The sequence below is a fragment of the Capricornis sumatraensis genome, chromosome 11 (genome assembly GCF_032405125.1).
Source record: "Capricornis sumatraensis isolate serow.1 chromosome 11, serow.2, whole genome shotgun sequence".
Classification (NCBI taxonomy): Eukaryota; Metazoa; Chordata; class Mammalia; order Artiodactyla; family Bovidae; genus Capricornis; species Capricornis sumatraensis.
This window is the reverse complement of record NC_091079.1, coordinates 90,960,985-91,033,073: the sequence shown is the minus strand read 5'-3', so window position 1 is coordinate 91,033,073 and position 72,089 is coordinate 90,960,985.

The following is a 72,089-nucleotide window of genomic DNA, read 5'->3' as shown; positions in this document are numbered from 1 at the left end:
GTGGAAAAAGAGAATCCTTGTACACTGTTGGTGGGAATGTAAATTGATAGTCACTATGAAAAACTGCAGGCTTCCCAGGTGGCTCTAGTAGTAAAGAACCTGGTTGCCAATTCAGGAGACATAAGACACACAGGTTTGATCACTGGGTCGGGAAGTGATCCCCTCACTTCCCTGGAGGAGGGCATGGCAACACACACTAGTATTCTTGCCTGGAGAATCCCATGGACAGAAGAATCTGGCAGGCTACAGTCCATAGGGTCTCACAGAGTCAGATATGATGGAACTGACTTAGCATGCACACATGCCTGAAAAACTGTACAGAGATTTCTTTAAAAATTATTTTAAAAATACCATATTATCCAGAAATTCCACTTATATGTATTTATAGAAAAAAGAAAATACTAATTTGGAAAGATATATGGGCTTCTCTTGTGGCTCAGCTGGTAAAGAATCTGCCTGCAATGTGGGAGACCTGGTTCCATCCCTGGGATGGGAAGGTCCCCTGGAGAAGGGAAAGGCTACCCACTTCAGTATCCTGGCCTAGAGAATTCAACGGGCTCTACAGTCCATGGAGTCGCAAAGAGACACAACTGAGCGACTTTCACTTTCATTTTCATGAAAGATGATGTTTTATTTTAAAAAAAAAATTTACTTGTTTTAATTGGAAGATAATTGCAGTATTTTGATGATTTTTACCATACACAGTACGAGTCAGCCATAGGTTATACATGGTCCCCTCCATCCTGAAACCCCTCCCACCCCCCTCCCCACCCTATCTCTCTAGGTTGTCACAGAGTGCTGGCGTTGGGTGCCCTGATTCTCAGTGTTTTACTTATGATAGTTAAAATATGGTAACAACTGAAGTGTTCATCAATGGATGAATGGATAAAGAAGATGTGGTGTATATACACACAGTGGAATACTAGTCAGTCACAAGGAATGAAAAGCTGAGGATGCTGGTGAGGACGTGGTGAAAAAGGAGTGCTTGCGTACTGTCTTGCCATTTGCAACAATATGGTTGCTTAGTGGAATAAGTCAGAGAAAGAGAAATACTTTACATTTTCACTTTTATGTGGCATTTAAAAAACAAATGGAACAAAACTGAAGTAGAGTCACAGATACAAAGAACAAACTAGTAGTTACCCACAGGATGGGAGGGAGTAGGAGGAGGTACGAAATAGGTGACAGGGATTAAAAGAAACAAATTATTGGGTATGAGCAAATTACAAAGAAGTGATATACAGGATAGGGAAGAGAGGCAATTATGTATAATGTATCAAAAGATGGAGTTACTGTGTTCGACACTTGAGCCTAGAGTATTATTGTAGATCAACTCTACTTCCATCAGAAAAATTCAAGTCCTAACAATCACCTAAAAGGTCCATGTGACTTGACATCTATCCACAATTCTGACCTAATTTTCCCATTCTTATTGCTCATTCTGTTTCAATGGCTACTCCTCAAGCATATGATATGCATGCTTTCTAGCTTTTGTGTTTGCCGTTCTTTCTGGTGGAATGCTCTTTACTCAACTCTTCAGAGAACCTGCTTTGTCACTTTCTTAAGATTCTTGCTCAAACATCACTTTCTTCTCTAAAATAACATCTATTTGTCATTTTTAATAGTATATTTATTTATTCAACTTTAGTTACCTGCTGCTGCTGCTGCTGCTGCTAAGTCGCTTTAGTCGTGTCCGACTCTGTGCGACCCCATGGACTGCAGCCCACCCGGCTCCCCCGTCCCCGGGATTCTCCAGGCAAGAACACTGGAGTGGGCTGCCATTTCCTTCTCCAATGCATGAAAGTGAAAAGTGAAAGTGAAGTCGCTCAGTCGTGTCTGACTCTTAGCGACCCCATGGACTGCAGCCCACCAGGCTCCTCTGTCCATGGGATTTTCCAGGCAAGAGTACTGGAGTGGGGGTAGTACTTAATACTGCTTGCCATCATAGTATACTTTCTAATATGTTTGTTTGATGGTGATTACTTTCCCAGTTAAATGTAAGGTATGCGACAGCAAAGATTTTATTTTGTTTACTGCATTCTCTGTGCATAGAGCAGGGTCTGGCAATGGAATAGGCGCCAAATAAGTATTTACTGAATAAATAGATGAAGAAATTTACAGAATGCTAGAAATGGTGGTAGCAGAATATAGTTACATTAAAAATACCAGAGAAAATGTAAGTGCCTTACTAAAACAAACCTATTTCGAGTGTCTATTATGTATCTGAAACTGTGCTGAGTGCTGGGGCTATAAAGATGTGTGCAAACAGATACCTGTATTCTGCAGCAATGGAGACACAGACATAGAGAACAGACTTATGGATTGGGGGCAGGGAAAGAAAGAGAGTGTGGGATGTATGGAGAGAAAGAAAGTTAAAAAAAAAAAAAAAGACACTTGTATTCTGAGTTCTCCTTCATTCCAGAGTGATATGCCTGGAAATGTACATACAATTAGTTAAAAACCAGAGACATAGTGCTTCTATTGGAATTTTTTACACTGGCCTTTAAATTTCATCTGGTTTATTAATTCTGGAGTTATAGATTTTCATAATAGGTTGGTCAAACTACCATCAACCAGAATGAATTGAGCCATTTCATTTTGCCCTCAAATGAAAGCAATACCACTTGAGGTTCTAGATTCTGTAATTGTGTTCATGGTAGAGGTAGTACTTCTAATCATTTTCTTTAGAAATATGTTCATTACATCATTGACTAATCAATTAACTTTGCTGTTGTAGAGTTCATAGACATCAAGACCTTCATTTAAAATAGAGACAAACCCAATGACCAAACAAGATACTGCAATACAGGATCTACATGAGAATAGTTTATATAACTGGCACACTTGTGTCTTGGGCTGTTAAAACAAAATACCATAGTCTGAGTGGCTTAAAAGACAAACAATTATTTCTTATAGTTCTGGAGGCTGAGAAATCCAAGGTCAAGTTGTTCTCTGGTGAGGACTTTTCCTGGCTAGTAGATAGCTATTTTCTCACTGTATTATCACATGACCCCTGACTTGGTGAGTTCCTACCCAGAGATAAAGAGGCAAAGGAGAGGGAGAGAGAGACAGAGACAGGTTTTTTCTCCCAAGGGCATTAATCTCATCATTAAGTTTCCAACCTCATAATCTAATCTAATCCAAATACTGTCCAAGGCCACATCTTCAAATACCACCATCTTGCGGGTTAGGGACTCAATATATGAATTTTGAGGGAACACAGATATTCAGTCCATACACCATTTAGCACAATAAATAATACTTATTGTATTAAGTAAAAATTATAGGTGTGCTGCTCAATAGAGAAGGGACAGAAAGACAGGACCTGGAGAGCCAAGAAGAGCCTGGGAATAAAGGGTAGGAGTTGAGTCTATACAGGCTCCCTAGATTCAGAATCTGATTAAAGATTCTGGCAATACTTTAGCATAGGAAGTTGTCCTAAGTGAGTAAGATTTCAGAAAGATGGAAGATACCAGTACAGATGAGAAAAGGAATTGTATTTTAAAACAGGTGATTAAAATCTTAGGCAGCAAATCTTTTTATACATATCCTACTTGGATGCAGAGAAGTCTGTCTCCCAAGAGGGCAATTCATTTCCAGAGACTAGAAACTAGCAAGTCATTTAAAGGATGGGGAGCAAAACACCCTGGTTTGAGTAACGGTCTAGGGGCAAAAATAAAGGCAAAAGTGGATAATTCTTACCTGAGCTATAGCTGAGTAGATTATAATTTATTTATTGTTTTGAGGTGGCATCTATATTTTTAGATTCCATCAACATCTTGAACATCCCAGCCATTAACCCGAAATCAATAACTATCAGGAAAAACTGTGCTAAAGACTCTGGAACTAAGAAAAAGAAAATGTTTATGATACTTCTCTTTTTAAAAAAATTTTCTTCTTTTGACTTATTAATAAAGTTTAGAGAAACTTTATCTCATCTGTTTATTCTACAACTCCTGCAGATTAGGAAAGTGGTTCTAAGAAAGCTATTAATTTTAACACAATTACATTTCAATAAAGCATTCTTGATTTCCTATCGAGTTGATTGCAGTGGGGGATTTACTTGAATTAAAAATAGTTTTGTTGCACCGTTTGTCTTACTTTATAGTAAACTGAATGATAGAATGCTGGGTAAGAAAGATCTTAAAAATAATTTACTTCATGTACCTATTTATTTTTGGCAACATTGTACAGCTTGTGGGCATCTTAACTCCCTGACCAGGGTTTCACCCCAGGTCCTCAGCAATGGCAGCATGGAGTTCTAACCACTGGATAGCCTGGGAATTTCCTCTACTCCACATCTGAATCCCTTATTGCAATATCCTTATCTTACGATCACCCATTCTTTTGTGTGAACAGCTCCTGTAATAGAGACTCACTTTCTTAAAAGGCAGTTCATTTCATTTTTTGGTCAACCTTGAATTTCACAAAGATCTTTCTTATAATGAGTCAAGATTTAGTAGGAGCTGTTACCTAAAGACAGTTCTACCTCATGGTAAAAACAGTGGCATCACCCTAGGTGCTTTCTCTGCTATTTCTTTTCCCCATTCCTCTGCCTCCTCCGCTGATCCTCCGTTTTTTCCTTTATTTTTGCTTTTTATTTTATACATCTGATTTCTGAGTTGAAAAGAAAAAATGAAAATTTTGGGTTACTTACAAATGAATGATAATGATAGTTTCACATAAAAAGCTATATGCTACACAACTCTCCCGGCACAGCCAAAAGAAGAACAAATAACCCCCAAGACAAAGAGTGTAGGCAGTTAGATGAAACAAACGCACATAAACCCCTCGATGCAGAGGCCGGCCGGGGGAACTGAAACCAAGTGCACAACACCCCGCGACGCAGAGGGTAGACCTCGGGAAATGAGTCAAACGCACAACACCCCGCGATGCAGAGGGTGGGCTTAGCGGCTGAAGGAAGCCCACACGAGTCGCCACGGCACAGAAGGACCCACACAAGCACCTACCTAGCAAGTTTCGGCCAGCAGCGCAGGGTGGGACGGGAGCACAGAAGCACCAGCCATGGTGCCAGGGATGGGTAGGAGCTGGCGGCTCTGCAGTTTTGCTGAGAGGGCCCCTTTGAAGCAGCCGTGGAAATAGAAGCTTCAGGAATGATGCTAAAGCTGAAACTCCAGTACTTTGGCCACCTCATGAGAAGAGTTGACTCATTGGGAAAGACTCTGGTGCTGGGAGGGACTGGGGGCAGGAGGAGAAGGGGACGACAGAGGATGAGATGGCTGGATGGCATCACGGACTCGATGGACATGAGTTTGAGTGAACTCCGGGAGTTGGTGATGCACAGGGAGGCCTGGCGTGCTGGGATTCACGTGTCGCAGAGTCGGACACGACTGAGCGGCTGAACTGAACTGAACACCATGAAAGCTAGAACGAATGCCCAAAGGCATACTTAACCCACAGACACTCCAAAACCCACTACTGGACACTGGATTGCTCTTCAGAGAGATGAGATCCAGCCCCATCAACCAGAACGCAGCACACCTCCCCCAGCCAGGAAGACATCAGGGGACACTAACCCAACCGCACCCACAGGGGCAGACTCGGCAACCAAGAGCGACGACCTTGAGACCCTTTTAAAATTTATTTTTCTTTTCTCTCTCTCTCTTTCTTTCCTCTTATAAATCATACTGTTTATTCCCCCAACATATCTCCACCTTCACTTTAGCCTTTAGTGGTGCTGTGGAGTTTTCCTTTTCTTGTTATAAAAATTTAAAAAAATTCATTTAAAGATTCTTTCTTCTTATAAATCACACTGCTTATTCTCCAACATATTTCCACCATCACATTAGCTTTTTGTGGTGCTGTGGAGTTGTCCTCTTTGTTTGCCTTGTTAAAAAAATTTTTCATTTTAAGAACTTTTTTTTTCTTATAAATCACACTGTTTAGTCCCCTTATATATTTCCACCTCCATATTAGCCTTTTGCTGTGGAAATTTCCTCTTTGTGTTTCTTGTCAAAAAAAGAAAGAAAAAGATTCATTAAAAAATTTTTTTCTTTCTCACTTTTTTCTTTTCCTTTTTTTCTTGATGAGTTTTTTGAATTTTGTTTTGATATATTCAACTGATTTTCTTACTGTTCTTTTCGAACCGTAGATATTCCTGAATATATGAATATATATAAATCTTTTCCACATACATCTATCCATCTTTTTCTATTTTTTCTTTTCTCTCTCTCTTTTTATTTTTTAATCTTCTCCACACCTTCTTTTTCTCTTTTCCTCCCTTCTCCTCTTTCTTTTCTCTCTCTTTTTTTATTCTCCCCTTTTTTTTGCTTCACTCTTTCTTCTTTCACCAAGTAAGTTAACTTGTTGTGCTCTCTATGCTATATTCCCCAGCTGGCCCTCTGCTTATGCTCAGATTTCCAGATTGAGCATTAACTAACTCTGCTTTTAGTTGGTTGATATCACCTCTGGTTTCCCTCATTCACCAAGTCAATCTCATGTACTCTTTTCTTTAGAACTCTTTGGTTATAACTGTATGTGTGGAAGTGTGTGTGTGTGTGTGTTTCCCAGTATCTCTGTAATTACCTACTTGACCTCCTCCCACTAGAACACAGGCACAAGTCACCCCCAACAAGAAATCAGCACACACCACCCAACCAACATTTCCCTCCAAGAGCAAAAACCAAAAGGAAGAAGTAATACAACCCTCGAGCCTGGGAAAAGGAGACCTCAAGTGGGGCAAGTTAGAAAAAAAAAAAAAAGAGAAAAAAATGAAAGAGCAAGGTAGAAACTCATAAGACCAAATAAATGAAGAGGAAATAAATAATCTCCCTGAAAGAGAATTCAGAATAATGATAATAAAGATGCACTGAAAACCTGAAAATAGAATGGAGAAAATGCAAGAAGCATTTAACACAGTTAATACAATCACCAAGGACATAGAAGAAATAAAGAACAAGCAGAGATGAATAATACAGTTACTGAAATTAAAAATACTCTAGACGGAACCAATGGCAGAATAACAGGCAGAGGAATGGATAAGTGAGCTGGAGGACAGAATGGTGGAAATAACTGCTGAAGAACAGAATAAAGGGAAAGGAATGAAAAGAATTGAGGAAAGCCTCAGAGACCTTTGGGACAATATTAAACACACCAACATTTGAGTTATAGGGGTCTCAGAGAAAGAAGACAAAAAGGAAGGCAGTGAGAAAATTTCTGAAGAAATTATAGTTGAAAACTTCCCCAACATGGGAAAGGAAATAGTCAATCAAGTCCAAGAAGCACAGAGAGTCCCCAACAGGTTAAACCCAAGGAGAAACACATGGAGACACATATTAATCAAGCTAACAGAGATTAAACAAAAAGAAAGAATATTAAAAGCAGCAAGGGAAAAGCAACAAGTAAAATACAAGGGAAAACCCATATGATTAACAGTGGGTCTTTCAGAAGAAACCTTACAGGCCAAAAGGGAATGGCAGGATATATTTAAAGTACTGAAAGAGAAAACCTACAACCACGATTACTATACCCTGCAAAGATCTCATTCAAAATTGACAGAGAAATCAAAAGCTTTATGGACAAGCCAAAGTTAAGAGAACTCACCACCACCAAACCAGCCTTGCAACAAATACTGAAGGGACTTACATAACCAGTAAACACAAGAGAAAGGAAAAACCTACAAAAACAAACCCAAAACAATCAAGAAAATGCCAATAGGAACATATGTATCAATAACTACCTTAAATGTTTAATTTAAGGTTTAATTGCACCAACCAAAAGATACAGACGGACTGAATGGATACAAAAACACGACCCATATATATGCTGCCTACAGAAGACCCACTTCAGACCTAGAGACATATACAAACTGAAAGTAAAAGGATGGAAAAAGATATTCCACGCGGATGGAAGCCAAAAGAAAGCTGGAGTGGCAATCCTTATTTCAGACAAAATAGATTTTAAAATAAAGATTATCATAAGAGACAAAGCAGGACACTACATAATAATCAAGGGGTCAATCCAAGAAGAAGACATGACAACTGTAAACGTCCATGCACACAACATAGGAGCACCTCAACATGCAAGGCAAAGGCTAACAGGCGTAAGGCTGTGGTCCCTGTGACCAGACTGACTAGTTTCCTGTGATTATGGTTTCAGTGTGTCTGCCCTCTGATGCCCTCTCGCAACACCTGCCTTCTTACTTGGATTTCTCTAACCTTGGACGTGGGGTATATCTTCAGGGCTGCTCCAGCAAAGCACAGCCACTGCTCCTTACCTTGGACAAGGGGTATCTCCTCACCGCCACCCCTCTTGACCTTGAACATGAAGTAGCTCCTCTCGGCCCAGCTGCAGCTCTTTGGATGTGGGGTTGCTCCTCTCGGCCACCACCCCTGACCTTGGGGTAGAAAACTAGTCAATCTGATCACACAGACCACAGCCTTGTCTAACTCTATGAAACTAAGCCATGCCTTGGATGTGGGGCCACCCAAGGCGGGCGGGTCATGGTGGAGAGGTCTGACAGAATGTGATCCACTGGAGAAGGGAATGGCAAACCACTTCAGTATTCTTACCTTGAGAACCCCATGAACAGTATGAAAAGGCAATAGGATACTGAAAGAGGAATTCCACAGGTCACTAGGTGCCCAATATGTTACTGGAGATCAGTGGAGAAATAACTCCAGAAAGAATGAAGGGTTGGAGCCAAAGCAAAAACAATACCCAGTTATGGATGTGACTGGTGATAGAAGCAAGGTCCGAGGCTGTAAAGAGCAATATTGCATAGGAACCTGGAATGTTAGGTCCATAAATCAAGGCAAATTGGAAGTGGTCAAAAGGAGATGGCAAGAGCGAACGTTGACATTCTAGGAATCAGAGAACTAAAATGGACTGGAATGGGGGAATTTAACTCAGATGACCATTATATCTACTACTGTGGGCAGGAATCCCTTAGAATAAATGGAGTAGCCACTGTGGTCAACAAAAAAGTCCAAAATGCAGTACCTGGATGCAATCTCAAAAAGGACAGAATTACATCTGTTCATTTGCAAGGCAAACCATTCAATATCAAGGTAATCCAAGCCTATGCCCCAACCAGTAACACTGAGGAAGCTTGAGTTGATTGGTTCTATAAAGACCTACAATACCTTTTAGAACTAACACCTAAAAAAGATGTCATTTTCATTATAGGGGACTGGAATGTAAAAGTAGGAAGTCAAGAAACACCTAGAGTAACAGGCAAATTTGGCCTGGGAATATGGAATGAAGCAGGGCAAAGACTAATAGAGTTTTGCCAAGAGAACGCATTGGTCATAGCAAACACCCTCTTCCAACAACACAAGAGAAAACTACACATGGACATCACCAGATGGTCAACACCAAAATCAGATTGATTATATTCTTGGCAGCCAAAGATGGAGAAGCTCTATACAGTCAGCAAAAACAAGACCAGGAGCTGATTATGACTCAGATCATAAACTCCTTATTGCCAAATTCAGACTTAAATTGAAGAAAGTAGGGAAAACCGCTAGACCATTCTGGTATGACCTAAATCAAATCCCTTATGATTATACAGTGGAAGTGAGAAATAGGTTCGTGACATTGTACAGGAGACAGGGATCAAGACCATCCCCATGAAAAAGAAATGCAAAAAAGCAAAATGGCTGCCTGGGGAGGCCTTAGAAATAGCTGTGAAAAGAAGAGAAGTGAAAAGCAAAGGAGAAAAGAAAAAATATAAGCATCTGAATGCAGAGTTCCAAAGAATAGCAAGGAGAGATAAGAAGGCCTTCCTCAGCGATCAGTGCAAAGAAACAGAGGAAAACAACAGAATGGGAAAGACTAGAGATCTCTTCAAGAAAATTAGAGATACCAAGGGAACATTTCATGCAAAGATGGGCTCGATAAAGGACAGAAATGGTATGGACCTAACAGAAGCAGAAGATGTTAAGAAGAGGTGGCAAGAATACGCAGAGGAACTGTACAAAACAGATATTCATGACCAAGATAATCATGATGGTGTGATCACTCACCTAGAGCCAGACATCCTGAATGTGAAGTCAAGTGGGCCTTAGAAAGCATCACTACGAACAAAGCTAGTGGAGGTGATGGAATTCCAGTTGAGCTGTTTCAAATCCTGAAAGATGATGCTGTGAAAGTGCCACACTGAATATGCCAGCAAATTTGGAAAACTCAGCAGTGGCCACAGGACTGGAAAAGGTCAGTTTTCATTCCAATTCCAAAGAAAGGCAATGCCAAAGAATGCTCAAACTACCGCACAATTGCACGCATCTCACATGCTAATAAAGTAATGCTCAAAATTCTCCAAGCCAGGCTTCAGGAATATGTGAACCATGAACTTCCAGATGTGCAAGCTGGTTAGAGAAAAGGCAGAGACACCAGAGATCAAATTGCCAACATCCACTGGATCATCGAAAAAGCAAGAGATTTCCAGAAAAACATCTATTTCTGCTTTATTGACTATGCCAAAGCCTTTGACTGTGTGGATCACAATAAACTGTGGAAAATTCTGAAAGAGATGGGCATACCAGACCACTTGACCTGCTTCTTGAGAAACCTGTATGCAGGTCAGGAAGCAACAGTTCGAACTGGAGATGAAACAACAGGCTGTTTCCAAATCAGAAAAGGAGTATGTCAAGGCTGTATATTGTCACCCTGCTTATTTAATTTCTATGCAGAGTACATCATGAGAAACTCTGGGCTGGAGGAAGCACAAGCTGGAATCAAGTTTGTCGGGAGAAATACCAATAACCTCAGATATGCAAATGACACCACCCTTATGACAGAAAGTGAAGAGGAACTAAAAAGCCTCTTGATGAAAGTGAAAGAGGAGAGCAAAAAAGTTGGCTTAAAGCTAAACATTCAGAATGCTAAGATCATGGCATCTGGTCCCATCACTTCATGGGAAATAGATGGGGAAACAGTGGAAAGTGTCAAACTTTATTTTTGGGGGGCTCCAAAATCACTGCAGATGGTGACTGCAGCCATGAAATTAAAAGATGCTTACTCCTTGGAAGGAAAGTTATGACCAACTTAGATAGCATATTCAAAAGCAGAGACATTACTTTGCCAACAAAGGTCCATCTAGTCAAGGTTATGGTTTTTCCAGTGGTCACGTATGGATGTGAGAGTTGGACTGTGAAGAAAGCTGAGCACCAAAGAATTGATGCTTTTGAACTGTGGTGTTGGGGAAGGCTCTTGAGAGTCCCTTGGACTGCAAGGAGATCCAACCAGTCCATTCTAAAGGAGATCAGTCCTGAGTGTTCATTGAAGGACTGAAGTTAAAGCTGAAACTCCAATACCCTGGCCACCTCATGTGAAGAGTTGACTCATTGGAAAAGACTTGGATGCTAGGAGCGATGAGATAGCCGGATGGCATCACTGACTTGATGGGCATGAGTTTGAGTAAACTCTGGTAGTTAGTGATGAACAGGGAGGCCTGGCATGCTGCAATTCATGGTGTCGCAAAGAGTCGGATACAACTGAGCGACTGAACTGAACTGAACTGAACAAGCACATGAAAAGATGTCAACATCACTCATTATTAGAGAAATGCAAACGAAAACTACAATGCGATACCTTCCTCATGCCAGTCAGAATGGCCATCATCAAAAACTCTACAAACAATAAATGCTGGAGAGGGTGTGGAGAAAAGAGAACACGCTTGTACTGCTGGTGGGAAAGTAAATTGATACGGCCACTATGGACAATGGTATGGAGACTCCTTAGAAAGCTAGGAATAAAACCACCAAAGTTTAGTGGCCATAATATGTAAAGAACTATGATAATCAGTATTGGTTAACTGAAAATTTACACAGAATTGGATTAACACATGTATCGTAAAAATAAGAAAAGTCAAGCAAGCTCAACAAAAACCAAGGAAATATGAATTAAAATAGCAATTTTGTAAGTGTACTTTTCCACCCATTGTGTTCATAGAGTTAAATGTTGTCAAAGCTTTAGTATAACTGATAGTTTTATATGTTATTGGTAAGAGTACATTGCAGGTGGATTCTTCACTGTCTGAGCCACCAGGGAAGCGCTTGCTAAGAGTACAGACTGAAATAATTTTAAATGTTTATATACTCTTGGTCCAGCAACTCCATCCCTAGAAATCTATTTTGCAAAAGTATGCCCATGTGTATTAGATCTGGTGCCATCACTTCATGGGAAATAGATGGGGAAACAGTGAAAACAGTGTCACACTTTATTTTTTGGGGCTCCAAAATCACTGCAGATGGTGATTGCAGCCATGAAATTAAAAGAGGCTTAGTCCTTGGAAGTAAAGTTATGACCAACCTAGATAGCATATTCAAAAGCAGAGACATTACTTTGCCAACAAAGTTCTGACTAGTCAAGGCTATGGTTTTTCCAGTGGTCATGTATGGATGTGAGAGTTGGACTGTGAAGAAATCTGAGTGCTGAAGAACTGATGCTTTTGAAGTGTGGTGTTGGAGAAGACTCTTGAGAGTCCCTTGGGCTGCAAGGAGATCCAACCAGTCCATTCTGAAGGAGATCAACCCTGGGTGTTCTTTGGAAGGAATGATGCTAAAGCTGAAACTCCAATACTTTGGCCACCTCATGCGAAGAGTTGACTCATTGGAAAAGACTCTGATGCTGGGAGGGATCGGGGTCAGGAGGAGAAGGGGATGACAGAAGATGAGATGGCTGGATGGCATCAAGGACTCGATAGACATGAGTCTGAGTGAACTCCAGGAGTTGGTGATGGACAGGGAGGCCTGACGTGCTGTGATTCATGGGGTTGCAAAAAGTCAGACATGAGTGAGTGACTGAACTGAACTGAAATGAAAGTAGTAAAAAATTGGGCACAATATAAAGAACAATTAAATAAATCATGATTCATCCATTGAAAAAAGAAAATGGAAAATGATGTAATTATTGAAAATAATGAGATAGATGGAGAGAATTGATTAAAAGATAGATGGATTTGTAACAACAAATCACAGGATTCGTTGGCACACTATGTTCACATTAATGTTGAATATATATACAAAATAACTGGAACGATATCAATTAATTTGGCAAACATTTAGTAAACAGATGTGTGCTAGCAATTGTTCTCAGGTACTAGATTTATGCCTATGGCAAAACAAGAAGATAAATGTTCTTTTTTTACCTTTATGTTGTATTGGCTACTGAAGAGGGATTTAAATTTTTTTTTTGTATGTTACTCTATTGTATGAATTTCTTTTTGACTGATATGAATTTATATTCTACTTTTATGAATTTAGAAATTAAGATGAAGGAGAAAAGTTAACCCATAGGAAGTTCTTTTTCACTTGAATATTTCAATTCCATTGGCCTACAGTTGAATTTAACTGATTTTGATAGTTATGTATTTAGATACTTTTGTATTCATATTTGCTGATTTATCTATCAGCAAGAGACTAAAAGAGTGTTTATACAAACACTGAAAGACATAAGGTTAAACATGGAGTTTGCTTTCATATGCTTTATGAAAGGAAACAACTTCAGTCACATCCAGAAATCATTATCTGAAAGGCCATATGATGTTAGGAAATATCAGAGAAGTTCTCCATTTCCTTAGTGAGAGCATAATGGCAGCAAAAAATACATTTTTGTGGGTGATAGTTTAATTTGAGGAGGAAGAAGGAGCTTGCACAAGTAATTTAAAATAAATCATTTTAAGCAGATGCATATTCATTCAAAATAAGTAATTATACCTGTGTTTACACAACATTTATAATGTATCTAGTTCTTTCAGAATGCTGTGCTCTATCACAGTATATAGAGTTCATTTTACAGCCTGTGTTCTGAGGAACACGGTAAAAGAGAAAATAGCATTTTCAAGGCTTTCCCTTTTCCCTTTGTCTTCATTATTTATCTGATTTGTTCAAGTAGGTATAAACAACTCTCCAGGAAAGGGGAAGTTCTTCTTTGTCCACCCTGAGTTTGAGGTAGTCAATTCAGTAGGATCTAGAACTTAGAAAAGTGGCTTAGATGTGATATATTTGGGATCTCTGGTACCAAAATGGTAGCTGAAGCCTGAGCATTAAGTACAATACAGCAAGAGAAGAAAGTTTGTAATGAACAGAACAGGATGATTATAAAACTCTGAGAGACATGAAAGGTTACAGGATGGCAGAAGGGAGTGTATCCAGGAAAAGGGACAGGATCTGGATATAAGGGTGTTACTGGCCATCTGAAATCAACTTTGGAATATGAAGTTGAGATTTTGAAAAGTTAACCTCATCTTCCCTGTGTTTGCCTTCTGCATTTTTTTCCTTATCCTCAGAGGCATTACTTAGAAAGTGCCAGATACAGCTGTGCTAATGACACAAGTATCTGGGGAAGGACAGGGAAGCCTGGCATGCTGCAGTCCATGGGGTTGCACAGTTGGACATGACTGAGTGGCTGACCAGTAACCACAAATCACACAAGTAAGTCTCAACACTTTGTTTATTGGTTTGGCTTGGAAATATTTTATGAATCAGTGAACTATGTACTTGGCCAATTTGATTGCAACTGAAAATTGGAGAGATTTAATTTACCTGTTTATGCTGTCATTTGAGTGTCTACATTTGTGCATTTTTTTCTTTTAAGGAGATGCAATAACCAGCACCTATTATACCTTCTAGACAAGTCTGCTCATATATAATTAGCATTATCTCTCATTAATACAAATTCGTGGCTTATTTGGTTGATGTCAGAATTGGTTTGTATAATCTGCTTCCTAAAGTGATAAAACAATCCCTAGGTTTCAATACATGTTTACTTCTTGAAACTAAATCAATAAAAGCACTAATGTTTCTCCTATAATATACTGATTTTTATAAGTGAGAAGAATTGGAAATTTTTGTTCAGATATGTTTCAGAATGGTGATTTAGTATTTTTGAAATTATTCAATTTTTTAAATTAATCCAATAAGACACATTATTTCAGAAGGGTGAGGTTGTACTTTTTTATGGGTGGGGCTGTACTTTTTTATGTAACACTCAATTATATGTTTTCAACAGAAATGATCAAATTAACTGAAAATTAATTTGTTCTTTTTTCCCTATTACATAAATTCAGCTGGTCTAAAAATATTGTTTGGTTGAATTTACACAAGTTTAGCAATGTGTGCATTAAAGCTGCATTTCCCTAGAATAAAGAGCTGATTTCTCAGGCCCTAAAACACACCAGGAGTTAAATACCACTTATCCAGTCAAATAAGAGGTATTTTTGAACCATTACAAAAGCAAAGAATAGACAAATATTATGGCCCAGTGATTCTGATAAATACAAATGATCCCAAACCTTCAATCCAGGAAGCAAGTAGAAGCAATGCCCAGTTTTCCTGAACTCCCTGGAGAAGAAATAATGGAAATAATTGTAATGCTGGGAATAAAAGCTTAGCAAATAAGAATCTAGTTGGGTTCCCTGTACAAGTTCTTATGAAGAGAAAACAGCCGCAGAGCCTCTCACATGGTGTAGGTGAGTGTTCGAAGTTCTGAATGCTTATCTGAACTCTCTGATATTGGCTGCCTGCCCACTTTCAGGGCAGACCCTGTCATCCTTGGCACGAAACAGAACGAGGTGATCTGAACCCAAGAGTCTATTTCTCCTCTAGATGCTTGTGTACAATTCCTATTAATTTTAATGAGAATTATGTTTGCACATTGAGGCAGGATAAATCCCTTTGGGAGGGATCTTTCCCTTGGATGCATACGCATAATTTCCATTAAAGGGACAAAACCCCAGGGGAAACATACATGGGCGCCCCCGGGCAAGCTCTGACCCTTTGCATGAACAACATGGCACGAATCGCCAGGTCTTCTTAAACTTGTAGATGCCAAAATATGAGAGGTAAGTGAGTGTTTATATAAGCCTGAAATGTGTCTCCAGTTGATGTGAATTTCTCAGAGAACTATACTTAATTTATGATTATATAAAGAAGAAATGACTACCAAATTGAAGAATCCAATCTTTTAATTAGGATATTTATTCAAGAACAGTAACCAATATAAGGTGAAATGGATCATATATTTTAAAAAAGAAATAATGCAGTTGAAATGAAAGAGACAATTAAAATTGTGTTAATGAAAAAATACCTATTTCATGTACACTTGCTTCCAAAGGAGACTTTGTAGATTATGGACAATTTAAGTCTTTTCATCAGTGAATCCTGTGTGAAAACTTTTTAAGTGGACCTAATATATAATGAATAATCTCAGGGCAGAGATCTGTTTGAAGGAGATAAGATTGATGGTCCATCATTCCTAATTCACTGCTTATTCTGGTAGCGAGTCTACTGGGAAAATACCTCATTCATCAGGGTATTAGTGAATTCAACCAACGTATGGCACCTTCATTTTAACAAACTGAGGGAGAAAAGCTAAATGGGGGAAATTGACAACCATCTCTGATTCTATGATAATGCAATTAGGCTGCTCCTCTCCAGAGCTTTTGCTAATTCACAAAACAGCTTCAGTCGGCAGGTCATAAATATATGATCATTTTTCACACTTTGAAAAGTAATGATGCCTTGACATGAATCAATAAATCTTGGTGAAGTCCCTTATACTTTTTATGTTCAGCATGCAAGTCAGTTTTAAAACTCATGTGTATTAAATCTGACTTGCTATACAGCCTGTGTTTACACAATCTAATTTAACAAAGTCTCAAATAAACGTGTAAATGAAGTGTTTATAGTAAGCACAAGGAAAGTTTCCCTTTCATTGAGAAAGTGTGATATGGTGCATCAAACTATTTTAATTTGCACCCTGAAATACCCATATTTGCAAATGTGCCACATACAGAGAGCTGTTGCTCTTAAAATTTGGTACTTTCTATATTGAGCTTTGCATGTTATGCTCAATAGATGAATAAAAAAATTCAACTGCATATGACAGTATGTAATACATTATTTATCTAAAATAGATTTGCTGCAAAAGATCCAGAAACATTAATAACTATCTTCCAGTCCAAAAAAATGTTTGCTTATCTTTCTAACACAATTACATAAAAATCCATGCAAACATATACACATGTATTAAGTAGCAAATATACACAGCAGCACAACATTTTTCTAACAATCAAAGTTCCGCAGACTCTACAGGGAATAGGAAGATGGACAGGCTAATGAATACAGCAGGTAGCAAGCGGATGAGACTAGCTTAAAGATGAATTATCAAACAGCTACAAATTGCCAATTTAAAGAGGTTATACTGTATAGTACATAGCATTTTATTTTTTATTCTTGGAATGGTAGACAATTTCCTAGATGAAAACTGAAATGATACTAAATCATAAATGTACCTGCTGTGCCATCATTCCCATTAAACTCTCTCTTTGTTTTGTTTATTCACTGTTCTTGGTTGCAAAAAAAAGAAAAAAAAAAGTGCCTTGTAACAGGGGTGGACAAAACAACACTTTCATCAAAGACCTGGATGACAATATGTTTTTAAATTAAAAATAAAACCACTGGCACTTGGCTTATGAGTTTTTTGCAGTCATTTGGAATTGTTGATGAAAATAAATATTGCATAGAAAATTGTTTCTGAAATGCTCATGCATTCTGCTCCATCTCCATTATTCAATATTTGTTATGATGAGTAATTGATATGATATACTACCTATAAATAGACTGTGTCCACAATACAACACCAAGGGAGTGACAAGAAATCAATTTCACTGACTGTAATTTCCATTTTGTCTTATACTCTGCAAATTTAACCTTGCACATACATATTCCTTACAGGGACCATAATACTGAGCAAAAGTGGCAGATTCTAAAATACTTTAACTTTTTGAAATGAGATTACCAATCACAAGTTATCTCTTAAAGATAGTTTGGAAAAGCCATTTTGGGAATACCCTTCAAATGTTCATAAAGAGACACCAATCAGTAATTAAGAACGAATATTACAGAGGAATTTATATTCAGATCTGCACACAACACATTGAACTCTCTTGCATTCCTCATTAGAGTGGATCCTGATTTAATTTTGGGTTAAATATGCAGTTCCCTCCAAAATAACCTCCTTTACTGCAAAACAGTCTGTAAAAAGTGACGTGAAACCACCTCTAAAGTTATTGGACTGAATCCTATGTCTTGTCCTCTAATTCTGATCATGAGGCTATTGGAGGCCTGGCATTCATTTTAGGAAGGTTCTTGCAAGGAAAATATTTGGATTAACGATATAATTCAGTGACAATTTAGTGACAGTAGGTCTAACCTCAGCTGAGTGACAATAGAATTGAAAAAGTGAACCAGTGGGATAGATGCGACGGTGACTGTTTGGGGGAGCAGCAGGGAGGCTGCAGGGGTCACTCTGATTGACATTGTCACTTTCCCCATTCATCAAGCGAGGCCAGACTTCCCGAATCGTTTACCAGATGGGGCAGCTCGTCAGTTTAAACACCTGATATGAAGCCATCCGTCATCTGATAACATGATCGCTGGGCTGCAGCTGGCTGGGTGCTCTGCAGCCCGAGTGCCCATGTGATGGACTGAAGCCAGGGAGGCAGGCTTAGCCGCGTTGCCCTCCCTTGATAGGATTTGCAGTCCTCCACTGGACCATGGAACAGGTGGAGGCTGAGGGAGAATGAAAAAATTACCATGTGTTGCAGGGATTAGAGCCTTACATACTCGCCACTCCACTTGAATACCAATCAAAGCCAGACAACCAAATTTGAGTCAGACCAACTTCGGGCCTGGCTGTAGAGCAGTGAATCAGAAGACATGTAAAAACACTGGAAGATCTTGGTTTCCTGCTCTAAGGACGACTTTCTAACATTTTTTTTCTTTTTTTTACTTTCAACATTTGTACTCTGCCTAAATTTTTTCTAAACCAAATGATGGGAGATGAGATTTTTTTTCTCGAAAATTCAACTTTCTTTTTTAAAAATAAACAAAGCAACTTAAGCATTTTTAAAAGAGAGAGAGAAAAGATTAATCTCTAGGGAATCATAAAAAATTCTGTTATTTTATGCTCACCATGGAGAAAAAACTAAGGCAACAAAGAAAATCAGACAAAGAGACAAATTATGCGCACTTAAACTGAAAGTGTTTATTGCCATGTGAAGTATAATTACGCTGATTTAAAATGTTCCACTGCTCAGACAGTCTAGAGCTTATTGGAACGAGGGCTAGCCTTTCACTAGAGACTGAGGCTTTTGCTGAATTCCACAGAAGCATGGAAAATAGGGCTGTGCAGAAGGGTGGCCTCATTTCTTACCCTGGTGGACTGCTCTGTGAAACCATCCCTTTATTCATAAAAATTAAAATCCCTCAATTGGAGAGTCCATAACTGAGATAACAAGTTAACTAGTGAAGACTTAATCCTCTTATGTCCTTAGTGGAATAATATAAAGAAGTTTATTGTGCTTAGCATGTGACACTCCTTATTGTCATAATTCCTAGCGAGTGTCTATTCTAGCTTGTTTGCTGTTCTTTGCCAACAAGAAGCAAGCTCTCTCTTTCCCCCGTTCTCTTATTCTCTGTCTCAGATGAGTGATTTGGTGCCTCCACCCTAAATGACTTGTGTCTCCAAGAAACCTCCCTGCAGACTTGATTTTGCAGCTGTAATGGGTGGAGCTGTTTCTCAGGCAGATTCTGCATCTAGTTTCTATTTCTTCCCCATCACATGTTCTGATGAGGGTACTCTATCTATCTCTCAGGGACACATGTGTATGTACCTGTCTGTTCCTACTTAGATGGGAACTTTAAATTATTATTCATAAATAAAGGAAGAAAACTAAAACCATAGAACTGGCAATCTCCTAAACCGATAAGCAGTTTTGCCTTCCTTCTCCTTTCTTCATCTGTATTTAGAGTTACGTTTTATGCCCAAATAGTAAACACAAAATCACACAAAGTTGTTACTGAGAAGAAATAAGGAAAGATAGGCAAATGAATAAAAATTTAAGATGTCATACATATTTTATAGATATAGTGTTGAAAGACCAGAAGTTAGACTCACATGTGTTTAAATCTTAGTATTGCTGAACCTCACTATGTAACGTCAGACAAGCTATTTAACTTCTTTGAATTAAGAAGGTTCTTAAATTAATTTTTTATTGAAGGATAAGTGCTTTATAGAATTTTGTTGTTTTCTGTCAAACCTCAGAATGAATCAGCCATAAGTATACACATATCCCCTCCCTTTTGAACCTCCCTCCCAGCTCCCTCCCCATCCCACCCCTCTAGGGTGATCCAGAGCCCCTGTTTGAGTTTCCTGAGCCATACAGCAAATTCCCGTTGGCTATCTATTTTACATACGGTAATGTCAGTTTCCATGTTACTCTCTCCATACGTCTCACCCTCTCCTCCTCTCTCCCCATGTCCATAAGTCTATTCTCTATGCCTGTTTCTCCATTGCTACTCTGTAAATAAATTCTTCAGTACCATTTTTCTAGATTCCATATATATTCGTTTGAATGCAATCTTTCTCTTTTTCTTTCTGACTTACTTCACTCTGTATAATAGGTTCTAGGTTCATCTACCTCATTAGAGCTGACTCAAAGGTGTCCCTTTATATGGCTGAGTAATAGTCCATTGTGTATATGTACCACAACTTCTTAATCCATTCATTTGTTGATGGACATTTAGGTTCCTTTCATGTTCTAGTTATTGTAAATAGTGCTGCAATGATGAACTAAAAAGTTTTTTAAATCTGTGACATGTGATTATTTAATGTTGTTCATCATTAAACAGCTTTCTCAATTGTTAAAAAAAATTAAACACCATACTGAATTTAAATAACTCTCTTATGTGCTTTGGCCCATGTATTAGTAAGATCTCAGTTATTAGTAGCTGTTGTTATATTGCTCTGTAAAAATTGTACAAATAACAATTTACTCACAATCGGCAGGGAAACATTCTGCATTTTAGCTCAGTAGCATTCACTGAGGGCCTACTTTGTGCCAGCTGCCATGCCAAGCATTAGAGGTAAAAGCATACTTAAGACACAGTCCTTCTCCTTCAGGAATCTAGGCCAAGGTTGCTAAAGTTGTTCAGGAAAAAAATTTTTTTTATGGTACACTTCTTTTTTCTTTTAAAGATTCTATCATTCGTTGTAGAATTTAAATCACAAATTTCCCCCCGAAATACTGGTGCAGTACATAAAATAGGCCTAACACTGTTTTGATTACTGTAAAATATTTTCACATCTTAGAATGAAAAAAGTTCAGTGATTAAAGTACTATGTTTTATTGGTTTGTGATTCATAGCAATTCATTTTATAAATATTTGAAAACATAAAACTGCAATTTAATGTGTAAGGTACAAAAAATATAGTTTGAGATGGAGTTTCGCAATTAGTTGAGGTGGCAAAATTAAAACTAACTTTTATAATCTGAAATATGCTATAAAAGAAGTTTGCAATAAATGCAATGAGAAAAGAGTGAGAATAATTTTGTGTAGGGCTGTGGTCATTAGCAAAATCTCTCTAGGGGAGAAAATATTTAAATAATGTGTAGGGTTGAAAAGAGGCAATGTTAATTCCAGGTTGAGAGAACGGCATGAACAAAGGTTCAGGGGGACTGTTAAGAATGCAAAGAGCATTTCATTTATTCACTCAACAAATATTTGAAAATAAATGTTTATTGAGTTTTATACAAGATGGCCTTGTAAATTTACACTTTGAAGCACCCTTCTGTTCCAAATGTAAAGCAATGATAGATAAAACTTTAAACACAAACATTTAAAAATATATAGCTTACTGAAAACAATAAAGTGAAACAAAGTAAGCATCTTTGTGGAATAGATACAAGATAGAAAGGTTTGGTGGTCAGTACAGTTGCAGATATAAAGAAAGCTGAACAAGGAAGAATTGATGCTTTTGAACTGTGGTGTTGGCGAAGACTCTTGAGAGTCCCTTGGACTGCAAGGAGATCCAACCAGTCCATCTTAAAGGAGATCAGCCCTGGGTGTTCATCGGAAGGACTGATGTTGAAGCTGAAACTCCAATATTTTGGCCACCTGATGTGAGGAGCTGATTCATTGGAAAAGACCTTGATGCTGGGAAAGACTGAGGGCAGGACGAGAAGGGGATGACAGAGGATAAGATGGTTGGATGGCACCACCGACTCAATGACTCAATGGACATGAGTTTGTGTAAACTCCATGAGTTGGTGATGGACAGGGAGGCCTGGCGTACTGCAGTCCCTGGGGTTGCCAACAATCGGACACGACTGAGCGACTGAACTGAACTGAACTGAACAGTTGCAGATGAAGACCTCGATTTGCCAGTTCTGGTTTCTGGGTATCAGACCTGGTGGTTAACACTTGTGAGGTGAGTTGCTCCCTGTGAGGTGGGAGAGGAGAGGCAAGCTCACTCACTGAAACCAGGGGCTGTGTGATGGGAGCCCTCTTGGAAAAGGAGTGAAAATATGGCTTGTATGAAGCCATGGGAGACAGAAGGAGCAAACACAGCCTTGTGGCCAGAAATGGAATCAAGCTTTAAGATGGCCTTGCGAGAGAAATTGTTAAATTCTGCATGTCTCTGTTATGTAATGGTTAATCTTCAATACAGGATATGGCTTTGCCATGAGAGTCTTGGGGGACAGGGTAGAAGTTCCACAAAACTGAACATGGAGGAAAAGCCAGAGAAAGAAATTCTGGAGATAGCTGAGAATTCCTACAGCCATAAATGGGGGAAAACCCCCTAATACTGAGAAAGTAATCAAGCAAATATAAACTTTCTATATTAGATCCATTTCATTAAAGTTAATGTTGTAGAACAACCTGATAAATATTTTAAAATAAATGTTTAGTACGTTCAGGGAGATGAATGAAGGGATAACATCTATGAAGAACAAAGAAATAACAAACTCAGGATAAAATGAAGCAAAAAAGGTGTGGGTGTAAAAAAGGATAATTAAAAATCTTGAAAATGAATAAAATAGCCAGCGAATTTAAAAACTCTATTGATGAAATACACTCTAGATTAGACACAGGCAAAGATGAATTAGTAAATTGGAAGCAAGTAATGAATAATTCACCCAGAAAGCAGCAGAGCTAGAGATGAAAAATACGAATATGAAAGAGCATTTTAGATACTTGCGGAATAAACTGACAGGCCCCTGAGTACATCTGATAAGAGCACCAGAAGGAAACGAGTACATTGCAGCAAATGAGAAGGAAGAACAAGTATTTTGAGCAAATTTTCTTCTGCACAAACAGTATTTATCAGAGGAGTATCAGTATATTGAGTAAGGGAAAATAACAGTCAGTCTAAAGTTTTATACCTAATTGAATTACCATGTAATTCTGAGGTCAAAATGAAGACATTTCAGGCATACAGAGACTAAGAGAGATTGCAACAGTCCGAGGCTAAAAGAACTGTTAAACAGGAAGGAATGGAATGCGTGCAAACAATTTGAGCAAATTAGCAAATTCAGTAATATACTAACTGGAAAATGAATCACATTTTTGTCTATTTTTTGAGAACAAAAGTAGGGGGAGTAATATGTTAGCATAGAATAAGAGTTTTGTGAGAAACTGAGAAAAATAAAACTGTTGGGTGACTTAAGACTTTTTAGAAAAATTTCCATAGTGTTCAGCGTATTGGATGCTTCAAAGCTGAGACTCTATCATTGAATTGTTCCTTCACCCAAGGTTAAACCCCTTTCTGGGGGCAGCCCATATCCAATAATTGGTTGATGTGGGAATTCAAAGGTCTGGCTCTTTTTGTCAGAATTGGACAACTCTGAAGGGTCATCCCAATCTATAACATCTCGTAGGATCTGCTGAAGTGTCTGTTGTAACTGTCTCTCAATTCAGTTTCTTCTTAAAGCCAATGCTGCTTTCCTTTTCTCTTAAAACATTTCTCAAAAATCTTTAGCATGAAAATCTCTGTCTCAGAGTCTGTTTCCAGGGATCCTGACCTAGAAAAATTTGGAACCAGAAATAGTCCCAGGAAGCAGACTCTAAAATGGGATATTAGAACTGGGTCACTCATTGACCATCTGACAATGAGAATTCCATCACTGCTGGTTGGTAGATAATCCCTAGAATGATGTAGCAGTGGAAGAGTTAAATTTTTTATCAATAGTGAGCTGGAAATGAACACCAGCAGAACAGGCTTTTCTTGTGGCTCAGCTGGTAAAGAATCGCCTGCAATGCAGTAGGCGTGGCTTCAGTCCCTGGGTTGGGAAGATCCCCTGGAGAAGGGAAAGTCTACCCACTCCAGTATTCTGGCCTGGAGAATTCCATGGACTGTATAGTTCATGGGGTCACAAAGAGTTGGACATGGTTGAGCAACTTTTACTTACCACTTCCCAGAGCAGAGTACACTGGCAAGGAAAAGATCTCAGGCTTCCAGAGATTTACAGGAAGTAGTAACTATACGGACCATGGGATTGGATGGCTTTTGCCATCAGTGAGAAGGAAGCCCAGTGTCTCTTCGGCTTCTTTGCATTCTGGAGGAAGCATATTTCACAGTTGAGAATATCATTGTGATCCATTTAGCAAGCTGAGCTCAGAGCAGGACAGAGTCCTGCAGCAGATCTAGGCTACGGTGGAAGCTGTTTTGCTACTGGACCATATAACTTTGTAGAGCTAATGATATATGATGGGTATATGTGGTGGGCAATGACTGGAATTTAAGGCAAGCCCCAGTAGGAAAATCGTAATCTAGACTCCAAGGATTTTGGAGTAAGGCCATGCCATCCACCGCAGAAAACTATGCTCCAATCTCCGGCATACTCCTGGGCACTGGTTGAGAGGAAGCCTCTGATGATGGGAAGTCAAATAACCATGTGATTACAACAGACCCTCATGAACTGTGTTCTGTCAGAACCATCATGTTACATTTAGAAAGCTCTGTACAATTCTTTAGGAATGTAGAAATGGGATTAGGCAAGATTGGGGCCAAGAGCCACATGAAAGCTTCAAAAGCAAGTGGCCCAGGCTTCCATGTTACCCATCACCTATGAGCACATTGGAGGTTTCTTATTATCAGATGAGGATAAAGGAGTAAGTTCCAACATAATTTAAGGATGAGTTGACTCTGGGGGTTAAAGTTGAAAGTGGATTGCTCAGGATTGGCCCCAAAAGAGATTGTGAGTGGAAATTCTTCCAATGGGAAAGAGCTTTAGGTGGTGCATCTGGTAATCAATCTTGTGTTTTGATGAAGTCGAATTTGTCATTTTTTCTTATGATTTTCACTTTTTGTGCAAACTAAGAAATTATTGCCTAATCTAACATCATGAAGACTTTTCTCTCATGTTTCCTACCAGAGTTTTACAATTTTAAATTATACATTTAGTTCTGTGGCCCTTTTCAAGTTGGTATTTTATATCTTAATAGGTAACGGTTGAGGTCCTCCCACCTTTCTGTTTGGTTATATATATTCTAGCCCAGTTTGACGAAACAAAAATTATCTCTCCATTAAATTAACTTGATACGCTTGTCAAAAGTAGGCTATATATATGTAGATGACCTAAGATAATTAAAAGATAATTAATAGACTGTTTTTTAATAGTTTCAGGTTTATAGAATAATTGAGCTGATAGCACACAGGATTACATATACCTACCACACTCCTGCCCCTTAATCCCTTATCCCCACTCAGATGGGGATACATTCAGCATTGACCCATTATTAATATCTTGTGTTAGTGTGGTGCATTTGTTACAATAAATAAGCCAATTTTGAAAACTGTTATTAAATATAGTCAAAAAAGTTTCATTATTCATGTTATACAGTTTTAGGGGTTTTGAAAAATGCATAATATCATATATCCATCATTAGTTTTATATAGAATAGTGTCACCACCCTGAAAAATATGTATTCAAGCTATTCATTTCATACCTCCTTCTCTTGGAATCCTTGGCACGCATGATGTTCTTATTGTCTCTGTAATTTTGTCTATTCCAGAATGTCATATAGTTGAAATCATACAGTCTGTAGACTTTTCAGACTGGCTTCTTTCACTTATCAATATGCAATTAAGGTTCCTCCATATCATTTCATGGTTTGATAGCTATTTTTAATGACTAAATAATATTATATTTGGCTGGATGAAGCATAAGCTGGAATCATGATTGCCGGGAGAAATATCAATAACCTCAGATATGCAGATGACACCACCCTTATGGCAGACAGTGAAGAACTAAAGAGCCTCTTGATGAAAGTGAAAGAGGAGAGTGAAAAAGTTGGCTTAAAGCTCAACATTCAGAAAACTAAGAGCATGGCATCCGGTCCCATCACTTCATGGGAAATAGATGGGGACACAGTGGAAACAGTGTCAGACTTTATTTTTCTGGGCTCCAAAATCACTGCAGATGGTGATTGCAGCCATGAAATTAAAAGATGCTTACTCCTTGTCAGGAAAGTTACGACCAGCCTAGACAACATATTAAAAAGCAGAGACATTGTGTTGCCAACAAAGGTCTGACTAGTCAAGGCTATGGTTTTTCCAGTGGTCATGTATGGATGTGAGAGTTGGACTATAAAGTAAGATGAGCACCGAAGAATTGATGCTTTTGAAGTGTGGTGTTGGAGAAGACTCTTGAGAGTCCCTTGGACTGCAAGGAGATCCAACCAGTCCGTCCTAAAGGAAATCAGTCCTGAGTGTTCATTGGAAGGACTGATGTTGAAGCTGAAACTCCAATACTTTGGCCACCTGATGTGAAGAACTGACTCATTTGAAAAGACCCTGGTGCTGGGAAAGATTGAAGGCAGGAGAAGAAGGGGACAACAGAGGATGAGATGATTGGATGGCATCACTGACTCAATGGACATGAGCTTGGATAAACTCCGGGAGTTGGTGATGGACAGTGAGGCCTGGCATGCTGTGGTCCATGGGGTCGCAAAGAGTTGGACACAACTGAGCAACTGAACTGAACTGAACTGAATATTATATTGTATGTGTGTGCTCTGTGTATGTGTGTGTGTAGATGTACCATAGTTTGTTTATCCATTTACTTATTGGAGACATATTGGTTGCTTTCAGTTTTGGGTGATTATGAATAGAGCTGATATAGACAGTCATGCACAGACTTTTGTGCAGACATATATTTTGATGTCAATTAAGTAACTATCTGGAGGACAACTACCAAATTCTAAGATAAGACTATGTTCAGCTTTGTAAAAAATGTCTCCCAAAATGATTGCACCCATTTTTGCAGCCCTACCAGCAATAAATGAGAGTTCTTGTTACTCTATATCCTTGCCAGTATTTGGTAACATCAGTTTTTATTTTTATTTTTTATTTAATTTTAGCCATTCTAATGGACGTGTAGTATTTTTTTAGTTTGCATTTCTCTAATGATTTATGATGCTGCACATCTTTTCATTTGCTATTTTCCATTTGTATGTCTTGGAAGGTTTCTGTTTGAATCCTTTACCTACTTTAAAAATTGTGTTATTTGTTTCCTTGCTGTTGAGCTTAGAAAGTTTTCTGCATATTTTGAGTACAAGTTCTTTTTGGATATGTGTTTTGCAAGCATTTTTTTCAAGTTTTGGTTTGCCTCTTCACTGAAGAAAATTTTATACTAAGTTTTTATGTCAAAACTTTAAAGTAACTAATATGAAAAGAAATCAATAACTTACAAATTGGTATAGAAAAATAAAAAGCATTAGAAAACATTAACAATCTATAAGAGAATAATGTTAGAGACAATAGGGCAACACAACATGGTAATTGGAAAGTGAAAGAAAAAGCTGCTGCTGCTGCTAAGTTGCTTCAGTCATGTCTGACCCTGTGTGACCTCAGAGACGGCAGCCCAACAGGCTCCCCCATCCCTGGGATTCTCCAGGCAAGAACACTGGAGTGGGTTGCCGTTTCCTTCTCCAATGCATGAAAGTGAAAAGTGAAAGTGAAGTCGCTCAGTTGGTTCCGACTCTTTGTGACCCATGGACTGCAGCCCACCAGGCTCCTCCGTCCATGGGATTTTCCAGGCAAGAGTACTGGAGTGGGGGGCCATCGCCTTCTCCGGAAAGAAAAGAGAGATACAACAATATATCAAGCACAACCAAACTGGACTAAAATATATTGCTATTAATAGAATATGTAGAAGAATTGTAATCAAGAAGAGAAAAAACATAGCGATAGCTGAGTATGTACTCTGAAAATAATAATCAATGAAATTTATTTTAGCTTGGTTAATATCAGACAGACTCTTGAGAGTCTCTTGGACTGCAAGGAGATCCAACCAGTCCATTCTGAAGGAGACCAGCCCTGGGATTTCTTTGGAAGGAATGATGCTAAAGCTGAAACTCCAGTACTTTGGCCACCTCATGCGAAGAGTTGACTCATTGGAAAAGACTCTGATTCTGGGAGGGACTGGGGACAGGAGAAGAAGGGGACGACAGAGGATGAGATGGCTGGATGGCATCACTGACTTGAAGGACGTGAGTCTGAGTGAACTCCAAGAGTTGGTGATGGACAGAGAGGCCTGGCGTGCTGCGATTCATGGGGTCGCAAAGAGTTGGACACGACTGAGCAACTGAACTGAACTGAATATCAGACAGAATAGAATTTAGACTCTATTCCTAGAATGAAAGAATAATTTAACACCAGAAACAAAATGTTATAACATAATATATTAAGAGAGTAAAGAAAAAAAGCATAATTATATCAATGGATACATAGCATTTGATAAAATTCAACATTTCCGTTCAGTTCAGTTCAGTCGGTCAGTCGTGTCTGACTCTTTGCGACCCCATGAATCGCAGCACACCAGGCCTCCCTGTCCATCACCAACTCCTGGAGTTCACTCAGACTCACATCCATTGAGTCAGTGATGCCATCAAGCCGTCTCATCCTCTGTCGTGCCCTTCTCCTCTTGCCCCCAATCCCTCCCAGCATCAGAGTCTTTTCCAATGAGTCAACTCTTCTCATGAAGTGGCCAAAGTGCTGGAGCTTCAGCTTTAGCATCATTCCTTCCAAAGAAATCCCAGGGCTGATCTCCTTCAGAATGGACTGGTTGGATCTCCTTGCAGTCCAAGTGACCCTCAAGAGTCTTCTCCAACACCACAGTTCAAAAGCATCAATTCTTTGGCACTCAGCCTTCTTCGCAGTCCAACTCTCACATCCATACATGACCACTGGAAAAACCATAGCCTTGACTAGTCAGACCTTTGGTGGCAAAGTAATGTCTCTGCTTTTGAATATACTATCTAGGTTGGTCATAACTTTCCTGCCAAGGAGTAAGTGTCTTTGAACTTCATGGCTGCAGTCACCATCTGCAGTGATTTTGAAGCCCCCCAAAATAAAGTCTGCCACTGTTTCCACTGTTTCCCCATCTATTTCCCATGAAGTGATGGGACCAGATGCTATGATCTTCCTTTTTTGAATGTTGAGCTTTAAACCAACTTTTTCACTCTCTTCTTTCACTTTCATCAAGAGGCTCTTTAGTTCCTCTTCACTATCTGCCATAACGGTGGTGTCATCTACATATGTGGGGTTATTGATATTTCTCCTTGCAATCTTGATTCCAGCTTGTGCTTCCTCCAGCCCAGCGTTCCTCATGATGTACTCTGCATAGAAGTTAGATAAGCAAGGTGACAATATACGGCGCTGACGTACTCTTTTTCCTATTTGTAACAAGTCTGTTTTTTCCATGTCTAGTTCTAACTGTTGCTTCTTGACCTGCATATAGGTTTCTCAAGAGGCAGGTCAGGTGGTCTGGTATTCCCATCTCTTGAAGAATTTTCCACAGTTGATTGTGATCCACACAGTCAAAGGCTTTGGCATAGTCAATAAGGCAGAAATAGATGTTTTTCTGGAACTCTCTTGCTTTTTCCATGATCAAACAGATGTTGGCAATTTGATCTCTGGTGTCTCTGCCTTTTCTAAAACCAGCTTGAACATCTGGAAGTTCAGACTTCACGTATTGCTGAAGCCTGGCTTGGAGGATTTTGAGCGTTACTTTACTAGCATGTGAGATGAGTAATTGTGCAGTAGTTTGAGCATTCTTTGGCATTGCCTTTCTTTGGGATTGGAATGAACACTGACCTTTTCCAGTCCTGTGGCCACTGCTAAGTTTTCCAAATTTGCTGGCATATTGAGTGCAGCACTTTCACAGCATCATCTTTCAGGATTTGAAATAGCTCAACTGGAATTCCATCACCTCCACTAGCTTTGTTCATAGTGATGCTTTCTAAGGCCCACTTGATTTCACATTCAGGATGTCTGGCTCTAGGTGAGTGATCACACCGTCATGATTATCTTGGTTGTGAAGGTCTTTTTTGTATAGTTCTGTGTATTCTTTCCACTTCTTCTTAATATCTTCTGTTTCTGTTAGGTCCGTACCATTCCTATCCTTTATTGAGCCCATCTTTGCACGAAATGTTCCCTTGGTATCTCTAATTTTCTTGAAGAGATCTCCAGTCTTTCCCATTCTGTTGTTTTCCTCTATTTCTTTGCATTGATCCCTGAGGAAGGCTTTCTTATCTCTTCTTGCTATTCTTTGGAACTCTGCATTCAGATGCTTAGATCTTTCCTTTTCTCCTTTGCTTTTCACTTCTCTTCTTTTCACAGCTATTTGTAAGGCCTCCCCAGACAGCCATTTTGCTTTTTTGTATTTCTTTTCCATGGGGATGGTCTTGATCCCTGTGTCCTGTACCATGTCATGAACCTCAGTCCATAGTTCATCAGGCACTCTATCACATCTAGTCCCTAAGTCAAATAATGCTGCTATGCCGCAGTTAAAATCAATTAACTAGAGCTAAAAGCAACCCAACATAGATATATTTTAAAAATGTAATGTTGGACAAAATGTTATAAAATAATATCTTTATATGATATCATTTGTATAGTTAATTACTTGCCCAAGCAATATTATCTTGCATATGGATATATAAACTATTATATTGAAAAAGTATAAAAATATCTCCAAAAAAATTAAACACTAAACTTATAATACTGATTTTCGCTTGGGAGGAAAGAGTATACGAGAATTTCAACTTTATTTGTAATATATACAATTAGAATCAGAAGTAAACAGCAGTGTTTATTGAACTTTAGTTTTTGGAATACATTTTTTTGGTTCTGGATGAGTGGGTCATGATCTCTGTTTTCAACATACTCTCATTTCAGGAGATGGGACATAATTATATCTAACATAAAGTATATAAAGCCCTTATTGGTGGTAATGTGAATTGCTACAATAGTAATTTTACTAAATACTCCATATGTGTTGGCTGTTATTATTACTGTTAAGAGAATTGAGTAATTTATGGACATTGTTAATAATAACTGCACACACAAAATCAGCTTACTGCTTATATTAGGAGCAAAAATGTAAATCTAAAGTCTAATTCTTGGTAAAAGATAGAATGTTGTATATTCTGCTTTATGAAACCATCAATCTCTAGACTAATTGACTATGTTAGTCTTCTCCACCCCCTCTTTTAATCTAGGCAAATGGCCTCAATACTCAGTACAAAAAGTTGCATTAGTGGAATCAGCCTGCTACTTTAAGAGAATTAAATTTAGAACCATGGAAGAAGGTAGGAAAAATGGGAGATAGAAACAGAATCCAAAGATAGGAATAGAATCAAAGGATATCCAGATCTGTAAGAGTCTCCCAATCCACAGGATTGGAAGTAAAAAGTGAGTAAAAAAAATTTTGGAAGTAAAAGAAAAATTTTACTGAAAGTAAAAATTAAGAAAAACATCATTCTAAATCTTTTCTTCAGGTTGCTTTTAAGAAACTCTTTTTCTTTAGAGAAACATAATTCTTTCTCATGGTTAATTTCTCCACATTCAATAAAATGTTTCTCAGGAACAACGTGAAATACTTTTAGATATTTTCTTATACATATATAATATTCTAAAAAGCCATTTACAGCCCCTTAAAATGATCGGCTCCATTTATACTTCTTGTTCTATAAATGAATCCGAATCAATAAAGCATCTTTTAAAAAAACCATTTAATTTTTTTAAAATTTATGTATTTTTGGCTGTGCTGAGTCTTGCCTCTGCATGGGCTTCCTCTAGTTGCAGGAGCTGCGACTCTGCAGTTGCAGCGTCAGGCTTCTCACTGTGGTGGCTCCCCCTGTGGAGCACAGGTTCTAGGCTGCTTGGGCTTCAGTAGCCGCAGCAGAAAGGCTCAGCAGTTGCGGTTCCTGGGCTCTAGAGCACGGACTCAATAGTTGTGGCACGCAGGCTTAGCTGTTCCGCAGTAAGTGGGATCTTCTTGCATCAGGGATGGAACCTAGGTTTCCTGAATTCTCAGACAGATTCTTTACCACTGAGCCACAAGGGAAGCCCAATAAAGCATTTTATAGCTTTGAAAATATGTAGTAAAATGGTTTCTCCCCAAACGATATACACCTTATGCCTAATATTCAAATTTATTCTCTGTCTGACCTACTCAAAATGAAACGTACAGGTGCAGTGAAAACTCAGGAAGTAATGTACATACACAGAGTAGAAGGATCCTCCATGATATATTTTCTTATCTTGCCTCAAAATTCAACATATGTGAACAGAAAAGTTAGATATAGCATTGTTTTGCAAAATAATTAAGAATTAAAATATATTTTAAAGCATGTTTTATTCAATTACCTTTGGAATTTTCAAAAAAGGTATATGTTTATAATAATAAACAGGAAAAGCCTAAGGGCGAATACTTTACTTTTGGTAGTTTCAAGGTATGCTTTTTAACAGAAGATAATTGTAACTTTTAGCTACAGAAGAAATTTCAAGAAAATTGTGTATATAATAGAGATTAAAGAGCAGCAAAGGGCTTATGATCTATAGTAAAAATCCTTTCATTAAGCATTAGATATTTGAAGAAGTCTAGTTGGCGTTTTTGTGTATTTTTCTTTTTAAGGTAGAGTGACATAGGTAAATAGGACTGTGTAATAATAAGGAGCTTTAGTTGCTTTTAAAATAAAAATGATCAAATGCACATTTCTAGTGTATTTGGAATGCCCTAAAAATCCATGTCTGAACCTGAATGAGAGATTATAGAATTTGGGATTGTTTGGCCTGGATATGAGAAGGATAAAGGGTTATTATGAGAACATTCTTCATTTTTACAAAGAACAAAGTAAGAAGAAATTAACTTAAATTGTTTTAAAGGCTGAGGCAGCGGGGCTAAATTCAAAATCATTTTGAATGAGTTGACCAGTTAACAGGGTTCCACTTAAGTGACTGGATCAATTCAGCAAACAATCCATTAGGCAATTATTTTGGAAAAAAAATGCAAATACAAAGACTTTGATTAGAAGGAAGTACTCCTTTAATTAAACATTAGGGCATAAATTCAAGTAAGATTATAGACTCTATCCCTAACGATCTTTCAAATTAAGGTAGACAGCTATATAGATTGAATGGTTTAATCAGTCAATGAATATTTGTTTAGTATCTACTTTGTTTCTAACACTAAACTATTCAAAGCAAGAGGCTAGATAAGATCAATTGAAATAACTTACAGTCTATTATGGGGTTGAATTTTGGCCCCCAAAATGTATGTTAAAATTCTAATCCCCAGTACCTATAAATATGATCTTGTTTGGAAGCAAGGCTTTTGCTGATGTATTATAATTATATTAATATGGGATCATTAGAATAGTCTCAATCCAATATAACTGGTGTCTTTATAAGAATACAAGACAGAGAGATGAGGAGGGAAGATGGCCATGTGAAGATAAAGACAGAGATTGGAGTGATAACATCTTCAAGTCACAGAATGCCAATGAACTGCTGGAAAGCAATAAACTAAGCATGGAAAAGATTCTTCCTCAGAGCTTTCAGAAAGAACCAAGTCTGACAGCACCTTTATTCCAAATTTCTAGCCTCCAGACTATGAGAAAATAAATTTCTATTGTTTTAAGCCACTGAGTCTGCCACACTTTTTATGACAGTTCTAGGAACACATAACATTTAAACTATTTTTTTCTCATTTTGTACATTGAAATACAGTATAATCTTTAATAAGTTACCAATTCATTCTTTTGAAAATGAATTTTATAAACCAGTTTTTATTAGCATATGATTCATATCTGATTAAGTACATATCTGATAATCTACCCATTGAAAATGCACAGTTAATGAACATTAGACTGGAAATAGTAAGACTACTGGAAGAAAAATAGGGAAAAAATTTCTTGACATTGGTCTGAGCAATGATTTTTAGGATATGACTGCATAAACACAGGCAACACGAGCAAAAATAGAGAAATGGGATGGCATCAAACTAAAAGGAGCTTTAGTTCAGTAAAATAAATAATCAGTAGAGTAAGGAGACAACTTAAGGAAGGGGAGAACATATTTTCATAACCATATATCTGATAAGGAGTTAATATCCAAAATATATAAGGAACCAAAACAACTCAATAGGAAGAAAAGAGTCCAATTAAAAAATAGTCAAAGGAACTGAATAGACGTTTCTCAAATGAAGATACACAAATAGCCAACAGGTGTAGAAGAAAATGTTCAACATCACAAATCATCAGGGAAATGTAAATGAAAATCACAATACAGTATAATCGCATGCCTGTTAAAATGACTTTTATCAAAATAACATGATAACGGGGTATTGTGTTGTGGAGGAGAACCCTTGTATACTTTTGATGGGAATATCATTTTGGAAAATTATGTGGAAGTTTCATAAAAAATTAAGACCAAGACTGCAATATGACCCCAAACCCCACTTCTCTGTATATAGCCAAATGAAATGAAATAAATATCATATCTGAAAGAGATATCTGCAATTTCACATTCACTGCATTATTTTTCACAGCATGCAATATTTGGAGTCAACCTAAGTATTTGTTGACATACAAATGAATAAAGAAAATATAGCATGTACATACAATGGGATATTATGCATCCTTAAAAAAGAAGGAAATTGCGCCATTTGCAACAACATGGATGACCCTAGAGAATGTTATGCTAAATGAAATAAGCCAGGAAACACAGGAGAAACACTGAATGATTTCACTTATATGTTGGAATCTAAAACAGTTGAATTCACAGAAGCAGATAATAGAATGGTGGTTATCAGGGACTAGAGGATGGGAAATGGAGAAAAATGGGTCAAGGAATACAGAGTTTCAGCTATGTATGGTGAATAAATTCTGGAGATCTTATGTACAGCATAATGACTATACTTAATGATGCTATTTTGTATACTTGGAATTTGCTGAGAGTAGACGTTTTTAACTTTTTATTTTATATTGGAGTATAGTTGATTAACAATATTGTGCTAGTTTCGATTGTACAACAAAGTGTTTCAGTTATATAGATACATGTATCTACTCTTTTTCAAATTCTTTTCCCAGTTAGGTTGTTACATAATATTGAGCAGAGTTCCCTGTGCTATACAGTAGGTCCTTGATGGTTATCTGTTTTAAGTATATAGCGGTGTGTACATGTCCATCTCAAACTCTCTGTCCTTCTCCCTGACCCTTCTTCCCTGTAGCCAAAAGTTCGTGCTGAGAGTATATCTTAATTGTTCTCATAAAAAAAAAAAGATTATGTGAAATGACGTCTATATTAATTAAGTTGATTGCAGTAATCATTTCACAGTGTATATGTATATTAAAACATCATGCAGCAAAGATAGAAGATTCTGCATGTTGCAACTAAGATCAAATAAATAAAACAAAAAAATCATACGAAACAAATCATACACTTAAAAACATGTACAGTTAAGTAGGGTTAGGTATATTGACAGAACTGTGCAACCATTACCACAATCTAATTTTAGAGCATTTTCAGCATTCCACTGGCTTCTCATTACCCTCTCTTCCAGACACTGGAAATCCCAAATCTACTTTCTGTCCGTACGGATTTCCCTATTCTGGAAATTTTATTTAAATGGAATCCTACAATATGTGGTCTTTCATGACAAAATAATTGATTTCTTTCAATTATCATGATGTTTTCAGATTTATCCTTGTTGTAGCATGTGTCAGTGCTTCATTTCTTATTGCTAAATAATACAGTATGGACATACCAATTTTGTTCATTCATTCATCAATTAATGGACATTTAAGTTTTTCCACTTTGACTCTACTATGAGTAATGCCGATATGAACACTTGTACAAGTTTTTACATGAACATGCTTTCATTTCTCTTGGGTATATACCTAGGGGTGAAATTGCTAGATTATGTGGTAATTATTTGTTTAATACTTTGAAGCAGTGTCAAACTGTTTTCCAAAGTGGTATTTTACATTCTTATCCATAAATTACATCCACATCTTCACCAATACTGCCGATTATCTGGCTTTTAAAAATATATAACTATCCTAGTAGATGTGGTTTTGATTTATATTTCCCTAGTGACTAATGTTGAACATCTTGTGCTTACTGGCCATTTGCATGTTTTTTTTTTTTTTTTTTTTTTGAGAAATGTCTATTCAAGTCTTTTGCTCATTTCGAAACTGAGTTGTCTTTCTATTGTTGAGTTTTGAGTTTGTATATATTCTGGATAGAAATTCCTTGTCAGATACATGATTTGTAAATCTTTTTTTTTCTCATTCTGTGTGAAGTCTTTTACTTTTTGCATGGTATCCTTTACAAATAGCAAGTTTTAAAACTCGATGAGTACAATTTATGTATATTTTTCTTTTGTTACTCACGTTTTTGTGTGTTTTTTTTTTTTTAAGAAACCACTCCCTATCCCAAGGTTACAGACCACATGCCTATTTCCCTATGAGTTGTATCATTTTAGTTATTACACTTAGTTCTCTGATCTATTTTGAGTTAATTTTTTATATATGGTGGGATCTAGGGGTTCAGTTTCATCCTTTTCCATGTGGCTATCCAGGTGTTTTAGTATTGTTTGTTGAAGGCATTATTCTTTCCTTCATTGAATTACTCTGGCATGCTTGTCAAAAATCAATGGGCTGTAAATGTAAGAATTTATTCTGGGACTCTTAATTCCATTCCTTGGAACTCTATGTCTATATGTATATGCTGGAATCACACAGTCTTGTGGGGAGCTGCCCTGGGACCACATGCACTTACTCAAAATTTGAAGCGGCTCCTAATATGCCCACAGCTAAAAGTTATGACCAACCTAGATAGCATATTCAAAAGCAGAGACATTACTTTGCCAACTAAGGTCTGTCTAGTCAAGGCTATGGTTTTTCCTGTGGTCATGTATGCATGTGAGAGTTGGACTGTGAAGAAAGCTGAGCGCCGAAGAATTGATGCTTTTAAACTGTAGTGTTGGAGAAGACTCTTGAGAGTCCCTTGGACTGCAAGGAGATCCAACCAGCCCATCCTAAAGGAGATCAGTCCTGGGTGTTCTTTGGAAGGACTGATGGTGAAGCTGAAACTCCAATACTTTGGCCACCTGATGTGAAGAGTTGACTCATTGGAAAAGACTCTGATGCTGGGAGGGATTGGGGGGAGGAGGAGAAGGGGACAACGGAGGATGAGATGGCTGGATGGCATCACGGACTCAAAGAACGTGAGTTTGGGTGAACTCCGGGAGTTGGTGATGGACAGGGAGGCCTGGCGTGCTGCGATTCATGGGGTCGCAAAGAGTTGGACACGACTGAGCGACTGAACTGAACTGAACTGAAGGCTGTCGATAAACTGCATTCTTTGCAGCAGGTAGGTCCATGACTGTCATAGTCCATTTTACAGTTACCCAAAGTGAGGCTTAGAAAAGTAAACTGCTGGTCCATTAGTACATATAAACCTTAGATTTGAACTCCGTTCTTCTGAATCTGGAGACTATATTTGGGTTGTTATGTAATCCTACTCCTCCTCTTATGTTTGACCACGTGTGTGGGCTGCACTTGTTAACACATACAAGTACATATTAAGTAGGGCTTCCTTGAGGGCTCAGACGTTAAAGAATCTGCCTGGAATGTGGGACACCTGGGTTCGATCCCTGGTTTGGGAAGACTCTCTGGAGAAGGGCATGGCAATCCACTCCAGCATTCTCGCCAGGAGAATCCCCATGGACAGAGGAGCCTGGCGGGCCACAGTCCACGGAATCACAAAGAGCTGGACACGACTGAGCCACCAAGCACAAGCAACTAACACACACATGTTACATTCTCTGTAAATAGCCTCTGATTGAATAATGATTCCTTTTGAAAGGCACCACCATTTTTTTTCAGTTATCCAATCCAATATCCTGGAGTTAGCCTCAATTTCCCTTTCCTCCTTCCTTTTTCTACCTTCTAATGGTGACTCATTCCTGTCAATTACAACTTAACTTTTTGATAATTCATTCATCTCCAGTGCTGCAGTCTTTGTTGGAACATCTTCCATCGAATAAATTCAATGGTTTCCTAACTCGTGTCCCTTCTCTGAGTCTCCCCACTCACCTCTATTTTCCACAGGAGTAAAGTACAATTCCTTAGCATGGACTCTAAGACTCTCCACTATCTTTCTGATTCTCTAAGTTCGAGGCTCCACCCACAATAAAAAGCCTTCATGATCAAGTCATTGAGAACTACGGAGTCCTCTGAATGATAGCACATCTCTGTGCATACTGATACATTTATGAGCCACGGTCTCCCCTCCTGGTCTCCCTAGGGAGCAGCTGCTCACTTCTAAGCCTTGCTTCATATTTTGCATTTTTTATGCAAGTATTTGTATTTTTAAGGTATTGCATATACTTGAGTACCAGAGGAACCAGAGATCAAATTGCCAACATCCGCTGGATCATCGAAAAAGCAAGAGAGTTCCAGAAAAACATATATTTCTGCTTTATTGACTATGCCAAAGCCTTTGACTGTGTGGATCACAATCAACTGTGGAAAATTCTAAAAGAGATGGGAATACCAGACCACTTGACCTGCCTCTTGAGAAACCTATATGCAGGTCAGGAAGCAACAGTCAGAACTGGACATGGAACAGCAGACTGGTTCCAAATAGGGAAAGGAGTAAGTCAAGACTGTATATCATCACCCTGCTTCTTTAACTTCTATGCAGAGTACGTCATGAGAAACGCTGGACTGGAAGAAGCACAAGCTGGAATCAAGATTGCTGGGAGAAATATCAATAACCTCAGATATTCAGACGACACCACCCTTATGGCAGAAAGTAAAGAGGAACTAAAAAGCCTCTTGATGAAAATGAAAGAGGAGAGAGAAAAAGTTGGCTTAAAGCTCAACATTCAGAAAACAAGGATCATGGCATCTGGTCCCATCACTTCATGGGAAATAGATGGGGAAACAGTGGAAACAGTGGCAGATATTATTTTGGGGGTTCCAAAATCACTGCAGATGGTGATTGCAGCCATGAAATTAAAAGATGCTTAGTCCTTGGAAGAAAAGTTATGACCAACCTAGATAGCATATTCAAAAGCAGAGACATTACTTTGCCAGCAAAGGTCCATCTAGTCAAGGCTATGGTTTTTCCAGTGGTCATGTATGGATGTGAAAGTTGGACTGTGAAAAAAGCCGAGCGCCGAAGAATTGATGCTTTTGAACTGTGGTGTTGGAGAAGACTCTTGAGAGTCCCTTGGACTGCAAGGAGATCCAACCAGTCCATTCTGAAGGAGATCAGCCCTGGGATTTCTTTGGAAGGAATGATGCTAAAGCTGAAGCTCCATTACTTTGGCCACCTCATGCGAAGAGCTGACTCATTGGAAAAGACTCTGATGCTGGGAGGGATTGGGGGCAGGAGAAGGGGATGACAGAGGATGAGATGCCTTGATGGCATCACTGACTCGAAGGACGTGAGTCTGAGTGAACTCCGGTAGATGGTGACGGACAGGAAGGCCTGGCGTGCTGCGATTCATGGGGTTGCAATGAGGTGGACATGACTGAGTGACTGAACTGAACTGAACTGAAGATTATATTAACTAAGCACTTACTTTGATGATAAATAATTCATTTCATATTGCAGTTTCAGTCATTATCAATGAACCCTTTTCTCTTTTCATTATAAATGAATGTCTTCATGTGCATTTCTGGATTAAAAAAATATGTTCATGTATGTTTAAAGATTTCAACAAAGAGGTTATTTAACCAGCCAAATAGCACTGTCGGACTAGTTAATAACTGCTTGGCATCATAGCAGACTGTTGCGACAAAGTTAATAGTGAGTTATTTCATCAGCAATTTGTAGAAAAAATTGTAAAATCCCTAAAAGTTCTCATGTAACTTATTTCTTAGAGTAGATTTATAGTAACGTAACTCTTACATTCTTGCCTTTAAATGTCATCTTAAGTGAGGAAGTAGAGGGTGAACTAATGGTCGTTAAATTGGGAATGATGACAATGACAAAGTAGTATGTGTGTTTCGTGGTAGAAAAAAAAAAAAGTTGAGTGCTGCTACCTACAAAGTTTGTCACACACTTCACACTCCTGGGTACATATTGAAGATGGTGTGTAAACACTTTCACAAGTATCAGAGAAAGATGAAACTCCTGTCTTTTTTCCTTCTGACGTTTTCCTGTGTGATGGGGTTTGTGTCCCGTTTGGGAAAACTCTTGCAGAAATCAGCACAGCTGCTATAAGATTAGTACTCAGTGCCAGATCCATGAAATCGCTGATGCTGGCCCTTGATTATATTTCCTCTGGGGTCTGTGTGCTTGAGCCATGCAAAAGTAGGGTGGTCCTCACAGAGAACACCTCTCCTTATTCTCCAACCACTTCCTCTTCACGGATATGCTTCAAAGGACCCAAATTGCTTGGGCAAAGCAGGAAGTTGCCCAAGGGTCTCTGCCACGGCAATAAATTAACTTCTTTTGCTGGTGGACTGAATTTTCAATACTCCTTTCCCTATGCAATGTCCAATTTCACACACTTTCCTCAGGGCCCTTTTATATGAGTATGTTTCTGAAACTCCTCCTCCACTTCCCACTGAAAACAACCTCTCCTCTGTCATACATGTTTTTGAAAGTATCTGGACTGTTCATTTTTCTGAACACTGTCTTGTAAACAGGACTCTAAGTGATAGAGTGTGTGCACGCTCAGACACTCGGTCGTGTCTGACTCTTTGTGATGCTATGTACTGTAGCCTGCCAGACTCCTGGGATTTCCCAGGTGAGAACACTGGAGTGGGTTGCATTTCCTTCTCCAGGGGATCTTCCCGACCCAGGGATCGAACCTGCGTCTCCTTCATCTCCTGCGTTGTCAGGCAGACTTTTTGCCACTGAGTCACCTGGGAAGCCCAGTGATAGGGTTCACTGTCCTATTACAACATTCAAGGCAGGAGGGCCGGAGCATGGGCTCTGGAGCATGAGCTCGGCAGCTGAGGCTCCTGGGCTTAGCTGCTCCATGGCCTGTGGGGCCTTCCAGGACCAGGGATTGACTCCATGCCCCTGCACTGGCAGGCTGATCCTTAACCACTGGATGCCAGGGATACTCCTTATATACACCTGAAGTACATCTTAACCACTGGATGCCAGGGATAGTCCTTATATACACCTGAAATACATCTTAACCGCTGGATGCCAGGGATAGTCCTTATATACACCTGAAATACATCTTAACCACTGGATACCAGGGATACTCCTTATATACACCTGAAGTACATCTTAACCACTGGATACCAGGGATAGTCCTTATAAACACCTTACAATACTTATTATATACATCTGCAAACATCATATTTCCAAACAGGGTCACAGGGGTTAGGATATACCTTTTTGGAGGGAACACAATTCATCCCACAATATGGTAGATTCCTGTCATGAAAGGATCCCTCCATTTGTATTAGTTTTTGATGATCTTTTGGGGGTTAGGTATGTATGATACAATGAAAATAAAATGCCAGATATTAAGATGAGTGCTGACAGTTATAAATTCAATTATCTACTATCTTACTGAAAAACAGAAAACCAAATTTTTGTTCCGATAATGCTGTCTTTGCTCAGTGTATTTTGGGGAGCTTCTCTTTGTAAAATGACTTGGGAAAGTGAAAGAAAGTGGAATTATTAGTCGCTCAGTCACGTCTGACTCTTTGCGACCCCACGGACTATATAGCCTGCCAGGCTTCTCCTGCCATGGAGTTTTCCAGACAAGAATATTGGAGTAGGTAGCTTTTCCCTTCTCCGGAGGATCTTCCCAACCCAGGGATCGAACCCAGGTCTCTTGCATTGCAGGCAGATTCTTTATTGTCTGAGCTACGAGGGAAGCCCTGTATAGTGACTTAATAGATAGTAAACTATCAGAACTGCTTCACATCATGACACGATTTCACATCCTTTGAAGAGGTAGTACCTGTTGTGAGGGAACTAGCTAAACTGGGTTGGCTACAAATTATGTTTTAAACTTACCAATAGAGACAATGTTTAGCTATGGCTATTCCTTATAAATGGGGCTTCCCAGGTGGCTCAGATGGTAAAAAATCTGCCCACAGTGTGTGAGACCTGGGTTTGGTCCCTGGGTCAGGAAGATCCCCTGGAGAAGGGAATGGCAATTAACTCCAGTATTTTTGCCTGGGAAACCCCATGGACAGAAGTGCCTGGAGGTCTACAGTCCTCAAAGAGCCAGACAAGACTGAGTGATTAACACACACATTCCCTATAAACAGAGGAAAACTGGAGAATCTTTAGATCTGAATAATCATGCTCAATGGTTTCAACTATGATGTTTCATTGTTAAGATGAAGAAGCCTGGTCACATCAGTCTTAATCTCCTCATCTATCCACTGAGTGGCAGTAGTCTGGGCACTTGTCAGTATTTAAAACTGATGATCTAGTATGAAGGAAATTGTCTGACCTAAGAGGTACTGCTTGGAGGAGTTTTCCTGGGTCCAGAATAGAAGAGGAAGTCTTCCTTCCTTGATATCTTTCAATTCTCATAGATTCATTTGCCACCACAGCATGCGTTCTTAGTCAAAGAAATCTCTTTACATATATGCATAGCCACTGTCTCCAGAGTTTTCAGGAAATATGTGCTCTGCCATACCCTGTGCCTAAGACCATCCTTCCTTCTGATCTTCATCTTCTGAAACTTAGAGAAAACTGTTAATTTGCCCCATAGCCACCTCTATCACCATTTGGAGATACTTCAGTTCAGTCGCTCAGTTGTGTCCGACTCTTTGTGACCCCATGGACCACAGCACACCAGGCCTCCCTGTCCATCACCAACTCCCAGAGTTCACCCAAACTCATGTCTATTGAATCGGTGATACCATCCAGCCATCTCATCCTCTGCCGTCCCCTTCTCCTCCTGCCTTTAATCTTTCCCAGCATCAGGGTCTTTTCAAATGAGTCAGCTCTTTGCATCAGGTGGCCAAAGTATTGGAGTTTCAGCTTCAACATCAATCCTTCCAATGAACACTCAGGACTGATCTCCTTCAGGATGGACTGGTTGGATCTCCTTGCGGTCCAAGGGACTCTCAAGAGTCTTCTCCAACACCACAGTTCAAAAGCATCAATTCTTCATGCTCAGCTTTCTTTATAGTCTAACTCTCACATCCATACATGACCACTGGAAAAACCATAACCTTGACTAGACGGACCTTTGTTGACAAAATAATGTCTCTGTTTTTTAATATGCTGTCTAGGTAGGTTAAGGGAGAGTTTTAAAGTGTCTGATGTCAGACAGCCTACATTTGAATTATCTCTACCCTGTACTAGTAGTGGGAGGTTAAAGAATTTACTTAACCACTTTGTGCCTCCTTATTGTATACGGGGGTAATGACAGTGCCTTCCTAGTGGGGATGGCATAAGGAATGTACGAGATAATACTCAGAACATTTCTTGGCTCCACTCAATGAATGTTTCTAATGAATTTATAACAGTAATAACAAAAATAACCGTGACTTGTCTTCCAATCTCTCCCATTTTTCTCCTTTCACTGCTGCTGCTGCTGCTGCTGCTTCTAAGTCGCTTCAGTCGTGTCTGACTCTGTGCGACCCCATAGACAGCAGCCCACCAGGCTCCTCTGTCCCTGGGATTCTCCAGGAAAGAGTACTGGAGTGGGTTGCCATTTCCTTCTCCAATGCAGGAAAGTGGAAAGTGAAAAGTGAAAGTGAAGTTGCTCAGTTGTACCTGACTCTAAGCGACCCCATGGACTGCAGCCCACCAGGCTCCTCCATCCACGGGATTTTCCAGGCAAGAGTACTGGAGCGGGGTCCCATTGCCTTCTCCGCTCCTTTCACTAACAGATCTTTTTTGACCCTTTTTTTCTCCTGTGCTTGACCCTCAACTTGAGCTTTGGAGAATCACAAGACCCTATTTTGGATACTCCAATTCAGTCACCATTATTAATTACCATCTATACAATAGCCTCCTAATCCATTCCCTTACTTGTCTTGACCTCCTGTGATTCATTTTCTACAGAAGAGAATAAGCGAAATTGTGAGTCCCATAATATTATACTTCAGCTCAAAATCCTTCTGTGACTTCCCAACATTTTTAAACTCCATGCTTCTCACCACTGTTCATGAATCCTTATGTGTCCAGCCTCTTCAGCCCTTGCTTCCTCATGTTGCACTTCTCACCCTGACGTTCCAAGCTCAACTCACCTGAAGACACTTTGACAGTTCTCCTGTCCCCTAGAAAGCTCACCCTCCTGCCTCATCTAAGAGGCCTCTCACAGCCAGCTAATTCAAAATTCATGCTGTGCCACCTCAGCTTACTCAAACTCTCTTCATTGTACATATTACCCTTAATGCTTTCTTTTTGTTTTATTTAGTTTTATTATCTTCCCTCACATGAATGTCAGCTCGATTAGAAGAGTGACTTCTCTTGTCTTGTTCATTATTCTATCTCCTTCACCTAGAACAGAGGCTGGTACAAAGATGCTCAATGACTATTTGCAGTTCAGCTCGGTTCTTTGCGATCCTGTAGACTGCAAAAAGCCAGGCCTCCCTGTCCATCAACAACTCCTGGAGCTTACTCAAACTCATGTCCATTGAATCAGTCATGCCATCCAACCATTTCATCCTTTGTCATCCCCTTCTCTTCCTGCCTTCAATCTTTCCCAGCATCAGGGTGTTTTCCAATGAATCAGTTCTTCGCACCGGGTGGCCAAAGGATTGGAGTTTCAACCTCAGCATCAGTCCTTCCAATGAGTATTCAGAACTGATCTCCTTTAGGATGGACTGGTTGGATCTCCTTGCCATCCATGGGACTCTTGAGGGTCTTCGCCAATACCACAGTTCAAAAGCATCAATTCTTTGGTGCTCACCTTTCTTTATAGTCCAACTCTCACATCCATACATGACTACTGGAAAAACCATAGCTTGACTAGATGGATCTTTGTCAGCAAAGTAATGCCTCTGCTTTTTAATACAATGTCTGGGTTGGTCATAGCTTTTCTTCCAAGGAGCAAGTGTCTTTTAATTTCATGGCTGCAGCCACTATCTGCAGTGATTTTGGAGCCCTGAAAGTAAAGTCTGCAACTGTTTCCCCATCTATTTGCCATGAAGTGACGGGATCAAATGCCATGATCTTAGTTTTCTGAATGTTGAGTTTAAGTAAACTTTTTCCACTCTCCTCTTTCACTTTCATCAAGAGGCTCTTTAGTTTTTCACTTTCTGCCATAAGCGTGGTGTCATCTGCATATCTGAGGCTATTGAAGTTTCTTCTGGCAATCTTGATTCCAGCTTGTGTTTCATCCAGCCTGGTATTTCACATGATGTACTCTGCATATAAGTTAAATAAGCAGGGTGATAATATACAGCCTTGACTTACTCTTTTCCCTATTTGGAACCAGTCTGTTGTTCCATGTCCAGTTCTAACTGTTGCTTCTTGATCTGCATACAGATTTCTCAGGAGGCAGGCCAGGTGGTCTGGTATTCCCATCTCTTTCAGAATTTCCCACAGTTTGTTGTTATCCACACAGTTAAAGGCTTTGGGGTAATCAGTAAGGCAGAAGTAGATGTTTTTCTGGAGCTCTCTTGGTTTTTCGATGATCCAGCTGATGTTGGCAATTTGATCTCTGGTTCCTCTGCCTTTTCTAAATCCAACTTGATCACCCAGAAGTTCATGGTTCACGTACTGTTGAAGCCTGGCTTAGAGAATTTTGAGTATTACTTAGCTAGTGTGTGAGATGAGTGCAGTTGTGCAGTCGTTTGAACATTCTTTGGCATTGCCTTTCTTTGGGATTGAATGAAAACTGACCTTTTCCAGTCCTGTGACCACTGCTGAGCTTTCCAAATTTGCTGACACAGTGAGTGTAGCATTTTCACAGCATCATCTTTTAGGATTTGAAATAGCTCAACTGGAATTCCATCACCTCCACTAGCTTTGTTTGTAGTGATGCTTTCTAAGGCTCACTTGACTTCACATCCCAGGATGTCTGGCTCTAGGTGAGTTGCATTATATTAATGCTATACTTTCTTAGTAGTGTGCATTTCTGATAAAAACACCATCTTTTTTTATATAGAAAAAGTATTTATTTATTTTCAGCTGCGCTGGGTCTCTTGCTGCATGTCAGCCTTCTCTAGTTGCAGCTAGAGAAAACTAGAGCCGTGGCTATTCTTGAGTTGCCGTGCTCAGGCTCCTCCCTGCGGTTGCTCCTCTAGTTGCCGAGCACAGGCCTTAGAGTGTACAGGCTTCAGGAGCTGTAGTGCACGGGCCCAGTTGTCCCGCAGCATGCGGAATCTTCCTAGATATGGGATTCAGTTGGTATCCCCTGCATTGGCAGGCAGATTCTTAACCACTGAACCAGCAGGAAAGTCTGAAAACTCCATCATTTTATATGGATGATAATATCTACTTATCTCACTATTACTGTGTGGATTAGACATAAAAATATGTATTTTATTTAGCAGAAACATAGCTTTTTATTAATGATTAGACTGGTGGCTCAGGGGTAAAGAATCTTCCTGCCAGTGCAGGAGACACAGGTTTGATCTCTGAGTTGGGAAGATCCTCTGGAGGAGAAAATGGCAACCCACTCGAATATTCTTGCTGGAGAAATCCCATGGACAGAGAAGCCTGGCAGGCTACAGTTCATGGGGTCACAAGAGTCAGACGCCACTGAGCAACTAAAGAATAATACAACTACAACTGGTAAACAACACAGGTGATAAGTGGATCTGGGTGATAAGCTGAATAACTCTTATTCCCAAAATGTCCATACTCAAGAAACTTTTCTAAACTCTCATTACTTCATCCATTTAAAACATGTATTTTTGTATTCTATTCCATAATACATAATTTTTATTTTAATATATATTTTCCAAAAAAAATTTCAAGTAAAAATGACATTATAGAATGATGAACTATATTGGTAGTGAAGTGAAGTGAAGTGAAGTGAAGTCGCTCAGTCGTGTCTGACTTTTTGCGACCCCATGGACTGTACCCTATCAAGCTCTTCCATCCATGGGATTTTCCATGCAAGAGTGCTGGAGTGGATTGCCATTTCCTTCTCCAGGGGATCTTCCCAACCCAGGAATCAAACTCGGGTCTCCCACATTGCAGGCAGACGCTTTACCATCTGAGCCAGCAGGGAAGCCCTATATTGGTAATAACACAGAGCAAATATTCAGTTAATATTAATTCATTTTCATCTTCCTGTCCATAAAGAGGTACCTTTAATGTAACAGTCAGACATAATTCAAGTTCCTGCATTTGTACATGTATCAAAAAAGTTTGGAATTGACATCATCAAGAACATCTGGCAAGTTGATGGGATAAACACATGAAGAGATACTCCAAATTTTTCTTGTATTTATTTCTAAGTTTGGATTTATTGAGACACAAAAAAATAACATGCTCATGTTATACATGTGTCATTAAAAACAAACTAATGAAAGCAAGGGAATAAAAGAATGAAAATTCTTTCTTGTCATTAAAATAAAAATGAGGAAATTTGGAAAAATTTAGACAAATAAGGCAATAAATAAAAAATGACTATGCTTTGACTTAGTACTGGTTTCAATGTTTTGTTTCTAAGATTTATGCTTTCATGCTTGAAAAAAATAATGTATACAAATCTACCTCCACTGTCGTCCATTTAAAATAATATCTTCCCTTGGTGACACTTTCCTACCAATTATCGTTCCATATGCTTTCATGATGAGTTGTCTCCACTTCCACACCTCCTGCTCTGACAAGTCTTGCATGCCCTTCTGTCCTCTAATTGCTTTTTTCTTGTTCTCCAATAGCTGTTGTTTGTTCTTTAGTTGCTAAGTCGTGTTTGACTCTTGTGACCCCATGCACTATAGCCTGCCAGGCTCCTCTGTCCGTGGGATTTCCCAGGCAAGAATACTGTAATGGATTGCCATTTCCTTCTCAGGGTATCTTCCTGACCCAGGGATCAAACCTGCGTGTTTTGCTTAGCAAGAGACCACTGAGCCACCAGGGAAGACCCTCTCCAATAACTAGCATGATGTTAAATCAAGTTGACATCTTAGTAGCTTTGAACTTGATGCTTATGTCCTCTATGAAATCTTCTGGCTATCATAAAATTGCTCTCTCCAGGTTTCTTCCTTCCTGTGTGGATCCTATTCTTTGACTCATTGTTTTCTCTTTTTTGATTCCTAAATTTGCTACAAGTTGACATGCTCTAGATTGTGCCTTTGGGCTCTCTTTTCCTTCTTTTGTACATTTCCTTTCTTTGAAATTTCTTTTAATCCACTTGTGTACATTAAATATTTACACCTATTTTTATATCAATCATACCTCAATAAAGTGGTCTAATAAAAAAAACCCAGTGTATGCAAATGTCAAATCATTATGTAGTATACCTGAAATCCTCCTACAATGCAGGAGACCCCAGTTCAATTCCTGGGTTGAAAAGATCCTCTGGAGAAGGGATAGGCTACCCGCTCCAGTATTCTTGAGCTTCCCTGGTGGCTCAAAAGGTAAATAATCTGCCTGCAGTGAGGGAGACCTGGGTTTGGTCCCTGGTTGGGAAGATCCCCTGGAGGAGGGCATGGCAACCCACTCCAGTATGCTTGCCTGGAGAATCCCCATGGATGGGGAGCTTGGTGGGCTACAGTCTATGGGGTCACAAAGAGTCAGACACAGCTGAGCAGCACTCCTGAAGCTAACATAATGTTGTATGTCGACTACTTTACAATAAAACAAAACTTGCTTTTCAGTTTACTCAAAAAAAAAGATATAAATACTTTGTAGATTATTTAGAGCATATTTAGATAAATAAAGGAAATGATTAATTCCTGTAATACCATTTTGGTTGTGATTATTAGAAAATCAATATGCATCTGGGATTTAAATTTAGTTTGAACATAGTGATAAATGAAGCAAAAGTTATGTAAATTAGTTTCACAGAAAGACCTATTTTAATCCCAGACAAGCAGTCTCACACATGCATCCCTGTAAGTCATTATTAGGTGAATAACTGTAACTTTATTAAAAATTTGTATATACTCCCAAAATAACACTAAGGCTCATTAGGGCTACAGTCCATGGGGTCGCAAAGAGCTGGCCAGGACTGAGCGACTAAGCACAACACATTAGAAAGTCAAATAGTTTAAAGGAAATATCTGATTTAGTTCTCCAGTTGAGATCATTTTAGAACCCAAGGAAAATCAGTGACAAGTGGAATCTTGTCAGTGTTCATTCAGCAGCTATTTTACTTCGTAGGTTTTTCTGTCAATTTGGATAAAACCATGGAAATAAAAAATGAAAACGTGGAATTGTGAGTACTATTTTCTTGGTCGTATAATGTTGTAGTATTTCAGCCTTTTTAAAAGACATGGAAAGTTTGTTTAACATTTTATTTATTTCATCAATGTTTATCTCAGTTTTGAAATTATATAACTTTGTGTACAGGACTTCCCCAGTGGCTCAGTCATAAAGAATCCACTTGTAATGCAGGAGCCCCAGGACACATGTGATCAGTCCCTGGGTTGGGATGATCCCCTGGAGGAGGGCACTGCAACTCACTCTTGTATATTGCCTGGAGAATCCCATGGAAAGAGGAGCTGGCAAGTATAAAAATTAACACACAAGAATTGAGGATAAAATTATTGTCTTTATTAGGAGACGGCAATGGCAACCCACTCCAGTACTCTTGCCTAGAAAATCCCATGGGCAGAGGAGCCTGATAGGCTACAGTCCATGGGGTTGCTAAGAGTTGGACATGACTGAGCGACTTCACTTTCACTTTTCACTTTCATGCATTGGAGAAGGAAATGGCAACCCACTCCAGTGTTCTTGCCTGGAGAATCCCAGGGACGGGGGAGCCTGGTGGGCTGGCATCTCTGGGGTTGCACAGAGTTGGACACAACTGAAGTGACTTAGCAGCAGCAGCAGCAGCAGCAGCAGTCTTTATTATTTTTCTTCTCTTGTTCTTATTTTTATTTTAATTTTTCATTTTATATTTAATTTTTTCAAATCATTTTTATTTTTCTCTTTTTATTTATGCTAGTTATAATAATTATATAAAGGTGAGATGGATCCTTTTGGGAAAAAAGAGAACATTACAACATTGGATTGCATTGCAAATAATCCAATGAACTTGTGGAGAAAAATATTTAGGTTATTTTTTTCAATTTGAATACAGTTATCTATGTGAAAATCTGATGGGGATAGATACTCCGAAAAATTTCTGTGTTTACATGTAAGATTAGAATTTCCCACAGAATGAGAAATGAGATTCTTGTTAGGCACTTCAAAATTAAAAACAAAGCAGAAATCACACAATTAGATGTGTGATCTAATCACACAATTAGATGAACATATGAAAATGTTCAAACTTAGTAATATAAATAGTGGCTAGAAATTAGAAAGAAGGAAAATTTGACTCTAGAAGTTTAAGTATACATCAATAATTTAGCCATCAATTTTTATCTAGTTTCTAAATTTTGAATTGCTAATAAAATTATTATAAATTTATGATCATAATGTTAAATAATTACAGAAGCCACTAAGTGTATATAAAAATGATTATTAAAATAACATAATAATAATTATTCTGTGTATCATAAAATGTAGTAATTGCTTTTTAAATACAGGGTATAATAAATGTCATCACCATCATTGACAATAGCAGTTTCTTGTACAAGATCAAAGTTTGCCATGAGGTCAGTAAAACCATGAGCAATCTTACATTATTTTCAACGGCTTTCTATATAACGAGACAAAACAACCATGCTTAAAGCCTGTTTTAAAAAAAAAAAAACTGTGAATAAGTATTAAAATAAATGCATATTATTGATATTACAGTTAAAAAAGATCTATTGCACATGTACAAATTGTTCCACATTGCCTAGTTTGATATATAAAGTCTTGTACCTTATATGCTTTATATATCAGTATGACAAGTAAAGTAGTCTCACGTCATTGGAATTTAAATGACTTTCCCATATCGAATACTTAGCTATTGAAAAAGGAAGAAAGGACGTGTGTGTCCACCCACAAGTCTACTGAGAGTATCAAATAAGATATTTTACACTATAAAGTTTTGGGGCATAGTATTACATTTATAATTGCTAAAAAATTTAAAGTAAAATAATGTATGCAATTTGATTAATAACGAACAGAATTGAAAAACTTATAAAGAAAAACAGCTATTTCTTTTCTACCGTTCACCACCTTTAGCACTCCTCCCCCTGACAACGTGCCCCCCAGCTACCATTTCTCCAAAACAAATTTTTTCCTGTTAGTTACATTAAGTTTTAACAACAGCAACAACAAAAAACCCAGCCAAAATAATGCACATAGGATCAACACTGCTGCTACTGCTAAGTCACTTCAGTCGTGTCTGACTCTGTGTGACCCCATAGACGGCAGCCCACCAGGCTCCCCCGTCCCTGGGATTCTCCAGGCAAGAACACTGGAGTGGGTTACCATTTCCTTCTCCAATGCAGGAAAGTGAAAAGTGGAAGTGAAGTCGCTCAGTCGTGTCCAGCTCTTAGCGATCCCATGGACTGCAGCCCACCAGGCTCCTCTGTCCACGGGAGTTTCCAGGCAAGAGTACTGGAGTGGGGTGCCATTGCCTTCCTGAGTCTTAAATGTTTCAGAAATACAGAACCTTAGGGCTATTAGTGAGAACACCAGTGGTCACTTTATAGAGGTGCTAATGAATAGATTTTAATAAGATGAGATGTTGGGCAACAAAGACCTTTTTCCTATTTATGAATAGAATTTTGTAGTCAGCTCTCTTTATTCTCATTAAAGACAAAAGTTGGGCTTCCCAGGTGGCACCAGTGGTAAAGAAGCCGCCTGTCAATGCAGGAGACATAAGAGACGTGGGTTCCATCCCTGGGTCAGGAAGATCCCCTGGAGGAGGACATGGCAACCCACTCCAGTATTCTTGCCTGGAGAATCCCATGGACAGAGGAATCTGGTGGGTTACAGATCTTAGGGTTGCAAAGAATCTGACATGACTGAAGTGACTCAGTATTCAGGCACACAAACACAGAAGTCATCTTTACATCAGGATATTCAGAGAAAATTATGTTGACATATTCTGTGGGTAGAATTTTCTTAGGGTTTCCCTCATGACTCAATGGTAAAGAATCTGCCTGCAATGCTGGAGACCCGGGTTCAATCCCTGGGTCCGATCCCGGGGTTGGAAAGATCCCCTGGAGGAGCGCATGGCAACCCACTCTACTACTTTTGCCCAGAGAGTCCCATGGATGGAGGAGACAGGCAGGCTGCAGTCCATAGGATCGCACAGAGTCGGACACCACTGAAGGGCTAAGCAGCAGCAGCAGCAGCAGGATTATCTTAACAGCAAAGTTGCCTCTGCTAAGCAAAATATTTCTCTGAAGCAGTTGTCTCAGCAAGGCAATTCTCGAGCGGTATTATTGCCTAGTGATGGTTTTCTGAGGATAACACAATGAGTGGATGCAGGCCGTGAGTCCAGTCTTTCTACACGCACAGTAATGTTCAGGGGCTGGATGAAATCTGTTCACAGGGAGCTGACGGTTGTCAGTGGACACTTTGGCATCTACCAAGCAGCACAGAGAGCAAATTCTCTCTCATACTGTCAATGCTTTATGTTGCCTTCAATGTTGCATTTTTAAGTTAGTACCGATCCAGTTTAGGGGGTAGGTATTATCTTCTACAAACTGTTTAATTTTTATTACTTGCCTTGAAATCTTATAAGGTAAGAGCTGAGAAGAAAGTATCACTTATTATTTTTTGATCATATATTAAAAAAGTGGATCATTAATTCTCACCTTTTTTCATGATCATATGCTAATAAAACAGATCGTCAAGTACACGGATACCCAGAGACCATGGAATTTAAGAAAGGAAGGGTCCTGCATCTAAGATGCTTCCATTGGAGCATCCATTCCCCCTTGCCCCCCACCTGCCGCCCCCCTGGGATGAAAGCAGAGAAAACTGCTGAAGTAATCACAAACACTGTCAGTGGCTGTCAGGAAGAAGGTCGCGGAATACCATAACTCAGTGACTCTTTATCTGGGTTCAGTGATAAATGCCAGGCTCGGTTCACTCAGTCAGCTTGTCTCCCTAATGACATGCTGAAGTATTAAAACTGAATTTCTTCTTTGTCCACAGTCCATCATGTGTTTCTGAGTGGCACTTTTCTATTCTAATTTTGTTCTGAGAAATTTTTTTAGTAACGTGGTACATGAGGTTGGTTTGTAACATTAGCTAGAACTACAAATTGTCAATTAAATTAGATGCACATAACAGAAAAAGGAAGAGTATTCACATCTTTGGGCTAAAGGTTAACTGCTATGTAAACTAGTTAATTAGTAATTCCTCTAAGGCTCAGTTTTCTCAACTATAGATTTGCAATTAAAATATCTTCTTCATGCTGTTGTGAGGATTAGATAGAATGATACAGGTATAAAACATAGTAGGTCCTAAAAAGAAGTGTGTTTTCTGACTCTAGATATTCAATGTACTTAAAAAAAAGTTTAGTTGAAATTTTCCTAGTTGAAAATTTTCCAAATAAATCAGGCATAGACAATTTTTTTAATTTTACTTTTTAATTGAAGAACAATTGATTCATAATATGTCTTAGTTTCAGGTGTGCAGCACAGTGATTATATGTACCTGTGTATATATTTCTTTTCAGATTCTTTTCCTATATAAGTTATTACAAAATATTGCATATAGAACCCTATGCTTTACAGTAGATTTTTGTTAGTTATCTATTTTAGTGTTGTGTATATGTTAATCCCAACTTCCTAATTTATCTCTTCCTCCATTACCCTTTCTCCTTTGGTAACCATAAATTTGTTTTCTACATCTGTGAGCCACTTTTTTGCTTTGTAAATAACTTCTTCTTCTTCTTCTTTTTTTTTTTTAAGATTGCACATATAAGCCAGTGGACCCCAGTGTTTTTGGCACCTGGGACCAGTTTCATAGAAGACAGTTTTTCCATGCACAGGGGTGGGAGGGATGGTTCAAATAGCAATGTGAGCGATGAGGGGCTTTGGGGAGCAGCAGATGAAGTTTTGCCTATGCACCCTTCACTCACCTCCTGCTGTGTGGAACGGTTCCTAACAGGCTGCGGACTGATGTTGGTGACCCCTAATATAAGCAATATCATATGATGTTTGTCTTTGGCTTCCTTTAATAGGATAATCTCTACATCTACCCATGTTGCTGCAAATGTAACTATTTCATTCTTTGTTATGTTTGGGTGATAATCTGTTGCATATATATACTACATCTTGTTATTCCATTTATCTGTTGATAGTCATTTAAACACAGGGGTGCCTGTATCCTTTCTTTTTTTTGGTTGCACCTGAGGCGTGGGGAATCTTAGTTCCCTCAACAAAGATTGAACCCAGGCCCCTTGCATTGGAAGTGCAGAGTGTTAACCACTGGACTGCCAAGGAAGTCTCAGGGCGCTTTTGTCTTTTTGAATAGGAGCAGGACTGTCCTACAGGAGTAGGATTGTAGGATCATTGTTGTTGTTCAGTCAGTCACTCACTCGTGTCTGACTCTTTGTGAACTCATGGACGACAGCACACCAGGCTTCCCTGTCCTTCACTATCTGCCAGAATTTGCTAAAACTCATGTCTATTGAGTCCATGAGGCCATCCAACCATCTCATCCTCTGTTATCCCCTCCTCCTCCTGACCTCAATCTTTCCCAGCATCAGTCTTTTCCAGTGAGTCAGTTCTTCATATCAGGTGGCCAAAGGTTTGGAGTTTCAGCTTCAGCATCAGTCCTTCTAATGTATATTCAGGATTGATTACCTTTAGGATGGACTGATTGGATCTCCTTGCAGTCCAAGGGACTCTCTAGAGTCATCTTCATCCCCACAGTTCAAAAGCATCAATTCTTTGGTGCTCAGCCTTCTTTATGGTCCAACTCTCACATCTGTACATGATTGCTGGAAAAACCATAGCTTTGTTGGCAAAGTGATGTCTCTGATTTTTAATATGATGTCTAGGTTTGTCATAGCTTTTCTTCCAAGGAGCAAGTGTCTTTTAATTTCATGGCTGCAGTCACCATCTGCAGTGATTTTGGAGCCCAACAAAATGAAGTCTGTCACTGTTTCCATTTTTTCCCTCATCTATTTGCCATGAAGTGATGGGACCAGATGCCATGATCTTAGTTTCTTGAATGTTGAGTTTTAAGACAGCTTTTTCACTCTCCTCTTTTACTTTCATCAAGAGGTTCTTTACTTCTTCACTTTCTGTCATTAGGGTAGTGTCATCTGCATTTCTCAGGTTATTGAATTGATATTTCTCCTGATAATCTTGATCCCAGCTTGTGCTTTATTCAGCCTGGCATTTTGCATGATGTACTGTGCATATAAGTTAAATAAGCAGGGTTAGGGTTATGACAATATACAGCATTGAGGTGCTTCGTTTGCAACTTGGAACCAGTCTGTTGTTCCATGTCCGGTTCTAACTGTTGCTTGTTGACCTTCATACAGGTTCCTCAGGAGGCAGGTAAGGTGGTCTGTTATTCTCATCTCTTTAAGAATATTCCAGTTTATTGTGATCCACATAGTCGAAGGCTTTAGCATGGTCAATGAAGCAGAAGTAGATATTTTTCTGGAATTCTCTTGTTTTCTATATGATCCAGTGGATGTTGGCACTTTGATCTATGGTTCTTCTGCCTTTTCTAAATCCAGCTTGAACATCTAGAAGTTCTCGGTTCACATACTGTTGAAGCCTGGCTTGGAGAATGTTGAGCATTACTTTCTTAGCATATGAAATAGTACATTTGTGTGGCAGTTTGAACATTCTTTGGCATTGCTTTTCTTTGGGATTGGAATGAAAACTGACCTTTTCCAGTCCTGTGGCCACTGCTGAGTTTTCCAAATTTGCTGGCATATTCAGTGCAGCACTTTCACAGCATCATCTTCCAGGATTTGAAATAGCTCAACTGGAATTCTATCACCTCCACTAGCTTTGTTCGTAGTGATGCTTCCTAAAGTCCACTTGACTTTGCATTCCAGGATGTCTGGCACTAGATGAGTGATTGCACCATCGTGGTTATCTGGGACATTAAGATCTTTTTTTGTATAGTTCTTCTAGGTATTCTTGCCACCTCTTCTTAATATCTTCTGCTTCTATTAGAATTTTACTGTCTCTGTCCTTTATTGTGCCCTTCTTTGCATGAAATATTCCCTTGGTAGCTCTAATTTTATTGAAGAGATCACTTCAGTTCAGTCGCTCAGTCATGTCCGACTCTTTGTGACCCCATGAATTGCAGCACGCCAGGCCTCCCTGTTCATCACCATCTCCCGGAGTTCACTCAGACTCATGTCCATCGAGTCCGTGATGCCATCCAGCCATCTCATCCTCTGTCATCCCCTTCTCCTCCTGCCCCCAATCCCTCCCAGAATCAGAGTCTTTTCCAATGAGTCAACTCTTCGCATGAGGTGGCCAAAGTATTGGAGTTTCAGCTTTAGCATCATTCCTTCCAAAGAAATCCCAGGGCTGATCTCCTTCAGAATGGACTGGTTGGATCTCCTTGCAGTGCAAGGGACTCTCAAGAGTCTTCTCCAACACCATAGCTCAAAAGTATCAAGTCTTCGGTGCTCAGCCTTCCTCACAGTCCAACTCTCACATCCATATATGACCACAGGAAAAATCACAGCCTTGACTAGACTGACCTTTTTGGTGAAGTAATGTCTCTGCTTTTGAATATGCTATGTAGGTTGGTCATAACTTTCCTTCCAAGGAGTAAGTGTCTTTTAATTTCATGGCTGCAGTCACCATCTGCAGTGATTCTGGAGCCCCAAAAAATAAAGTCTGACACTGTTTCCACTGTTTCCCCATCTATTTCCCATGAAGTCATGGGACCAGATGCCATGATCTTCGTTTTCTGAATGTTGAGCTTTAGGCCAACTTTTTCGCTCTCCTTTTTCACTTTCATCAAGAGGCTTTTTAGCTCCTCTTCACTTTGTGCCATAAGGGTGGTGTCATCTGCATATCTGAGGTTATTGATATTTCTCCCAGCAATCTTGATTCCAGCTTGTGTTTCTTCCAGTCCAGCGCTTCTCATGATGAACTCCGCATATAAGTTAAATAAGCAGGGTGACAATATACAGCCTTGACGCACTCCTTTTCCTATTTGGAACCAGTCTGTTGTTCCACGTCCACTTCTAACTGTTGCTTCCTGACCTGCATACAGATTTCTCAAGAAGCAGGTCAGGTGGTCTGGTATTCCCATCTCTTTCAGAATTTTGCACAATTTATTGTGATCCATACAGTCAAAGGCTTTGGCATAGTCAATAAAGCAGAAATAGATGTTTTTCTGGAACTCTCTTGGTTTTTCGATGATCCAGCGGATGTTGGCAATTTGATCTCTGGTTCCTCTGCCCTTTCTAAAACCAGCTTGAACATCAGGGAGTTCACGGTTCACATATTGTTGAAGCCTGGCTTGGAGAATTTTGAGCATTACTTTACTAGCATGTGAGATGAGTGCAGTTGTGTGGTAGTCTGAACATTCTTTGGCATTGCCTTTCTTTGGAATTAGAATGAAAACTGACCTTTTCCAGTCCTGTGGCCACTGCTGAGTTTTCCAAATGTGCTGGCATGTTGAGTGCAGCACTTTCACAGCATCATCTTTCAGGATTTGAAACAGCTCAATTGGCATTCCATCACCTCCACTAGCTTTGTTCGTAGTGATGCTTTCTAAGGCCCACTTGACTTCACATTCCAGGATGTCTGGCTCTAGGTGAGTGATCACACCATCGTGATTATCTTGGTTTGGAATATCTTTTTTGTACAGTTCTTCTGTGTATTCTTGCCACCTCTTCTAATATCTTCTGCTTCTGTTAGGTCCGTACCATTCCTGTCCTTTATTGAGCCCATTTTGCATGAAATGTTCCCTTGGTATCTCTAATTTTCTTGAAAAGATCTCTAGTCTTTCCCAATCTGTTGTTTTGATCACTGAAGAAGGCTTTCTTATTTCTTCTTGCTATTCTTTGGAACTCTGCATTTAGATGCCTATACCTTTCCTATTCTCCTTTTCCTTTCACCTCTCTTCTCTTCACAGCTATTTGTAAGGCCTCCCCAGACAGCCATTTTGCTTTTTTTGCATTTATTTTCCATGGGGATGGTCTTGATCCCTGTCTCCTGCACAGTGTCATGAACTTCATTCCATAGTTCATCAGGCACTCTATCTATCAGATCTAGGCCCTTAAATCTGTTTCTCACTTCCACTGTATAATCATAAGGGATTTGATTTAGGTCATACCTGAATGGTCTAGCTATTTTCCTTACTTTCTTTAATTTAAGTCTGAATTTGGTGATAAGGAGTTCATGATCTGAGCCACAGTCAGCTCCTGGTCTTGTTTTTGTTGACTGTATAGAGCTTCTCCATCTTTGGCTGCATAGAATATAATCAATCTGATTTAGATCACTAGTCTTTCTCATTCTATTGTTTTCTTCTTTTTTTTTTTTGCATTGATACTGAGAAGGCTTTCTTATCTCTCCTTGATGTTCTTTGGAACTCTGCACTCAGGTGGGTATAGATTTCCTTTTCTCCTTTGCCTTTGGCTTCTCTTGTTTTCCCAGCTATTTGTAAGGCCTCCTTGGACAACCATTTTGCATTTTTGCATTTCTTTTTCTTGGGGATGTATTTTGATCACTGCCTCCTATACAGAGTTATGAATTCCGTTCCATAGTTCGTCAGGCGCTCTGTCTACCAGATCTAATCCTAGCTTGAAGGATTTTGAGCATAATCTTGTGTCATGTGAAATGAGTACGATTGTACTCATTTGTCACAATCTTTAAAGCCACCATATTTAAGGATATGTTGGTAGCCATTCTGAAGGGTTACATGGATAATTATTGGAAAACAAAGAGCATAAGCATTCAGAGTAATACAATTTAGTTTTGATTATAAGAAAAATAAGCTGTTTTTCAGGGATAGTCCAATATGGGAAAAATGCTTCTCATAATGGTGGGAGATTTGAGCCAAAGTAAAAATCTTCTAGGGAAATTTCCTTGAAGATTGATAGGTATATGTAAGAAATGTTTTGAAATGTTTATGTTAATTATTGCATTTTTTTTTGTATGCTTATCCTTCTGAGTATTATGATAAATTGAACTTCATATGACATCAGAGTAAAACAGAAGTCCATGACAGAAATTAGTTGTGAACTGAAGGAAATGGTGATAGGTCTCTAGAAACATCTACAGCCTAAAGACAATGGAAAAATGCAAAGAATTAGTAAAGAAAAATATTAAAAAATTGATGAAAAAATACAAAAGGGGAAAAGATTTAAAGTATATTATAAGGAAAAATAATATGGTCATCTATGTGGGAATTAGTGAGATTTATAGAATATTGGAATTTTAGTAAATTTTTTAAGGCATTGCTTTTCAGACATTTCTATAGAAATGAAATGTTAAAGGTGAAAAATAATGAAACAAATAGTATCATGATTGTAATAACAGTCAAATAAATTATGGAATATCAATTTATTATAATATTATATAACCATAAGATAAAAAAATTTAAAGACTAAAGAAAAACACTTCACATAAAAAGCTAATTGAAAAAAGTACACCGAACATGCAAGCATATTAGAATGATCATTTTGTGAAAAATACAGGTGATGAAAATTGATAAAAGCTTCGACAAAGAAAGTTCAGTGAGGAACTACAGATAATTGTTTCTCAGTAAATGCTTAGTGTTTCAAATTTTATGTGAATTTGTAAGAAATCATAAACCATAGTTGCTAAGATCACAATAACAAAGCTTGAAATGTAAACTTCTTTATGTTTTCTCTTTATAGTCAAGATATCCTTGTTTTTGAATATTATTTTAAGATGTAAGGAGAAGAAAAGGATACAACATTGTATGCATCCAAAGTGGTAAAATATCAGTTTTACAAGATTGCTCTCATTTTTTCTATAATCACAGTTCAGTTCAGTTCAGTTGCTCAGTTGTGTCCGACTCTTTATGACCCCATGAACTGCAGCGTGCCAGGCCTCCCTGTCTATATCAACTCCCGGAGTTCACTCAAACTCATGTCCATTGAGTCCGTGATGCCATCCAGCCATCTCATTCTCTGTCGTCCCCTTCTCCTCCTGCCCTATATCCTTCCCAGCATCAGAGTCTTTTTCAGTGAGTCAACTCTTCTCATGAGGTGGCCAAAGTATTGGAGTTTCAGCTTTAGCATCATTCCTTCCAAAGAACACCCAGGACTGATCTCCTTTAGAATGGACTGATTGGATCTCCTTGCAGTCCAAGGGACTCTCAAGAGTCTTCTCCAGCACCACAGTTCAAAAGCATCAATTGTTCAGTGCTCAGCTTTCTTCACAGTCCAACTCTCACATCCATACATGATCACTGGAAAAACCATAGCCTTGACTAGATGAACCTTTTTGGCAAAGTAATGTCTCTGCTTTTGAATATGCTATCTAGGTTGGTCATAACTTTCCTTCCAAGGAGTAAGCATCTTTTAATTTCATGGCTGCAGTGATTCTGGAGCCCCCCAAAATAAAGTCTGACACCGTTTCCACTGTTTCCCCATCTATTTCCCATGAAGTGATGGGACCAGATGCCATGATCTTCGTTTTCTGAATGTTGAGCTTTAGGCCAACTTTTTCACTCTCCTCTTTCACTTTCATCAAGAGGCTTTTGAGTTCCTCTTCACTTTGTGCCATAAGGGTGGTGTCATCTGCATATCTGAGGTCATTGATATTTCTCCCAGCAATCTTGATTCCAGCTTGTGCTTCTTCCAGTCCAGCGTTTCTCATGATGTACTCCGCATACAAGTTAAATAAGCAGGGTGACAATATACAGCCTTGACGCACTCCTTTTCCTATTTGGAACCAGTCTGTCGTTCCAAGTCCACTTCTAACTGTTGCTTCCTGACCTGCATATAGGTTTCTCAAGAGGCAGGTCAGGTGGTCTGGTATTCCCATCTCTTTCAGAATTCTCCACAGTTGATTGTGATCCATACAGTCAAAGGCTTTGGCATAGTCAATAAAGCAGAAATAGATGTTTCCTGGAACTCTCTTGTTTTTTTTGATGATCAAGCAGATGTTGATAATTTGATCTCTGGTTCCTCTGCCTTTTGTAAAACCAGCTTGCAAATCTGGAAGTTCATGGTTCACACATTGCTGAAGCCTGGCTTGGAGAATTTTGAGCATTACTTTACTAGCATGTGAGATGAGTGCAATTGTGCGGTAGTTTGAGCATTGTTTGACATTGCCTTTCTTTGGAATTGGAATGAAAACTGACCTTTTCCAGTCCTGTGGCCACTGCTGAGTTTTCCAAATGTGCTGGCATGTTGAGTGCAGCACTTTCACAGCATCATCTTTCAGGATTTGAAACAGCTCAATTGGCATTCCATCACCTCCACTAGCTTTGTTCGTAGTGATGCTTTCTAAGGCCCACTTGACTTCACATTCCAGGATGTCTGGCTCTAGGTGAGTGATCACACCATCATGATTATCTTGGTTTGGAATATCTTTTTTGTACAGTTCTTCTGTGTATTCTTGCCACCTCTTCTAATATCTTCTGCTTCTGTTAGGTCCATAGCATTTCTGTCCCTTATCAAGCCCGTCTTGGATGAAATGTTTCCTTGGTATCTCTAATTTTCTTGAAGAGATCTCTAGTCTTTCCCATTTTCCTCTATTTCTTTGTATTGATCACCAAGGAAGGCTTTCTTATTTCTTCTTGCTATTCTTTGGAATTCTGCATTCAGATGCTTATATCTTTCCTTTTCTCCTTTGCTTTTCTCTTCTTTTCTTTTTACAGCTATTTGTAAGGCCCCCCCAGACAGCCATTTTGCTTTTTTGCATTTCTTTTCCATGGGGATGTTCTTGATCCCTGTCTCCTCTACAACGTCATGAACCTCCATCCATAGTTCATCAGGCACTCTATCTATCAGATCTAGTCCCTTAAATCTATTTCTCACTTCCACTGTATAATCATAAGGAATTTGATTTAGGTCATACCTGAATGCTCTAGTGGTTTCCCCTACTTTTTCAATTGAAGTCTGAATTTGGCCATAAGGAGTTCATGATCTGAGCCACAGTCAGCTCCCAGTCTTGTTTTTGTTGACTGTATAGAGCTTCTCCATCTTTGGCTGCAAAGAATATAATCAATCTGATTTCGGTGTTGACCATCTGGTGATGTCCATGTGTAGAGTATTCTCTTGTGTTGTTGGAAGAGGGTGTTTGCTACGACCAGTGCGTTATCTTGACAAAACTCTATCATCCTTCACCCTGCTTTATTCTGTATTCCAAAGCCAAATTTGCCTGTTATCCCAGGTGTTTACTGACTTCCTACTTTTGCATTCCAGTCCCCTATAATGAAAAGGACATCTTTTTTGGGTGTTAGTTCTAGAAGGTCTTGTAGATCTTCATAGAACCATTCAACTTCAGCTTCTTCAACATTACTGGTTGGGGCATAGGCTTAGATTACTGTGATATTGAATGGTTTGCCTTGGAAATGAACAGAGATCTTTCTGTCATTTTTGAGATTGCATCCAAGTACTGCATTTCAGACTCTTGTTGACCATGATGGCTACTCCATTTCTTCTTATGGATTCCTGCCCACAGTAGTAGATATAATGGTCATCTGCATTAAATTCACCCATTCCAGTCCATTTGAATTTGTGGAATCCTAGAATGTCGACATTCACTCTTTGCATCTCCTGTTTGACTACTTTCAAATTGCCTTGATTCATGGACCTAACATTCCAGGTTCCTATGCAATATTGCTCTTTACAGCATCGGAGCTTACTTCTATCACCAGTCACATCCACAACTGGGTATTGTTTTGCTTTGGCTCCATTCCTTCTCTCTTTCTGGAGTTATTTCTCCACTGATCTCCAGTAGCATATTGGGCACCTACTGACCTGGGAGTTCCTCTTTCAGTATCCTATCATTTTGCCTTTTCATACTGTTCATGGGGTTTTCAAGGCAAGAATACTGAAGTGGTTTGCCATTCCCTTCTCCACTAGACCACATTGAGCCAATATCTGACCCTGCAATCCCACTCTTAGGTATACGTCCAGAGAAAAACATGTTCCAAAATGGTCCATACACCCCAATATTCACTGCAGCTATTGGCTACAATAGCCAAGACAAGAAAGCAACATAAATGTCCATGAACAGAAGAATGGATGTGGACAATGTGGGACATGTCTACAGTGGAATATTACTCAGACATTAAAAAAAATGAACCAACTGCAGCAACATGGATGGACCTAGAGATTGTCATACTGAATGAAATGTCAGACACAGAAAGAGAAAGTTGTATGCTAGTCCTTACATGTGGAATCTAGAAAGAAATGATACAAATGAACTTCTTTACAAACAGACACAGACTCATAGACTTAGAGAACTACAGTTACCAGAGGGGAAGGGTAGATGGAAGAGATAGGAGTTTGAGAATGACATATACACACTGCTTTATTTAAAATGGATAATCAGTAAGGACCTACTGGGAACTCTGCTCAAGATTAGGTGGCAGCCTGAAAGAGAGAAGTTTGGGGGAGAATGGATATGTGTATATATACGGTTGAGGTGCTCTGCTGTGCACCTGAAACTATCACAGTGTTAATCGGCTATACTATAATATAAAATAAAATGTTAAAAATAATCATCTGAGATTTTGATAGGAATTGAATCTGTAAATCATTTTGGGAATATCACCATCCTAACAATGTTAAATTTTCTGAATTGTCATGAGATATCTTTATTTATATAGGTCTTCTGTAGTTTATTTTTAGCAATGCTTTATAATATTCAGTGTGTAAGTCTTGCAAATTTTTGGTCACATTTATTCCTTCTCATTTTATTCTTATTGCTTCTATTGGAAATGAAATTGTTTTGTTATAATTATTTTAGGATTTTTCATTGCTAGTGTATATAAATACAATTAATTTTGTGTATTGATATTGCAGGCTTACTGAATTTGTTTAGTAGTTCTAAGAGCTCTCTTTTTTTGTGGATTCCTTGGGATTTTATATATATATCAAACTATGTCATCTGTGAATAGAGATCATTTTACTCCTTCCTTTCTATAAAAATCTTTTACAAAAGACCCTTTACAATTCATTATGACGTAATCTACAATTTGATCATGATGATAATCGTTAACTGTTTTATATTCTTACTTTGGTTTTGTCTAGCATACATTCTTTTCTGGTTCCCACTAGTGTTTTTCAAAGTTTACTTACTGAAACACTCTAATATGACAAATATGTGAACTCTCAAGTAGAGATAGTCTAAATAGCATTGAGTCATTCACTTAGTATTTTTTGAACAGCCCCTGTATGCCAGGTTTTGCAGATACTGAAGGTATGGAGGTAAAGGTAAATAAGACAAAGATAATTGTTATTCTCATAGCAATAACTGTTTATCTCTTGGATTCTTGTATTAGGCTTGGGAAGCACAGCATACTATATCAGTCTAAGTAACAATCAAATTGTGTGTGTGCATGTGTGTGTATAACTGTGGATATGTACATACACATGTATTTATTATTCATACCCAAGTATGTATAATATTTTATGGAAATATGTTCGTAGGTAACTTACTTCCTTGAATTATTTTGCCAAAATAATTTTCTTCAAACATTAAACTAATGTGTGCAGACTCCTTATACTATCTTTTGCTTTCTAACATGGTGGTTCTGAAAGTTTAGCCTGCATCATAGTCATCTTGAGGTCTTAGTAAAACAGATTGCCAGGCCTAACTACCAGGGTTTCTGATTAAATAGGTCTAAGGTGGGCTATGAATTTGCATTTTTAGCATGCTTTCAGGAGATCCCAATACTGCTGGTTGAGGAATCATATTTTGAGAACCATGGTCCTTGCAAATATTTATTATATGATTGTGTTAAAGGCATATTTTTTAACTTATGTACCACAGGAATTATTATGGGAGTTTCCTAATTTTTTCACATCCTTTGTTTTTGAAGTTTCTTGAATGTATGAGCCCTCATAGGAGAGGTAGAATGCCTCATTTTGCTAACCGGGCTAATAAATTCTGCCATCATATCCACCACCTTTCCTGTTTAGGCCAAAATTGCCCTTCTCTGGAGATTGCTTAGCCCAATAAGGTTAGAAAATCCTTCACATGATGTCATGACTAATGAGATTACCCTTTAACCTTCAATTTCTAGTAACATTACAAATGCTAGGAAACTTTAATAATCACAGTGCAATCACAAGACTTATATTAATGATATTCTAGTGACAAATGTATTTGATGTAGTAACTCTTAGATCAAAAATTCTACATATATTATTTTGATTAATTCTAGGACTCTGTGGCTTGCCCTTAACATATGTTTCTGTATTGTTTCCGTATATCATTTCTTAAATGAAAAAAAAAATCAATAAAATAGAATTAGGTTTTCCAAAGAATTTACAATTACAGCATGTTTGGATGATACCTCTAATGTATGAGAATGGTAGACGTCAACTGAAGGAAAAAGGCAATGATGGCAATATAAGCCAAATAGCAACCTCCCCTGGATTACTTGTGTCATTTTCTCTCCTCTTGTCTCTGCTTTGGGATGGAGGGGCAACTCTGAAAAAAGCATTAAATTTTCTGTGGTTCCATTGCAGTGATGTGAGTAAAGCACATTCTAGCAGATAATGGAATTTCTGTATGTGCCCCCTCATCTTGTGCATTGTTCTCCTTTGTGTTGAATAAAGGCACGTGGCTAAGACCAAAGTTATTCATTCATTCTACTCGGTCACATTCTTCCCTGCTGCCTGGTTAGCCTAGAATGGAGTCTAATTTGCTGATGATTACAATTAGAAGGGAATGATCCATTACATTAACTTTAATGAGCTGCAGCAGGCCACTTGGTTGCGGATAGTACCATGCAAAGGTTGCAGTTCAGGGTGATATGAAATCCCTGACAGCATCCTCCTGACACGTGTGCAGTGGCCATAACAAAGGAGGGATCACTAGTTTGTAGTCATAGAAATGGCTGAACTTCACTGCGTCTTTCCATTTGGACAAGCTTTAGTGTTACTGTCTACAGCACTTAATAATTTATAGACAGAACTTATGTAACCAGCAGTTATGCTGCACAGCATTAACTTAGAAATGGTCTTGCAGTTGAAGGAATGATAAAGAGTCTCTACATTTTTTATATTTCCTCTCAGTTGATTTTAAGGGTGCATTTAAACTTCACCCAATATATTCAGGCACTCTGGAAACCAATTAATGATTTAGTTAAAAAAGTCTGCAGCAGAATATATTAGACTGACTTGTCTCTTTGAGCAAGAGCATGACATTTTTATGTGGAAATTTCCATTTTAAGATATAGTTATATTTTAAACAATAGATGGATGAACTATAAGTCTTTCAATAAGATGAAATGATAAGGAAGGCAAGTTAAGAGCATTTGTTTTATCTTACACTGAAAAGGATATTTTTATCTATAATAATATGACCTTGGCTCTATTCTATTTTTCTAGTAGAGCAATAAAGAAACAGAACATTAAGGTTTATATAGCATTTAGTAAACTGTAAAAAATATGCTTGAAAAACTTCTATTTCTTCAAAGAAAAATCTTTTATTTTGTAAGAATCAAATAAAAATAACACCTCAAAAACACATCTCCTTTTCTCAAGCCTAACCTGTAGTTTAAGAAAGGTTATTGAATTAACTCTGGACACTTTTGAACTGCTAACTGAAAGAGCTAGCTTTTCTTATACCCAAGTAGGTAATATCTCTATTTTTAATACATGGATGGCTAGTGAGGGGGTTCCCAAGGGAATGGTAGTTTTGGGGGATAAAGTCAGAGTCTGGAAGTAGAGTCCATTTGGATGTCACTTCAGTATTGACACCAATTCCTAAGAACCTCTCCATTCAAGAGGATGAACATACCATAGGTAAAAAACACCCACCTAATGATTTCTGTGCCATTATCATAAATTGCTAGCTTGGCAAGGTAGATGTAACTAAAGAATTCATTGTTTGAAGAAACTCTTTCAACAGAGTTTCTTGCCTGGTTTATATTCATACATTTGCTACTGACCTTATTTGTATCTTTGTCAATACAGTTTCATTTTCACTCAGTTTGGTTATTCTTATCACACATATTTTACCACTGCATGACCAGTTATTTCCCCTAATTTCTGTCTGTTTGTAGAGGAAAAACAGAGGATGTATTAATAGAAGTGCACAATGGAAAAAAAAAAAAAAGTTTGACTGAATTGGGCACAGGCTCCCTTCATGTGGTACAAACACTTTAGCCAGGGCTAATTATGGGCCAGTCACTTGCATCCTCAAAATTAAGTGTCTAATCATTCCCACAATGGTCTAATTATGACTGCAATTAGCTGCAGGTGCAATGTTTGCACCTGCAGCTAATAGAGGGACCAAGCTACCCAAAACAAGTTGCCTAAGCAAAGTCTTAGGGGCACTGATTTATAGCTCCATAAACATTTGAAGCTGCCTATTCTTATATTAAAGATACTATTTAACAAACATCTTTTTTTGTTGGTAGAACTTAACTTTAGTTGATCATGCTTCACAATTGGTGTTAGTGTATAATTTTTACAAACTAGAATAGAGTAAGCCTGGGCATTTATATTTTTTCTGAATTTGAACAAAATCTTTGTTAAATAGTTCCTGAAAAGAACAGATGCCACCCATTATCTTTCCTGGATGGAAAGCCTCATTTCTGCAAAGAGCAGATAAAGGAATACAGAAAAGGTTTTGTTTTATGGCAAAGAGCCATGATTCGGGTCCCAGCTCTCTCAGGCATCTCTTCATTATCGCCATATATTTACATAAAATTCAGCAAGTTAAAATGAGACTTATGGAATCATGTAGGCATCTGCTTAACAACCACAGTATTTTTGCCCATATACTCATTTTTAATAGCCCAGCTGTACTTTCTAATTTACAGTTAGTATCTTCAGTACCTAGTACAAAGCCTTTGACAGAGCATATACTTGCCAAACATGGTTGTTTGAATGAAGCAGAGGATATTGAAGTGATGTGGCTCTGTGGGTCATTTACATGGTTTTAACCACATTGATTTTACTTTTTCCTTTTTCATCTTCCTTCTCCTCCCTAATTCCATTACTTGGAAATGGGCTAATCTGCAGTTTCATTTCTCTCTGTCATATGTTCCTCCTGGGACTGCTGGAATACCTGGGTTTGGCTTGGTTTTGAAGTGGTGTCCTTTCTGATGAGTCTAGCTGATCAGTGATCTCAATGACACTGTTTAGAAAGGGGTATAGCATGGAGTCAAGGGATGGACACAGTTCTCCCTTGAGTGATGAGCTAAAGGAGAGGTGGCCATACAGTTGTTGTTGTTCAGTCGCTAAACTGTGTCTGACTCTTTGTGACCCCATGGACTGCAGCACACCAGGCTTTCATGTCCTTCATTATCTCCCTGAGCTTGATCAAACTCATGTCCATTGAATCAGTGATGTCATCTAAACATCTCATTTTCTGTTGCCTCCTTCTCTTGCCCTCAATCTTTCCAGCATTGGGATCTTTTCCAATGAACCAGTTCTTCACATCAGATGGCCAGAGTACTGAAGTTTCAGCTTCAGCATCAGTCCTTCCAATGAATATTTAGGACTGATTTTTTTTTTTTTCAGGATTGACTGTTTTGATCTCCTTGTAGTCCAAGGGACTCTCAAGAGTCTTCTCCAGCACCACAGTTAGAACCAGCAGTTCTTCAGTGCTCGGCCTTTTCTGTGGACCAATTATCACATCGGTGCACAACTGCTGGAAAAATCATAGCTTTGACTAGATGGACCTTTGGTGGTAAAGTGAAGTCTCTGCTTTTTAATATGCTGTCTGGATTTATCAAAGATTTTCTTCCAAGGAGAAAGCATCTTCTAATTTCGTGGCTGCCATCACTGTCTGCAGTGATTTTGGAGCCCAAGAAAATGAAATCTTTCACTGTTTCCACTTTTCCCCATCTATTTCTCTGTGTAGAGTGAGAGATAAAAATATGGCCTAATTATTAGCGCCTTTTTTGGGGGGCTCCAAAATCACTGCAGATGGTGATTGTAGCCATGAAATTAAAAGATGCTTACTCCTTGGAAGAAAAGTTATGACCAACCCAGATAGCATATTCAAAAGCAGAGACATTACTTTGCCAACATAGGTCCGTCTAGTCAAGGCTATGGTTTTTCCAGTGGTCATGTACGGATGTGAGAGTTGGACTGTGAAGAAAGCTGAGCACTGAAGAATTGATGCTTTTGAACTATGGTGTTGGAGAAGACTCTTGAGAGTCCCTTGGACTGCAAGGAGATCCAACAGTCCATTCTAAAGGAGATCAGTCCTAGGTGTCCTTTGGAAGGAATGATGCTAACGCTGAAACTCCAATACTTTGGCCACCTCATGCGAAGAGTTGACTCATTGGAAAAGACTCTGATTCTGGGAGGGATTGGGAGCAGGAGGAGAAGGGGACAACAGAAGATGAGATGGCTGGATGGGATCACTGACTCGATGGACGTGAGTCTGAGTGAACTCTGGGAGATGGTGATGGACAGAGAGGCCTGGCATGCTGCGATTCATGGGGTCTCAAAGAGTTGGACACGACTGAGCGACTGAACTGAACTGAACTCTGCCTTTTCTGCTCTTGGATCTATTTCATGATCTCTAAAGATTATTCAAACTATGAAATGATGAAGACATGAATATATCCCAACTGTTTGACTTCTGACCTCTCTGGGTTACCTGCTTTTCACTGGTGAACAGCCACAGTATAGCACGAATAGGGCTGGGCAGGTTAACACCTAGTTGTTGTCTCACAGCTTCTTGGTGAATTACAAACTAATTAATAAAGAAAGAAACTTGATGCAGGCCTGCAATTTAGAGGTCAACATTCTAATTCTTACTTATAACTTCACTGGGTAATTATCTAGTAAAGACAATGCTCTTTGACTTTGGAACTATTGCCCATGCTGACTTCATCAAGATGTTCATAATATTCAAGAGGAGTATTCAAGAAATACTTATAAATTTTAAAAACTTGAAAAGATACTTTTAAGTAGCTGTGACTTGAGAGAATCTTCTTGGAAGAAGTAAATCTCTTTTAAAATATATAGCCAAGTTAGGATAATAGCATGGGCGTAGCTGATGCAGCGACGCTTTTGACAAGAATCCTCTCCTTCCATTTTGAGGAGGAAACTAGAGTCCTTTGTATGATAAATGTATTATACCTCCCTGAAATATACTGTTTATAATATAAGACTCTAACATTAATAGACATTTTCAAGTATTTCACTGTAAGCAGCAGATATAATATTGTACATTCAGTGCCTAAATTTAAAAATCAGCTTGATCTAACAAAGTTCCAACTAAGTGCCTTATTCTTACAAACTTTTATGAGTTTTGGGTTTTAAAAGTGTCATTCTATAGTTTTATGAGTACTCTTACCAAATAAAATGTTGTCCATATTGAGAAAAGTCTCTAAGAAATTTTGCTTCTCCATCTGTGAAGTAAGAGTCCATAGGCTAATCTTTTCTGAAGGAACACCAGGAGTTACTGAAACTACTTACGTACCTCTGCAGTTCATTTACACCATCGTTTTCTCAGTTTGAAGGTATGTTTAGAAATTAGAGATGATCCTTATTAATATCTAAACAATGATTTCTTCAGTGATAGATCAGCATATTTGGTTTGGGTTTCTTTGCTTAGGCAAAGACTTTTAAAAACTTCAAGGCGATGGCTGTGGTATCTTTCGGGATACCAGTTTTTTTCTAGTAATGCTCTCTTCCTGTTGTACTTTGGAAGAAAGCCATTCAATTCAGTCTCTCAGTCATGTCCGGCTCTTTGTAACCCCATGGATTGCAGCATGCCAGGCATCCCTGTCCATAACCAACTCCCGGAATTCACCCAAACTCATGTCCATTGAGTCAGTGATGCCATCCAACCATCTCATCCTCTGTCGTCCCCTTCTCCTCCCACCTCAATCTTTCCCAGCATCAGGGTCTTTTCAAATGAGTCGGCTCTTTGCATCAGGTGGCCAAAGTATTGGAATTTCAGCTTCAACATTAGTTGTATTATGATGCTTAAAAAATGGTGGGTATGCTTCTCAACTGGTTATTGATGACTAGAAGTATGGGAGATGTAGTGGACACAGGTGTCTCCCTTCTGGAACAAGGCACTCGTTCAGGAATATTGGCATATGCCAACACTTGAGAATGAGATGTGGTCTCATGAGCTGAGTCTACCCACAGCTGAGTCCCTTCCCAGCAGTTGACCTCTGCCAAAGATTACCATTTGGTCTAAGGTTGTACCTTCTCCCTAGGGGCAGCACACCTTCAGCGAGTGGGCAATGCAAGCGGAAACTGTCTGACCCTCTTTCAGCAGTGTGGACAAATCTGCAGGCTTCTTCCCACTCCAGATTTCCTTAGGAGATTGGCTGAGATCTCGTTTCCAACTGCTTTTTAAATTCAGTTTCTCCCTTTACTGAGTCCTGCTTTCCATACTCTTTGATCTGTCTGAGAGTACTCCCTAATGAAATACTGGCCTCTGATTTTTAACTCAGAGGCTGTTCTCAAGGAACTTAAAACAGCATAGAAATGGTAAACCAGAAAGTCCTACTGTATAGCACAGGGAATCATATTGACTCTCTTGAGATAAATCACAATGGAAAAGAATATAGGAAAGAATGCATACATATGTAGAGCTGAATCTCTGTGCTGTGCAGCAGGAATTAACACAAAATTGTAAATCAACATTAACTATACTGCAATTAAAAACAAGATGCCACATAATTATCAAAAAACCCCAAACAAACAGTATAGGGATACAAAGCTCAAGAGCGTATACTAGGCAGAAGTTATTTCCTGAAACTTACTTTCACTTTTGCAAACACTGCTCTTTCACTGTGAGTTTATTCCCCCTTAAAGCCTGTACATTCAGGCTCTGCAGATGGGCCATTTTAGTAGAACTTCTGTTAATATATTTCTAAATCTTTTAGTGCTAAGTCAAGCACCTAATACTAATTCTACTAGTCTATTGCTAGGCCATGAGA